The sequence below is a fragment of the Lynx canadensis genome, chromosome A2 (genome assembly GCF_007474595.2).
Source record: "Lynx canadensis isolate LIC74 chromosome A2, mLynCan4.pri.v2, whole genome shotgun sequence".
NCBI lineage: Eukaryota > Metazoa > Chordata > Mammalia > Carnivora > Felidae > Lynx > Lynx canadensis.
Window position 1 is genome coordinate 54,508,294 of NC_044304.2, and position 71,009 is coordinate 54,579,302.

Consider the following 71,009-nt stretch of genomic DNA (forward strand, 5'->3'; position numbering starts at 1 on the left):
TGAGTTGTCAAGTTCAATAATCCCAATGGCTGTCTCCTCATTTCCCACTTTCCTGAGTGGAAACAGAGGAAACAGCTTTCCTGGCAGGTCACTTATGTGGTATCACTCTGCAATCCTGCTCCTTAAGCCCTCGACAATTTCATAAACACCTAGTTCCAAAAGTGATTCTCAAAATATTCAACAACTGGTTTAAGACAGGCATCAGTGAATCAGAACACATGTCCAGTTACAATGGATGGATTCAGATACACTTGTGAGGCCACAGCAGTGCCAGGGGCTGAATGCCAACCCTGTGTTACCTCTTTTTGCTTAACATTTCCAAAAGGATTTCTGGTTGCTCTGCTGAATTGATGATTCACACTAGGTAACTCCTTACTCCTCCTTAACCGTCACTTCAGATGACACTTTGTCAGGATGTGGCACTGTATCTCTCCTGCCCCTTCCTTGAGGCTATCACAGTTTGTGATTATATCTGTCTTAGGCTGGGTGCCCCCAGCACCAGACCCCCGGACAAGGATTTGAGTCCAAGTAGTTTACCTGCAGGGTAGTCCCAGGGTGTAAAGAGTTTGCTTGGAGAGTGATCCCAGGAAGTGGTCTGAGAGTTGGGGAGTGACTGGGAAAAGGGAGGGAAGTGCATGTGGAATGCATCAGTGAGCAGGTTTTCCTTGGAAACTGTAGAACAGCCTTAGAATTGTCCTACTCGATGGGGTGAGGAAGGTGGAGATTTTCCACTGATTCCCTTTGATCAGGGGTTGGGGGCTGCTCCTGGGGATGTTAACTTCCTGATGCTTCCAGCTTGCCCTGTGTGCCTGCCACAAGAAGGAGGCCATTGCGTGAAGAATCTCAGGATGCCATTATGTGTACTGCAAAGGTGAGAGCTGAGGGATGGGGTGAGGTACCAGTAGGATCTGTCATAGTCCTCCTGGGTATTTTTTCATAAGAGACTCCTCCCTCACCAAACTCTGTGCCCGTAAAGCAGGAGCCACTCCTGCGCCCCCAGCACCCAGGACAGTGCCTGGTGCAGAGCAAATATTTGTTGAGTATGAATGAAGGCCACTCGCTAGGGTGGACCTGGGATTTGAGACCAGGTCTGCCTTATTCCCCAGTCGGAGAGCGAGGTGGTGAGGCAAACCCATATATCGTAGGGTGCTATGCAGTCACTACAGACCTGCGAACCCGGCCCCACGGACAGACGGCCACGGAGCTGAGAGCTTATGTTGCAACCCAGTGTAACATCTACCCAATTACTCTGCCTTTTGAAACACTTTGGAGGGCACAAAGGGGCCCTCTTCAGGGGCCAGTTTTCACCTCTGCACTGTGCCACCAAGAACCTAGTTTGTGCAGGGCACTGTGGAAGGCACTGTCCACCCACCTTTTCCACCCCTACTTTATGGGTGGAAATGCGTGGCTCAGAAGTGAAACGACTTGACTTGCCCAGGCCACACGTCTCATGTGGACGGCACCACAGGGCTCACCTGGGTTCTGTAAGACAGCAAGTCTGGCAGTCCCTCTTCTCCCCCTGCTGTTGCTTGCCCAGGCAGTTTTGGGAACCTGGGGAATGTTTCTTCAAGGAGCCACCTCTCATGAATTCAGTGAAGCTGCCTGCCCGGCTTTGCTGTGAAACATCTCAATATCGTGACTTCCTCTAATATGTTCTTTAATTAACTCTTTCTTCGAACCTTATTTTGATTAATTAAATCCAATCAGAGGACTAGTTTGCCAAGAGACTCAGTTCCTGCTTGGGCCTCTTGAGTGGCATGAGAACATGTGGGACTTCTTACCTGAAGGATGTTGGCAATTAGAGCCCATTTTGATTGCCCGAGTGCGAGCTGACTGCCTTGGAGAACATCAATTAGCTCAGTGGCTAAATTGTGCTGAGTTACAGGTTACCAAGGGGACCCATGGTCAGTGCCAGGATTTAAGTGGCTCTGGTCTTCAGGGATCATCTTTCCTGAATCACAACCACGTTCCGGGCCTGGTAATTATCAGCAGGCTGATTAGGTCTTGTCCATTATGGAGAGTGACTTCCTAATTGCCAGCTGCTGGGGAGGAGAGCTTGGTACGTTGTACCAACGTAGGTACAACTGGCCTGACGTGCCAGAGGCTGGCAGGCACACGTGGGGGAGGCTGCTTTGAACCCGTGGCCAGAGAGGTGGCACAGGCACATGCTGGGCTCAGCCCGGGTCTCCCCTGGGAGGGGCACAGGGTCTCAGGGGGATGTTCCCCTGGGGAACATTGAAGTCCAGGCCATCCTTGGAGATTGAACATTGTCTTGGAGGGGATGTCCAACCTGGGAAAATAAAAGAGCCCCTATTAGTACCAGGCTCTGGGCTAATAATAAGTCAGTGTTTATTAGCACTTTCCACTGCTTAAACCACTCTGTGAGGAGCAAGTTATTTAACCTCTCTAGGAGGAAACTGAGCCCCCCAAACTGAGAGATTGGGTGATTTGCCCATATATCTGAGATTTACATTCAGACAGTCTGTTTCCAAGTTGAGCAGCTCTAGCAATGCTGACTCTCATGTATCATGCATGCCGTCCCTCCTTGACATTGCTCTGAAGACCCCTAGGGTCCTAAGACCCTTTCAGGGGATCCATGAGGCTGTCACCTTCCTAACCACATATCTGTGTGAGGCCAGTTTATCTTCACAGACTTCAACCCAAATTTAATCTGTTGATTTTTTAAAAATATTTATTTTTGAGAGAGAGAGAGAGAGAGAGAGAGAGAGTGCGTGAGCAGGGAAAGGGAAGGGAGAGAGAGACACACAGAATCTGAAGCAAGCTCCAGGTTCCAAGCTTTCATCATAGATCCTGATGTGGAGCTTGAACCCACGAACTGTGAGACCATGACCCGAGCTGAAGTCGGATACTTAACCAACTGAGCCACGCAGGCACCCTAATCTGTTGATTAATACAGAAGCAAATAGAGAATGTAGTTGTCTTCAAATTCATAAAAATGTAAACCAAGCCACTCTTCTCAGTAAATTATTTTATTGGAAAACTCTGTTTTCCATAAAAATGTTTTATTTATGTTACATAATGGATTTATAAGGTATTTTTATTTTTTATTTATTTTTTAAACGTTTTATTGTTTTTGAGAGAGAGAAAGAGCAAGCAGGGGAGAGGCAGAGAGAGAGGGAGACAGAATTCAGAGAATCCCACGCAGGCTCCATGCTGTCAACACAGAACCTGATGCAGGGCTTGAACCCACGAACTGTGAGATCATGACCTGAGCTGAAATCAAGAGTCAGACGCTTTACCACTGAGGCCACCCAGGTGCCCCTATTTTTAATGAAAATTTTAATTTTAAAAAATTTTAATGAAAAAATAAACGTTAAAAAGTCTGAATTATTTTCTAATATAGAAACATCAGTGGATATAAGCCACACAATCAAATGTTCTTTGGGGATCCTCAGTAATTAAAAAAATTTTTTAAATGTTTATTTATTTTTGAAAGAGAGAGAGAGAGAGAGAGAGAGAGCAGGGAAGAGGCAGAGAGAGAGCGAGAACACAGAATCCGAAGCAGAGCAGTGAGATCATGACCTGAGCTGAAGTTGGATGCTCAACCAACTGAGCTACCCAGGCGGCCCCTACCTGTTCCAAGTGGGGAATACTCCTTCCTTTCTCCCACCCTACATCCTGCCAACTACTCCCCGGGGTCACTGCCCAGGTTAGAGAGGAATGTTGGGGACATCTCCTGTCCTCATCTGGTATAGTTTCCCTACCACTCCTTCCTCCAAATCATAACCACTCTTGTCAACATTCCAACCAACGTTTCTCCTACCCCTGGCTGTCGCTTGGTGAGCTCCAGGTAGTGACTTCCTGGGCCTTCGCCATTATCACCTGTCCTGCCCTCCCTACCCCTTCTCTGCCCCTTCTGTGTCTGCAGACTGCCCCACCTGGGTCCCCTCTCCCTCCAGATTCTGGTGTGGTTCAGGAGACCCAAGGCTGAGGGAAGGCTGGGGTACTTCTGCTCCCCCCCTTCCTGCTGTTTTGGCTTCATTCCTACTGCAGCCACGCCTCCTGCGGGGCAGCCCTCCCCGACTGCTCCAGCTCTCCGTGGATTCCGGGCGATACCGTCCTCTGCCTTACCCCTGCGGGCCGCACCTGGTGGGCGCTGTTTCCCACCTCGGGGTGCTGCACTATCTTCTGTGTTTCTCTTCACCCTGCCTTCCCCGTGATAAGAAATCCCTTCATTTCTCTCTCTCTTTTGCAGTGGGTGGCCATTTCCTGCCAGGGCCTTGATGGACACAGCCTTACTAGCAGTCACAGTAATAGTACCATAGTGGAGATAGAAGCCAGTTTGGTTTACAGAATCATGGGAGACTTTAATAACCCCCTTAGGCCCATTGATACCAAATGACAATTATTATTATCATCACTTTTTTTTTTTTTTATTGCAGCAGCTACATTTACTGAGCACTTACTAAGGGCTGCTCACTGAACTCAGAACTTCGTGTATGTTATCCCATGGAATCCCCACAATATTTTATCAGGTATAGGTTTGCTATTATTCCCCATTCTACACATGAGGATACCGAGGTTCGGAGAAGGGTCGACACTTATCTAGGATCACACAGCTAGTGAGTTGCTAAGCCAGGATTACAAATTCTGTATGGCCTCAAAACTCAGGCTTTTAACCACTACACTATAGATTGTGTTGACAGGGTCCCAGAATCAAATTTCTGTCTGAGATTAAATTCTGCCTTCATCTTGCTTCTCTAATCTCGCTTGGCATTGCTTCTCAGGACAGCCTTCCTCCCCTATAGCATCAGCTTCTGCTCCTATGGCGAGCCTCTCAAACCCAAGCCCAGAGCAACCTCTGGGAGGAGACGGGTCTCCTCATCTATGGCCCTTCCCCTTCTCTTGTGGCCATAGTTGGAAGAGCCAGATGGAGGGCCTGACTTGCCTTCTCAATGAGGGGTGCATTAATTAACCACAATAATAGTAATAGCTTACATTTATCAATCACTTGCAACACCTAGTGCTTAACACATTGCATCTATTACCTCATTTCATTCTCAGGAACAGCTTCACAATATAGATACTACAACCCTTGGATGACCTATGACTCATGTCTTCCTGATACCATGTGCTTAACTTCTATTCATTTTTTATTTTTCAGAGAGGGAGAAAGAGAGAGAGAGAGAGAGAGAAAGAGAGATAAGCATGTACACGAATGGGGAGGGGCAGAAGAGAGAGAGAGAGAGAGAGAAGAGAGAGAGAAACTTAAGCAGGGTGCTTAACTTCTAAAAGATTCTACCATTGTGGAGACACCGTTTCTTAACGAGTCACAACCGAGGGAGAAGTTCCTAGAGGTACAGTCAGTGAGAATGGGCTGTCTTTCTTTATGTGGGTCATGAGGTCTTGTGGTGTGTTTGAGGTCCTGTCTAAAGGGCTTTGTGGAGAGGGGTCACCAGGCTAATACCAGTATTAATAACTCTCAAGCTCATTGTGAACGATAGTCCGGATGCTTCTCTGTTCAGAGCTTAGGTATCTGCTTTCCCACGACACGGTAACTCCTGTGGATTCTATATTTTAAATATCTGAGGAGATTTCTGTTTGAAGATAGCTTATTGGTCACACATGGTTAGCTCTTCCATTATTGAATGATCAAGGATGATCTAAATATTTTAAGAAACTTGCAACCTGAACAAGAGTCTAAGACAACAAAACAAAACAGAAAAAAATGACCCCAGAGAAAACGGAGATAATTGCGAAAACAGAAAAGGATGGTGAAAAAAAAAAGAAGAAAAGAAAACACCCTCTAATTGGTATCCTCAGAGAGAGATAAGATAAAATACAGCATCTGTAAAACTGGTATAAGATGATATAGAATGGGGGCGCCTGGGTGTCTCAGTCGGTTAAGCGGCCGACTTTGGCTCAGGTCACAATCTTGCACTCTGTGAGTTCGAGCCCCGCGTTGGGCTCTGTGCTGACAGCTCAGAGCCTGGAGCCTGTTTCAGATTCTGTGTCTCCCTCTCTCTGACCCTCCCCGTTCATGCTCTGTCTCTCCCTGTCTCAAAAATAAATAAACGTTAAAAAAAAAATTAAAAAAAAAAAGATGATATAGAAATGGAATAGGTAGGGAACAAGAAAACACTTGGAAATTCTAAGATTGCCAAGCATCTTAGAATTGCATCTTTTCCTAAATCTAGGGCAGCCTTTCTCTTTTCCTTGGTCTATTGCTATTGCTATTTCTTCATTGCTTCTTCTGACTTCTGAATATCTGTCTTTTTGGCCACCAGGGTGAGCTTTTCAAATGTAAACTTCATTACATCTTCTTGCTTAAAAACCCTGATGACTCTTCATTTCCTTCACAATAAAAGCTTTTTGTGTTCAGAATCTGTCAGACATTGTTAGTTGCCTTTTCAACAGGCATTTCTCCTATTTCTTCCTGGTTTTGTTCTGGTATCATGCAGCCATGCATCTCCTAAGAGTTGAGTCTTGATGGATCTAAGCCAATCTTGGAAATTATGTTCTCTTGCCAGTGATCTGTTTAGGGGTGTCTGTGTCACCCAGTGAAATAAGGAATGCCAATGGAGGGAAGATGGGGGCCTTGAGGAAAGTTTCTTTGCTGATAAAACAGAGGCACCATATAATCCTCTTTTCTACTTTGTGTCATAATGTTCTCATGTGATATCTGGAACTCAGGCAGCCATTTTGTGACCATGAGGGCATGAGCTCCAGGGCATGAGCTGGAGATGGAAGTCAACCCACTGGAGATGGAAGAGCAGAAAGAGAGATCTGAGTCATTGACAATGTCATTGATCCATGCAGAATTAACCAACCCTGGAGCCACTCCAACTCTGGACATCTTGCTACACAGGATAATAAAACGAATCATTGTTTAAACCACTTCTGGTTGGGGTTTCTGTTACTGGTGGCCAAAGCATTCTAACTGCTATAGAACTTGATGTTACAGCCTCATCATCTGCCACCTCCCAGCTCTCATGCTCCCCTCCCTTTGCGGTCACCTCTCTTAGTTGTTCACAGTCCCCAAATATAACACATTACTTCCTGCCTCTACATCTTTGCATCTACCATTCTGTCTGCTAAGAATGTCCTTGCCCACTTATCTTTTAATATCCTGTGACTTAATGACATTACTCCCTTTAGGATGTCCTTCCTAATATCCCTTCATACCACTGATCACCAGGGAGCATGTCTGTCCCCTACTGAACTGTGAGATCACTGGGGTGAATAGAATTATGTCCCTACCACAAAGAGTGTATCTCAGGTCCTTTGTGGGCTTATCATTCCTGAAATTGCCTTCAAAGTTATGCTCACATATATATGTGGTAGAGTGAGATTGTTAAAAGCCAGGCTATGGAGTCAAACAGACCTGGGTTTGAGTCTGAGTTCAACCACTAACTTAGCTGTGCAGCCTGCAACAGCTAACAACCTCTCTGTATCTTAATTCCCCCACCTACTAAGTGGAGATGGTGAAACTTAGAGTATCACGAAGGTTAAATGAGATAAAGCATGTAAACCATTTAACTCAGTGCCTGGCACACAGTGAATTATTCATAAATGCCAGCTCTTGGGATTATTACTTCATTAGTTTGCATTTAAGTTTTGTTAGGGGAAGAGTTTCAAGCTTCCATCAAATTCTCAAAGGGGTCTGTGATCCAGAAGGGTCAAGAACCAGTGTTGGGAGTAAAAGGAGCTGGTGGGGGGAATCATAATAAACGCACACATCTTGCCTTCATCAAGTCTGCCGGCAGAGTACCTTGTAGTCACTTCTACAAGGTACCCCGTGTGGGGTCAGGGTGGCTGCTGCCTGATCTGGCCAGGTTGAGTTCCCCCTTTGTCATCGCTCCCCCCAAGGCCCTGGGTCCCTGTGACCTCTGGGTTCTCCAAATGCCTCATTAACACCTTCTGAGAGCAGAGCCAGCAAGTGGGGCTGGTGTTGCCAGGGCAGAGAATACTTTTCATTAAAGCAGAGGGTAGTGGCAGCTTGAGGGGGGTGAGGGAAGGAGGAGGCGTGGTGCAGGGGCTACTGCCCCTTTGTGTCTGAGACTGATGACTCAGGGAACAAGACACTTCTGAGGACATCATCGTCAGCACAAAGCAGTGGCTTTGGCCCTGTGGTCTGGCACCGTCCCTCCCACCCACCCTCATGACTCCCTAGCCCCAGACCTTCGCTCTTTTCCTTAGCTGCCATCATACCACCATTAAACCCATTTTTCACTCATTGTTCCTCCTAGTGGCCAAGAGAGGGTCGATCAGGACATGAGGGGTCAGTGAGCTGCGGGCAGAGCCAGGATTACTGTTCTGCTCTCCCTGCTCCAGACCCCTGCTGGGTGGTGGACAGAAGCACACATTTGGTGCCAGGCAAACCACGGTGGGTCCTGGCTCCACCCCCAGCTTTTGAGCCAGATGTCAGGCAAATCATTTCTACTCTCTGCACCCCCAGCTTCCTCCTCTGGAAGGAGGAGGTAAAGAATTATAGCTGAATCACCACTCCCCTAGTTTGCAGAGACATCAGCTCAAAACTCAGCTCTGGTCTTGTCATTATCTTGCTCACATCCCTTAGCAATGTTCCCTGGCCCTTTGTGATCTGGAAGTGGCCCATTGCTCCTGTCTTGGCTCCCTTCTCCTGCCCCCATCCAGTCACACTTGTACAGACTTTCTTTTCTGAGTCCACACAATACTACTTTGCCTGGAATTCTTCCTGCCTCTCCTTTTGACTTGGAAAATCCCAGTCTCCAACTCAACTCAAGTACTTGCTCCTCCAGGAAGCCTTCTGTGACTTCTTTCCACACTGCATCAGGCAACTCCTCTGGGCTCACACCTGCCAGAGCTGCATGGGCCTGGCCCTGGGACCTGGCCCCTGCTCATCTAGAGTGGTCCAGCATCACCTGGAAACTCGTGAGAAATGTAAATTGTCAGGCCCCCACCTCCAGAACTACAAAGTCAAAATCTCTGGGAGCGGGGCCCAGCAATTTCTGTGGTAGAAATCCCTCCGGGGAATGCTGGTGCTCAAGTCTGAAAAACACTCATCTAATCCAGTCTCCTGACACCATGCTAGATTTCTGCATTTTTAAATATATAATGTTTATTTAGTGTTGAGAGAGAGGGAGAGCGCAAGCAAGGGAAGGGCAGAGAGAGAGGGAGATGGAAGGATCTGAAGGGGGCTCCATACTGACAGCAGAAAGCCCGATGTGGGGCTTGATCCCACAAATCATGAGACCATGACCAGCCGAAGTCAGACACTTAACTGACTGAGCCACTCCAGGTGTCCCTAGATTTCTGCATTTGAAGCACCTTGCTGCATCAACCACCAGCCACATGGCCCCAGTTCCAGCCCCTGCTGCAGAAGGGAGAGAGGCCTGGGCTCAGTGGCCGGCTCCCCTGGGAGCTACCAGCTAATGGAGTTGTTACAGATGAGAATTTTCCCCATCACATCCCCTGCTCTCACTTCCTGGAGACACTTGCCCAATTTCAAATTGTAACTTTCTTTTATTGGCAAAGAAGAAATTTCAGCGCCTGTCTCATTTATTTCTCATCAGCCTCTCTTCCACCCCAATCCTGCCAGGCCGGGGGGGCCCGCTGAGCTTGAGGAACAAACTACCGGTCATCTGCCTCTTCACGAATATATTGTAAATTTCATGTGGCTCCTTGCAGATGCACCAAATGTTGCCTGGAAAAATACTTCTTTTTTCTCTTCTCTTGCCGGGCACCCCACTAGGATGTTCCGGAAAGCTTGTGAGGAGGATCTTAGGAGCCCAAATATTTTCTGGATTAGCGTTTCCTCCCATTAGAAAACTTGTTTCCTTCAATCCTCCTCCCTCTACTTCTAGAATCTGGTAATCTTTCACTCTAGGAAGTTCTTCTTGGTGTCTAACCCAACTCTTTCTTGCTGGCACTGGCCCCAAAGCAGCCTGTGACATAAAAAGAACAAGTATTTTTACCTCTATTTTACATCTCTGGAAACTAGTGCAGGGCCAGGCACACAGTAGGCACTCAATAAATGGTAGTTTAGAAAATGAGTGAATGGAGAGATTAGTAATGACAAAATTTGGTGACTTTGAGGATTATGTTAAGTGTTTCAAGTATATTCAAACACCTGACAACTTTATGAGCTAGGTAAAGTTTTATTTTATTTCTGTTTTAAACATGAGGAAACTGAGGCTGAAAGAGAGTAAGCAGTTTGCCTAAGATCACACAGCAATTATGTAGCAGAAACAGCGTGTGAACCCAGTGTCTGAACTAATTGTACGACTGGGGGCTCACTTCTTGGATAGTCCCTTGAGTGTTGCTTTTCTGAGCGGGCAGCCGTCATAGAAGCATCCAGCACCATGAGATTCAGACTGAGTGGGAGCAAGGCACAGGCAGAGACAAATGAGCCCCATAATTGTCCTTTGATGAAAGGCTCCTGAAGACCTCTGGGGAGGGGGAGGAGGAAGCCGGCAGGAGATGAGCATGGCAGGAGGCACCGGCATCAAAGATGAGTGCCAACACGTCTGTGAGGGAGGGGGCCCCTTCCCCACCACCAGCACCAGGCTGAGGCTTCTCTGCGAAGCTTCAAAACTAATGACAGGGCAGCAAAAGACAGCCTCCCCCAGCTGCCAGCACACACAGCTGCTGACTGAACGTACCTCCTTTTTCTCTCCTCAGCCTATCATCATTTTTAATATTGTGGATTTACTAAAGTAATAAATGAACACATCATTTAAAGAATCATGTAATATACAAAGATGTTGGCGAGGGTGCGGAGAAAGAGGATCTCTTTTGCACTGCTGGTGGGAATGCAAACTGGGGCCGCCACTCTGGAAGACAGTATGGAGGTTCCTCAAAAAATTAAAAATAGAACTACCCTAGGACCTAGGAATTGCACTACTAGGTATTTATCCAAGGGATATAGATGTGCTGTTTCGAAGGGGCACATGCACCCCCATGTTTATAGCAGCACTATCAACGATAGCCAAAGTATGGAAAGAGCCCAATGTCCATCGATGAAAGAAGGGATAAAGAAGATGTGGTATATATATACAATGCAGTATTACTCAGCAATCAAAAAGAATGAAATCTTGCCCTTTGCAACTACGTGGATGGAACTAGGGGTATTACGCTAAGTGAAATTAGTCAGAGAAAGACAAATATTATAACGCTTTACTCATATGACGACTTTAAGATACAAAGCAGATGACATAGGAAAGGGAAGCAAAAATAATACAAAAACAGGGATGGGGACAAAACATAAGAGACTCATAAATATGGAGAACAAACAGAGCATTACTGGAGGGGTTGTGGGAGGGGGGATGGGCTAAATGGGTAAGAGGCAGTAAGGAATCTACTCCTGAAATCATTGTTGCACTATATGCTAAGATGTAAATTAAAAAATAAATACATTAAAAAAATCATGTAATATACAGATCTGTAGAGAAAAAATCAGAGTCTCCTTTTATAACTCTGCACCTCTCAGCACCCCTCGGAGGGACCACAGCTCACAGTTTGGAGGTGGTTGGCCCAGGGCATTGCCAGTGAGGATGAGGAAGGCAGTACGGGAGGTAATGAGAAGGTGTGATAAGGGCTGCTCGTGGGGTGTGTCCGTTCCACACAGAACCTTCCAGGATGGACTGCACGCCCGGGAGGAGGAATCTGGACATCCAGTGTCCCCCATCCCAGACCTCAAGGGGTGGTGTTTCATGTCTGGAAGTGGGGGAGTGCTTTCAAATGTAGGTTGTGTTATGATTCAGGTATGGTGAGGCTAACAGGTGGAGGGGGGCCGCCCTTGAGAAGCTAGTTTGTCACTCACAGCTCCCAAGAGGAAGTGGGTCGCCAAGCCACATAGGACTGTGTGTAAGGCACCAGAGTCTGTCAGGAGGGAGAAGGAGCAGGAGGAAAATGTGGGCAGGAAACTTTCTGCAGGAAGGAGAGGGGAAGGCAGGGTGAGTGGGTTTGGGACTGGCTGGTTTGAATAATTCCAGCAAACTCTGGATGTAGGGGCTGTCTTGAGTTGTCTGGTACCCAGGCCTGGGTTGATTAGGGCAGAGGGCTAGTGGCCCAGGGTATAAGAGCCTACAGACAAAGGAGATGGTGGGAGCTGGGCTCTGGATTGGTTAGTCTGCATATGAAAGGTGCCCCCAAGCCAGTCTTTACTGCCTCTAGGAATTGGCCAATTTGCTGTCAACTAAGCCACAGAGTATGAGAATTACAGAAGAGAAAAGGCATGATTAGCACAGGGAGGAACCAGAAGCTCTGGGTATGATGCTGGTAGGCAGGCTCAGCCCCACTGATGTGACCACCACCAGGGCTTGTGACATCTGAACCTCTGCAGGGATGCCCACTGCCTGCTGGGAGCCCTCAGACTGAAGCCCCTCCTTTCTCCCTCCCTCACCTCACACGTGCCTCTTTGCTCTTTCTGGGATACACCAGGCATCAGGTACCAGGACTGTAACCTTCTAGATCTTTCTCTCTGCATTTGCACACATTCACATGAGCATACAACTCTCATACCTTGTTCCTTATTGTTTTACATAAACGTCTTGTTCCTCTACTCCTTGTCCCAAGACTCTTTTTATTTTAAACCTAAGGTTTTTGAAAATTGTTTATTTATTTTTGAGAGACAGGGAGAGAGAGAGAGAGTGTGAGCAGTGCAGTGGCAGACAGAGAGGGAGACAGAGAATCTCAAGCAGGCTTCGTGCTGTCAGCACAGAGCCTGACCCAGGGCTCGAACTCACAAATCTCGAGATCATGACCTCTGACCTGGGGCTTGAACACATGAACTGTGAGATCATGACCTGAGCTGAAATCTAGAATCAGATGCTTAACCGACTGAGCCACCCAGGCAACCCCCAAGACACTTTTAATATTGCAACATGACAGGATACTCTCCTGGTGGTCATTAGATATTTCCTATTCTTGGGGCAGCTAGGTGGCTCAGTTAAGCATCCGACTTCGGTTCAGGTCATAGGGCTCTGGGCTGACTCTCTCTGCTGCTCACCCGTCCTCCCCCCCCCCCGCCCCCCCCCCCCCGCACACGTGCTCTCTCAAAAATAAATAAATATCTTAAAGAGAGCTTGCTCTTTTTCACTCACTGCAATGGTTGATGTTTATTTTTTTTTTAATTTTTTAACGTTTTTTTAATTTATTTTTGAGACAGGGAGAGACAGAGCATGAACAGGGGAGGGTCAGAGAGAGGGAGACACAGAATCTGAAACAGGCTCCAGGCTCTGAGCTGTCAACACAGAGCCCGACGCGGGGCTCGAACTCACGGACCGTGAGATCATGACCTGAGCAGAAGTCAGCCGCTTAACTGACTGAGCCACTCAGGTGCCCCTGCAATGGTTGATGTTTAGATGCACCATGATTTATTTTCACATTCCTCTACCAATGGGCATTTAGGTTATTTTCAGTGCTTCCCAACTGTAATCAATGTCATCATGAAGGGTCTTATTCCTGTCTTTGTACAGACATGAGAGTGCCTGTGGGATAGAAGACTGGAGAAATGAATAAAGTTTTACACCGTAAGATGGCCAAGGGGACTAAAACAAGCTCTGGTCTCTAGCTTGGGGACCCCTCTTCGGGTTCTTCTTTCCCCGTTTGCCGCATGCGTGACAATCCGCCATATGGAAGCTGACAACTATAAATTACCCTTTCCCCCTTCATTTGGGCTCAGATCTTTGGAGAAATGGTCTCCTCTGAGCCCACTGGTGTTAAATAAATCTCTGATCCACCAAGATCTCCCAGTGCCTCTTGGTTTTTCCGCCAGTGTTCCAGCCTGGTTCTGTAACAGACTAAAGTCAAGTTGCTAGGACAGAGGGTGTGGCAGTGAAAACCTTTGTAAATACTGCCCATCACTCCACAAAAAGCTGTGCTCAATTTATACTTCTCTCTTACTGCATGAACATTGAGAGTACTCATTTCCTTATGCCATTTCCACCACTAGATACTATTGATGATGTTTTGGGGAGAAGGTGCGGTGGTCCGCACCAAGAAAGAATTCTTGAAGATGTCTTTGGTGCAAAAAGGTGATTTTATTAAAGCATGGGGACAGGACCCGTGGGCAGGAAGAGCTGCACTGGGGTCCTGATGGCTAACTCATTATATACCCTCAGGTTGGGAGGTCAGGGATAGAGTAAGTGTCTAAGGAATTAAAAAAAATTTTTTTACATTTATTTTTGAGAGAGAGAGAGAGAGAGAGAGAGAGACAGAGCACAAGTGGGGGAGGGGCAGAGAGAGAAGAAGACACAGAATCCGAAGCAGGCTCCAGGCTCTGAGCTGACAGCACAGAGCCCCACAGGAGGCTCAAACTCACTCACAGACCGTGAGATCATGACCTGAGCCGAAGTCAGACGCTCAACCGACTGAGCCACCCAGTCGCCCCTCTGAGGAATTTTAGAAGCAAGGTTTCCAGGACCTTGAGGGGCTAGCTGTTTCTAGGGAAACACCATTTATTACCGTTTAATAAAACCTCAGTCATGAGACCCTTCAGATACACATCAGGGACCATAAGCTTGGAGTGTGATTGCCAGCATATATGTTGGGGCAGTTGAGATACAAGAAGTAGACTTACGGGGTCCTCGAGGTTGGGATCATGTTAAGCTAAGTTTCTCTTTTGCCTCAACAACGTGTCATCCTTGAGGCAACTGAGCTCCTAGAGGGAGGACATCCTGCTGGTCTCAAGGACTTGTCAATGGACTATAGGCAGTAAGGGAATTTAATTTCTCATTTGACTTAATTTCCCACATCACCACGGCAAGCACTTACACCCCTTTCCTTTGTTCTTGGGTAGCTGGGAGTTTCCAGGGAATATCACACAGATCCCACCTGGGGTGGGGGGGGGGCGGTGGTGCTAGCTCATGCTCAGCCTGCCTCATGCTCCCTCATCATTATCAGCCTGTAATATTTTTGAAATTGACCTATTTTCAAGATACCTTCTACTTGCATCCAAAGGCAGTTTTTACTCAGAGACATGTGAAGGAAGCATTCTAGAATCATGGTTCAGTTGTGTGTACTCCCGAGTTAGACTACTTAGGTTCAAACCACACCAACAACACTGAAAAGCTTTGAGAACTTGGCAAGTTTCTTAAAATTTTTTTTTTTCAACGTTTATTTATTTTTGGGACAGAGAGAGACAGAGCATGAACGGGGGAGGGGCAGAGAGAGAGGGAGACACAGAATCGGAAACAGGCTCCAGGCTCTGAGCCATCAGCCCAGAGCCCGACGCGGGGCTCGAACTCGCGGACCGCGAGATCGTGACCTGGCTGAAGTCGGACGCTTAACCGACTGCGCCACCCAGGCGCCCCATCTTAACCTCTCTGTACACTGTTTTCTTTGTAGTAGAATGAGAACAATAAAGTTATGGCATATGGCAGCCATAAAAATGTGCCTCTGAGGTTTCCAAGGATGGAGAGTGTCACTGACCGGCTCAGTGCTATGCTCTAAAGGAAACAGAACCTGGGCACAGAGACCAGATCCCATGGGCAGGCCCTTTCCTATATGACAGGCCTCCTTGTGAGCCTTGTCACGTGTTTCACTTCCTCCTTTGACTTTCTTGCCTCCCTTTCATTGAGGGCCCTTTGATTACACTTACGGTCCACCCAGCTATCCAGGGTAATCTCCCCATCTCAAGATCCTTAACAGAATCACATCCGCAAAGTTCCCTTTGCCATGTAAGGTAACATTCACAGGTCCTGGGGATTACGATGTGGGCATTTTGGGGGCCATGATCAGCCTACCACACTATAGACCTGCATCATGGTCTGGTGACTCGATTGCCTCCAGAGGAAATACTGGCTGCCCCGTTACATTTACACCTTCTGGCAAACAGTGAATAGTCTTTTATTATTTATTTTTATTTTTATTTTTATTTTTTTTTTTTAATTTTTTTCATTGATTTATTTTTGAGAAACAGAGTGAGACAAAGCGTGAGCGGGGGAGGGGCAGAGAGAGAAGAAGACACAGAATCTGAAGCAGGCTCCAGGCTCTGAGCAAGCGGTCAGCACAGAGCCTGATGCGGGGCTCGAACTCACAAACTGTGAGATCATGACCTGAGCCGAAGTCGGACGCTCAACCAACTGAGCCACCTAAGCGCCCCCAGTGAATACTCTTTTAGGTATGCATCAGAAAAATTGCATACGAAATACTTATACTAAAAAAGTATTCATTGTTTATCTGACATTCACATTTAACTAGATGTTCTATATTTTTGTCTACTAAATCTCGTGACCTTATTCTAGCTCCTCCCCCATTTTCCTTCACAGGTATTTCCCCCCCAGAATCTCTTTCATGCCTAATGTCATATGGGTACCTGTTTCTCAAAGAACCCCAACTAATACATGGTGGGAATTACATGAGAGAAAAAACCAGAAAGATCACAGGAAGTAAACATTTGCTCTTATTACCAGCTGACTCGTGGTCCCAGGCCTAACTCTCTGGTCTGTGCTCCCTCACCCCGCAGCCCCCCTCCCTACACTTAGTAGGTGCTCAAAACACATTTCATGAGAGATGTATGCATTTGTCTGCGTGTTTATAGACTAGTTCTGGAGGACACCGAGGATTGGTGGTTGTTCCAGATAGAAGTATGAAAGGGAGATTCACTTTTCACTACATGACCTTGCTGATTATTTTAATTTATACTGATCAAAAAACTAGAACATTTTAAAATTATTTTGACTTGAACTAAATTCGTCGCAGTTTTTATATCTTGGAGGCCCAAACTGGGCAGGAGGCCTGAGTCGCAGGCCACTGTACTGCCTGAGGTCCCACATTGCTCTGAGAGGCACTTGCCAGGGATCCCATCACCTCCTATGTTCCTGAAGGTACTTTTCCAAGGCCGAAGTTTGTATCTCAAGGCCAAATGATGACCTTTGATACTGGAAGTCCATGAGTATCTCCCCAGTCATCCTATCACAGTCCTCCTGACCCACCTAGATTCTTCTCTGGGAGGCAAGAAGATTGTCATGGAGGCAGGAGAGTACCTCCTCCCTTCTCTCACATTTTGCCTGCCAACAAAAGAGGAGGCAGGCCTCATGTCAGGGAGTTGGAATCCCAGAAGTTCAACATTCAAAGAGATTTAAAAGTCAGGGAATATAGGAAAATACTCCCCAGCCTCCCTGACACATGTTTCTTTAGTCCATGCTTGCATACCTCTAGTGATGGGAACCTCACTTCCTCAAGAACAACTATCCTAACCAGCACAACTTTGCTGGGAAGAAAGAGTTTGCTCTCTTAACAGACCTGGTAATATGTGACTGCCCCATAATGCACTTGTGGCTCCTTGCCCTGTCCTCTGGGCCCCCAGGCCCTGTGAGCTTGCTGCAGGAGACCCCTCAGGATGCTTCCTCCAGCTCACTGAAACTGGTGCCTTCTTGGCCTCCTACTTGCCCTGGGTACACTCAGCCTAGCTCTCGGTAGGGCCCAGCACCTAAGAATAGGATGGAGAGCCTACGTGTCTTCAGAGAGCACCTGCTGAGCCAGAACTCAGAGAAAAGGTTGTTTTTTGGGCCTGCCCTGGATGAAGCCTGAGGAAACCTGAGTGTCCTACACAAGGGTAGTGGGTCTCCGGTGACTGGAACGCCAGGTGCCCCCAACCCAACTCTATGCTGCTCCTGCCTGGACAGCACTGGACATTCTCAGCTGAAGTTGGAGTCTGGCACTGGCATCTCTATCTGAGACACTTCCTTCTGTTAACCCTTTCTTTCTCTTAAAAAAAAAAAAAAAGATTTAGAGGTGCCTGGGTGGCTCAGTCGGTTGAGTGTCTGACTTCAGGTCATGATCTCGTGGTCTGTGAGTTTCAGCCCTGTGTCAGGCTCTGTGCTGATGGCTCGGAGCCTGGAGCCTGTTTCGGATTCTGTGTGTGTGTCTCTCTCTCTGCCCCTCCCCTGTGCTCTCTCTCTCTCTAAATAAATAAATAAATAAACAAACAAGCAAAAAAAAGGATTTATTTTTAAAAGTAAAAAAAAAAAAAAAAGAGGTCTAGAAGATACAGAGATAGCTACTTTTACTAGTTTCTTATAGATTCCCCTAGAGATATTCTAAGCATTCTCCGCATACTTGTGCTGTCCTTGACTTGGGAGTTATCCCCTGGCCTTCCTTGATGTGCAACCCTGGAAGGCAGCCTCTGTTCCCTGATCCCACATATCCTTGGGTGGCCCCTCTCTGCTCCCTCTAAGGTGTGGTGAGTGTATCCCTCCCTCTGCACAAAATGATTTTGTGTGGCATATGGGTTTAAGTATTAATAGTTTAGCTCTTATTTAAATGTATATTAAAGAAAACAGACTAGTACATCCAACCCATTATGTCACATCTTCTTGGAATGGGGTTGAAATTAAATTTTTTTAAATGTTCGTTTATATTTGAGAGAGGGAGACACAGCATGAGCAGGGGAGAGACAGAGAGAGAGGGAGACACAGAGTCTGAAGCCATCAGCACAGAGCCGAAGGTGGGCCTTGAACTAATGAACGGTGAAATCACGACCTGAGCTGAAGCTGGAAGCTTAACTGACTGAGCCACTCAGGTGCCCCAGAATTTATTAAAATTAAAAAATTTATTAAAAAAATTTTTTTATGTTTTATTTTTTGAGAGAGAGAGAGAGAGAGAGAGAGAGAGAGAGAGAGAGTACAAGTGGGGGAGGAGCAGAGAACAAGGGAGACACCTAAACTGAAGCAGGCTCCAGGCTCTGAGCTGTCAGCACAGAGCCCGGAGCAGGGTTCGAACGTGTGATCATGACAGGAGCTGAAGTCAGATGCTTAACCGACTGAGCCGCCCAGACAGCCCAAGAATGGCGTTAAAATTTAAAAGTGAGTAGAATTCAAAGTAAATAATAGGCATTTTGTAGATAGTGCGCCAGAGGCACATGGACTACTCAGAAGCCTGGAAATGCAGCTGTCATTTATAAAAGGGGAGGGGGTGGGGGGTGGGGAGCCAGGAAAGTGAGACCCCTGCCTAATGCCTGGAAAGAGCGCACCCAGAGGTTGGTAGAGGAAGGAAGAGGCTCTCGCACTATGGTTCTCAATCTTGCTGAACATCAGAATCACGTGGAGAGTGTTAAAAATCCCGGTGCTCAGGCTGCGTTCCAGAACAACAGGAGGATGCTAGACAAGCGTCAGAATTCTTTTTTTTTTTTTTTTATTTTTTTTTCAACGTTTTTATTTATTTTTGGGACAGAGAGAGACAGAGCATGAACGGGGGAGGGGCAGAGACAGAGGGAGACACAGAATCGGAAACAGGCTCCAGGCTCCGAGCCATCAGCCCAGAGCCTGACGCGGGGCTCGAACTCACGGACCGCGAGATCGTGACCTGGCTGAAGTCGGACGCTTAACCGACTGCGCCACCCAGGCGCCCCAAGCGTCAGAATTCTTTAAGCACCACCAGGGACAGGTGAGTGATTCCCAAAGCTCCCCAGAGTCTCTCCAGGGAAAAGCAATATTGCAGGGCCCCTGCCGGCGGGAGGAGCCAAATGCTCCCATTCTGGTGGGATTTATGGGCCTCAGGGTCTCAGCCAAACTGGGGGGAGAGGCTGGTCAGCTTACATAAACTCCGCTCCAGGCTTTAGATTAACAGTTAGCAAGAGGAGACTATTTAAAGCAGGAGGCTGGGAGCACGTGGGAGGCCACGCGTTCTGGCACATGGGCTCAGGACGCAGGCAGAAGGCGATGCCCCAAATTCTGATCCTCAAAGTGCCACCCAGGCTAAACAAAAATAGGAGCGGAAGGCAGCGGCCAGACAGCATGGGGGCGTGGAGGAGGCTCTAATTAAAATGCTTAAGGCGCTTGGTGATATTCTTATTTCTCTCCCATCCCTCTGCACTGGTCTTCTGCTCACGAAATTGAAGGTCATTCATAATTTATTAATTCAGCAAATAATTCCTGGGCTGGGTCCTATTCAGGGTGCTGGGGGACAATAACACAAATAATAGCTCACAGTTATTGAACACTGACTTTGTGCCGGATACTGTTCTATCTATGCACTTTGCATCTAGTAACTCACTGGGTCTCACACAATTACTGTGAAGGAACTGAGGCACAGAGAGGTTAAATAACTTGGTCACGTTCTCACAAGTATGGTGTGGCTGCTGTGTGATTAAGACAGCTCTCCTTCCTTTGAGAAGCTCACAGTCTAGTGGAGTGACAGACCTGAGAGACATACGTAACTGGGGACTCACAAGAGATGAAGCGCACCTCTGTCTGGGAGGGGTAGGGGAGGACAGCCCCTTGAAATGGGTTCTAAAGGCCGACTAAGAGTTAGCCAGGCTTAGGGGCACCTGGGTGGCTCAGTTGGCTGAGCTTCTGTCTTCGGCTCAGGTCATGATCTTGCGGTTCATGAGTTCGAGTCCCGCATCAGGCTCGCTGATGTCAGCCTGTCAGTGCAGAGTCCGCTTCGGATCCTCTGTCCCCCTCTCTCTGTGCCTCCCCCACTTGCACTCTCCCCCAAATAAATATTAAAAAAAAAAAAAAAAAGGAGCTAGCCAGGATTAGAAGGGGTAGGAGAAGAGGGAAGGGTACTTCAGGCAGAGGGAATGGTATGTGCAAAGATGAGGAGGCAAGAAAACAGCACAATTTACGCCATAAGTAAAAAGCAGTCTGATACGAGTGTGGGATAGATACTACTCACCGCTTTAAGACTGTGCCTGGAACAGGCCAGGAATGGCACCCTGCAGGAGGCTGGGAAGTGTGCCTGAGGTCCTGAATTCAAGGTTCTCAGCTTCATGAAATAGCCAGTGTGCTGTCAGGGCGAGGGAAGGGAGACCTGGGTGTTCTCTGTGTTAGCTCTGTCGGGAGACATAGCCCAGGGAGGAGGGGGCCCCTGGAGGCACCAGACGGTTGGTCTGCCTTGTTTCTCATGTCAGCTTATTCAAGAGGAACTGCTGGTTTTCCAGATGACCTGTGCCCAGCTTGGGCCCTGCCCAGGTACATACTCGGAGTGGGGAAAAGACAATGTGAGTGAGCTTTTTAGCTGGGAGGACCCAGCCTTCTGTGCTGGCTCTATTAGCCACTTACCATCTGGGACCCTCTGCTTCCTGGGGAGCAAAATGGTGACTAACATCCACCTCGCAGGGTCATCATCATACTCAGGATAAAGCTAGGGGTCTGTGCTAGACTGAGTACAAAGATATCCATAATGCACTGCGTTATGGAGCCTCAAAATTCCTATGCTGTAGTTCTAAGTCCCAGGACCTCAGAATGTGACTGTATTTGGAGATAGGGTCTTTAAAGAGGTGATTAAGTTAAAATGAGGTCATCAGAGTGAATCTAATCCAATATAGTGTCTTTATGAGAAAAGGAAATTAGGACACAAATATGCACAGAGGGAAGACCATGTGAAGACACAGAGAAAAGGCGGCCACCTACAAGCCGAGGAGAGGGGTCTCAGAAGAAACCAATCCTGCCAGCACCTGGATCTTGAATCCCAGCCTCCAGAACTGTGAGGAAACAAATTTCTGTTGTTTCAGTCATCCAGTCTGCGGTACATTGTTATGGCGGCCTACAAACTGACACCTACCTCTTGGTGCTTCCTCCCAGAAAGAGATGGGTCCATTTCTTCATCCTTGGATCTAGGCTGCTCTTGTGACCTGCTTTGGCCAATAGAAGGCTTAAAAGGCAGCGGAAGTGACCGTGTTATGGTTCTGAACTTAGGCCTCAAGAGACCTTGCATGCTTCTAATGGCTGTCTTTTTGTGAACAAGCCTAGACTGGTCTGCTAGAAGCTGGTAGACCACGTGGAGCAGAATTCATCGATCCCAGTCAAAGTTGTGCTAAACCATTCAATCCCCAAACATGTGAGAGAGCCCTGCTAAGATCAGCAGGGCTGCCCACCTGGTCCCTGGCTGATTTTGAATGTAGGAGAGGGCCCAACCAAGACCAGAAGAATTGCCCAGCTGGCATGTGGACTGCGGAGCAAAAATAAATGCTCATGTCACTGAGTTTAGTGGTTTGTTTGAAGCCACTGAGTTTAGGAGTGTTTGTTACACAGCAATAGCTAACTGGCAGAGCTTCTGTAATGAGGGGAGCTCCTTCCCCAAACCAGCCTCTCAGCACTCAGTCCGTGTGGCCCAGTGCCTGGCCAGAGATGCTTTGCACCACTGATTTTGAGGGGCTTTCCAGGACTGGACACAGCACCTTTAGAGAAGGAAGACTCTAAGGAGGTGAGAGGCCAGTGGGAGTGTGATGGGTTGCTCGGGGGTGGGGCCCAGCTGGCTTTTAACTCTCGCATGAAAATCCTGGACTCAGCACCAAATTCTGTAGCGTGAGATCAAGGAAATTACCTGAACCAGAGACTGAGGCAGGGGAGGGCGATTCTGCCAAGGAATGGAGATGTTACTAGTAGGAAGAGGGTGTATGCCAGCCAAGGAAAGAGCCAGAGATGTCTGCTCAACAGTGATAATGATGATGATGTAGAGAGGGGACAAAGGTGAGGAGCGGGGGAGATTTGGCTATGCAGAGTCAGGTGGAAAGGAGCCTTAAACACGTAGGGGAAGCCCTGGCCTCTCCTAGATTCTTCTCTCTCTCTTTTTTTTCCAACACTTTTGGGGTCTTCTGCTCCTCACAAGTTCACTGTGATTAACCATGCAATTAACCATTAACAACCAGGGTTTGTCTGATCTGCGGGGCAGATCAGAGAACTGGCGAGAAGCTCAGACTTAAAGACTGTTGGGACAAGTTGTGTCCTCCTGATTCAGAGAGAGAGAGAGATGCTGAGGCTGAGAGATTTCCACCGCTATCTTTTCCAATCCCCTGGGCTGAGGTACACACGGTTGATACCTGGGGTGGTGTCTCACCAGCCTGGCAAAGTTGGTGACTTGACAGGCTGGCAGAGGTTCAGCCTAAGACTTTCAGGGAATAGAGACTTTGGGAAACTCTCTGAGGCAGAAACAGCCAGCTGTCCACTAGAGACGTGCACTTCTCTACTGTGGCGTGTAGCTGCTGGGAAGTAGCCGCCCAGCTGGGCCGACAGTCTCCAGCCCTCCTTGCAGCTGGGAGAGACCATGTGACTGGTTCTTGCCAGTGAAGGTATGAGAGAGTCATGTGAGCTGCTTCTGGCTCAGGTGGTTTAGAAGTGGGTGTACTTTCTCCATTCTCTGTTCTGTCATCTCCTGGCTGGACATGAACTCCAAGGTGACCTTGGAAGCCAGACACTGAAGCCAGCATGGCTTTATTGTTTACAGTCTCCAAGGGAATGGATGACTGCCTGGAGAGAGTTCTCCTCTACGTCCTTCTCCCCCCACTGGCCCTACTGACCAGGAAAACCCGCCTTGGCCATTATGTGTTATTATGGCACCAAATTCTGGGGGTGGTTTGTTCCAGCAACTAGTATTACCTTCCCTAGGAGAGGGTCCATGGCTTCATGAGAATAACGACAACAGCTGGCCTTTATTGACTGCCTGTTGTACATCAGAAACCACAGGACTTGTGTCAGATGCACAGTCTCTGTCCTCACCACAGCTTGGAGAAGTGTGGGCTCCTGTCATCTCCACTTTACAGACATGGAAATGGTGGCTGAGAGAGATTCACCAACCTGCCCAAGATACAAATTGGTTCACTGAGTCCTTCAACACACATTTACCGTGGGCCTGTTATGGGCCAGCACAGTTTGAGGCTGGGGATACCAGTAGTAAATGAGACAAAATTCCTACCCTCCTCCCAGCTGGCATCCCAGGAGCAGGAAGGCGGTCAGTCAACTCCGGCACACGTTCCTAAGAGAGAGAGAAAACAAACACAGGGTAGGGGCACAGAGAGTAAAGGGGCAATGATGCCGGTGAACAGCCAGGAACAGGGGGAGGCGAGTGAGGCTCCCAGAGTACAAAAAAGGTGGCCAGTGCTTGCACGGGCCTGGGAGTGAGTGCCCCTTAAATCCTGCAACCTGGATACCTCACTTGCCTCTCCTGGTCCCAGCTTTGGCCCAGGGTGTGCTATTTTGATAGCGCAGTCAGGGAAGAGGTGACATGTGCACAGATGTGAAGGAGAAAGGCAGTTAGGAACCTGGGAGAAGAGTGTTCTGGGCACAGGACCAGCAAGTGCAGATGCCCGGAGGTGGAACATCCTCTGCCTGGGAACAGCAGCCAAGGAGGCCACCTTGCCTGCATACCCGGGGTGGCAACAGATGAGTCTGAGGGGCACTGGGGTCAGGTCATGCAGGGCCCTGTGGACCATTGTGAGGACTTCGGCGGGAGCCATCGGAGGGTGCTAAGCAGAGGAAGGACATAATCTGACTTTGGTTCAGTAGGGGCCCCCTGTCTGCCTAGGGAGCAGAGGCTGCAGGGATGGATGGGGTAAGAGCAGAGGCAGGGGCTTCAGGGAGGAGGCGAGTCACCCAGGTGAGAGATGCCTGGGTAGTGGCAAGACGGCTGAAAATGGGCCTATTGTAGATCCATTTCAAAGTAAAAGCCAAAAGGATTTGCTGATGAATTAGAACCGAAGTGTGAGAGAGAGGGGTCAAAGATGACCTCAATCAAGGTCTTTGTGGGGAGCACGTGGCTGAACAGAGGCGCTGCTTACTGTAATTAAAGGGCTGTGGAAGGAGCTGGTTTGGGCTGGGGTCCCGGAGAGAAAAGAACCCACGAGCTCTATTGAAGGCCGAAGGCCAGTCCAGAATATGGCTGTGTGTGGTGCCATCTGAGTTCCACACTATCATCAGCTGCTCTGTCGAGCCCCTGCAAGAGGAAGGGGCCTCAAATTCAGCAGTGCAGGAGCTTGGTGGGGGAACTGACACTCCCACCCCACAGGGTTGAGGTCCTCACCCTCCTGTGCGGGACAGCAGGAGGGAGACTCAGAAAACATCCAGCAGGAACTAGCAGAACTAAGTTGACTTTGAAAACCTGGGAAGTCTGCAGTGCTCTCACATGCTCCTGTGGTGCCCCCTGGTGGCTGGCTCGGCTCCTCACAACCCTCGGCTCACCCTACTGCAGAGCCCTCCACTTCCAGCTCCTCATCCCAGGGGCGACAGCTGTTAGAATTTGTGCTTCCTTTCAGAGACACAGCAGGAATCCTTCCAGCCCATACTTGTCGACTCATTGAAGGTTCAGTATGTGCCAAGCACACTAGACATTTTTACCGTCTGAATCTCTTCTCAGTACAGAAGCCAGAGGTCAGATCCTGTCCCTCTCCTACTCCAAACCTTTCCCTGGCACCCACCTCACTCAGAGTAAAGGCCTAAGGTCCCTATGATAGCCATGACCTGCCCTCTCCCCTTGAGTTCTCAGACCAATTCCTCTCTCTCCCTCACCCCCTCTGTTCCAGCCACATTGGCCTCATTACTTTTTTTTTTTATTATTGTGGTAAAATATACATATTTATCATTTTAACCATTCATAAACGTACAATGCAGTGGCATTAAATACATTCACGGTGCAGTGTAGCTAGCACCATTCTCTCTACCCAAAGCCTTTCATCATCCCAAGTAAAAACTCTGTACCAGAGAAACAGCAACTCCCCTTCTTCCCCTCCCCCCAGCCCCTGGTAACCTCTGTTCAACTTTTTGTCTCTATGAATTTGCTTATTCTAGGGATCTCGTGTAAATGGAACAATGCATTTGTCCTTCTGCATCTGCCTTATTTCACTAAGCATAAAGGAAAAGGTCCATCCATGTTGTAGCATATACCAAAATTTCATTCCTTTTTATGGCTACATAATATTCCACTGTATGGGCAGAACATACATTTTGTCTATCCATTCATCTGTTGATGGACACGGGTTGTTCCTACCTTTGGGCTCTTGTGAATAGTGCTGCTATGACATGGGTGTTGGCCTCATTACTTTTTCCTCAATCTGCCAGGCATACCCCTGCCTTGAGGACTTTGCACTGGCTGTTCCCTCTGCATGGAATGTTCTTCCCCAAGAGATCCACATGGCTCATTCCTCACAGCCCTCAGGTCTTTGTTCAAATGATGCCTTCTTCGTGAGACCTGCTCTGTTCACCCTACTAAATACTACAAGCCAGCACTCCCCCTCCTATGCTTTCTTTTCTCTGTAGCACTCACTTTCTAACATACTATATAATGTAATTTTTTAGTATATCCATCACGTAGTGTCTAAGTCTCTCCACTAGAATGTCAACTCCCTAATGGCAAGAATTGTTGCCTGTTTGGTTTTTCTTATGCTCCCATGTAGGTAGGTGCTTAACACAGAGTTGGTTGAGCAAACTTAAAATCGCAAGTGTAAGTCAACTGCTAGTTACACATTTTAAACTGGAGTCACGAGCCTAATGTGTTAGACGCTTCACATGCCAGATTCTCTTAAATGCCCTAAATACTTAACATACCACATATACATGGATTCTTTCAAATCTGGGTTGGAATTGGGATAACCTCTCAACTAGCCAAGCACACATATATCTGGAGATTTAGGTCAGAAGAATGAGATTTGAAGCTGCAGATAAGCAGCCTGATTTTTCTCTTGAAAAATCTGAGACTTCACTCTTGTCCCTGGCCCCGGGACTCCTGTACAGGCTGTGGATAGCACAGTTGAGGGGGGTTGAGAGGGAGCAGAAATCCAGTCCCTGCCCCACTCACCAAGTGCAGGGCTTGAGTCCTGGCACAGGACTCATCTGTTGGGGGGGGGGCTCTTTCCCATCCACCAAAGGCCCCTATGGCTGGTGGTGGCTCTGCTTTATCAAAGGAGATGCCAGCCTACAACCTGTAGATGGGTGGCTGTGCAGCTCACGAGCCCCCCAGCCAAGACGTCCATGTGCGTCCCACTTTTCAGGTCTGTGAGGCTGCCACTGCCCACCTCCAGCCTCCCTGGATCAGTGAATGTAGCTACTTGATTCTCTTCTGAGTTCCCACCTGGCAGGGCCGTGACTCTCACGGATGTTTCCATGACACCAGATTGGATCAGCACACTTCCTATGGCACTGACCCAGCTTGACATAATTGCCAAGGCATTGGAACCACACCTCTCCTCCTTTATCTTTAACATTGACAGAGTCCTTCCTATGTGCCCAGCACTTACCGAGCACTTTCCAAATAGTATCTTATTTAATCCTCTGGCCTGGGAGGGAGGTATTATTATCCTAGTTTACTGATGAAGAAACTAAAGCTCAGAGAATTTAAGTCACCTGCCTGGGATCACACCACTATGGGGCTGGGATTCAAGCCCAGAGTCTGTGCTTATAACCACAATGCTTTGCCATCTCTTAATTTTTTGCTTGTCCTTCTTGTCTCTCATTCCCTACTGGTTTCCATCTCTTTCTTCCCCTTCCTTCCCTCTTCCCCTCTCTTCTTTCCTCCATTCTCTGCTTCCTCCCTTACCAAGCCTGAACGGGTGCCACCTGCCCAGCTTGGCTCACCCTCTGCCAATTCTGCAGACCAGGCTCTGTCTCCCACGGCCTAGCCAGTCCTATCCTCATTACTCTCGTCTCCCTATGCCAGCAGATGGGGTGTGCCAACCTGTACCTGCCTGCTCATCACCACAGCAGCAGCTGGCAGAGGGCGGTGGAGCTGGGGTCTGGGCCAGCCTGAAGGGAAGCCAGATCTTTGGGGAGTTACATGACATGCTGCACACTTTCTTCTGACATATGCTTACCACATCATGATTTCCCTTTCATGCTCAGGTTTTTTTTTTAAAGTTTATTTTTATTTATTTTGAGAGCAAGAGAGCAACCAGGGGAGGGGCAGAGAGAGAGGGAGACAGAACCCCACGAACTGTGAGATCATGACCTGAGCTGAAGTCGAGTCGGATGCTTAACCGACTGAGCCACCCAGGTGCCCTCTGCTCTGGGGTTTTTAATATGATGCCAAGACACCTTGTGCTGCTTGGGATAGACTTAGACAATAAGGGGCCGGAAAGAGAGAGACAGAGCTAGAGAGCGGGAGAACCATAAGGTGGCGAAGAGATCCAGCTTCCACCCTTAGAAGCAGCTCCCTACAGTGTTGGGAACAATGTTCAAAGCATGAATGAACTTTTTTAAGTTTCTCAAAGGACACATGTTCTTACCCATGATTATGTCTTTGCATCTGCTGTTCCCTGGCCTGGAAGGCCTTTCATGATCATTTTTACCAGAGGGCTCTGCTTATGTGTTGCTGCCTTTGGGAAACTTCCCTGAACTCCCATGGGGCATTTCAGCAGCCCCCACTTTGATGCCACAGCATCTGCATACGTGTGCACACTTCCCTCTCTCCCTCTCTCTCTATTTTTAACTAACTGGCTGGTGTATGTATCCTCGGCCAGCTATGGCCTCCTCCAAGACTGAGAGACCATCCTGCCTTATTCTCCTCACATCTTCCATCTCCGTGCCTGGTACATGGTTGGTGCCTGGAAAATGCTGAGAGATGCAGTATAGCTCAGAAACCAGGACTTCACAGAGGAAGAAAAAGTGGGGGTTGTGAAAGGCAATAGGACTCTGGGTTTAGTTAGCACTTACCGACTGTGTGACCTTGGGCAAATCGCTGAATCTTTCTGGGCCTCAGATTCCTGACTTGTAAAATGGGGACAGTATTAGTTGGTAGCACATAGTGTTGTATGACAATTAAACAAGTCACAATGTGTAAAGCATATAGAACAGTGACTGGCACGTGTGAATCACTCAGTAAATATTAGTCATTATTATTACTGATGTGGAAATAGTAATAGAGTTACCCAAGGGATTTGAATAATGAAAATTTTTTTTAAATGTTTATTTATTTTTGAGAGAGAGAGAGAGAGAGAGAGAAAGAGAGAGAGAGAGAGTGAGTGGGGGAGGAGCAGAGAGAGAGAGAGGGAGACACAGAATCCGAAGCAGGCTCCAGGCTTTGAGCTGTCAGCACAGGGTCCGATGCGGGGCTCAAATTTATGGACCATGAGATCATGACCTGAGCTGAATTCGGACGCTTAACCAACTGAGACACCCAGGCACCCCTGAAAATGTTCTTGATAAACTGTAAAGTATACAATAAGTTATTTGCCATCATCACTCTTAAAAACACCAATAGAACAGCAGTGGCCCATCCATCATGATTTCCAGAATTAATTCACAACCTGAAGGCCACATTGCCACTGTGTTTTTTTAGCAAATAAAATGGTGAATGTGACACCTGGCTTTTGTAAATGGTAGAATGACAGGCAAAATCATAATGGTTTAACAGAAGATCCATCGCCTGACTCCAAATATAGTCTTGCCCACAAGAGTGTCCTGTTCTGGGATTTATATGGTCCCAGACACTTAATATGGTGTTTTCATTTCCCAAGTCCTGGCTACCAGGATCCAAGGCAGAGGCCAGCAACAGAGAGGCAAAGCTTGGTCTCTTGTTTTACTTCTGAGAGGTTAGCAAGGTCTCTTTCTCGTCTGTGTCAATGTGCAAAGGGAAGTCACTGTCCATTCTTGCTAACCCTGTAAAGTTAAAAAAAAAAATTGGTCATCAGGTTGAAAGAAGTAGAAGAGCTTGCAAGTCTTTGGAACTCATTTTATCTGTACAGATGAGAAACCTGAGGCCAAGAGAGGGAAGGGAACTATTCAAAATCACAAAGTAAAGTGTGGCCAGGATTAGAACCTAGGCCTCTGCATGGCTAGCTCACTGCCCTTTCACTGGCCATTGCCTTTCACTCAGTGATCTCTGTGCTGGGAGCCCTGTGTCCTTAAATGGAAGGTGCTGGAGGCCCAGTGCTAATCACAGAAGCAGTGCTCCTGTCCAAAGCCAGGTGTTAAAGACTTCCACACACACACATGTACACACACACACACACTCACTCCCACATATACATCATCTCACTCAATATTCATAACTCTATAAAGTGGAAATTATTATTTTCATTCCATTTTATAGATGGTGATACCAGGAGGCAAAGGAGTCAAGTACCACTCCTGGAACATGAACTGAAGCCGCCTTCTGACCCCAAAGCCCAGGATCTTCCCATAATGCTCTGCAGCTCTTCTTCTGGAGCCCAGGACATTGCTGAAGGCCAGCCCTTGTGCAGGACACAAAGCAAACAGCTTCCCAGGACTGGGATGAAGTTCTGTCTCTATATACCCTGTATTACCTAGTACAATGCAGGGCACAGAGTAGGTGCTGAGTGATCATCCTTTTTTTTTTTTTTTTAAATTCAGGTATAATTGACATATAGATGTCACTATATATATATATTTTTTTCAACGTTTATTTATTTTTTTTGGGACAGAGAGAGACAGAGCATGAACGGGGGAGGGGCAGAGAGAGAGGGAAACACAGAATCGGAAACAGGCTCCAGCCATCAGCCCAGAGCCTGACGCGGGGCTCGAACTCACGGACCGCGAGATCGTGACCTGGCTGAAGTCGGACGCTTAACCGACTGCGCCACCCAGGCGCCCCAGATGTCACTATATATATATATTATATACTATTATGTACATTTCACATACAACAAAATGATTTGACTTTGTATATTATGTAAAATGATCATCACAATAAGTGGCACAAACGTTACCATATATAGTTACAAAATAATTTTCTTGTGATGAGAACTTTTTTTTTAAATTTTTTTTTTTAAATTTTTTTTTTTTTCCAACGTTTATTTATTTTTGGGACAGAGAGCCAGAGCATGAACGGGGGAGGGGCAGAGAGAGAGGGAGACACAGAATCGGAAACAGGCTCCAGGCTCCAGGCTCCGAGCATCAGCCCAGAGCCTGACGCGGGGCTCGAACTCACGGACCGCGAGATCGTGACCTGGCTGAAGTCGGACGCTTAACCGACTGCGCCACCCAGGCGCCCCGTGATGAGAACTTTTAAGATCTACCTGTTTTAGCGACTTTCAAGTACACAATACAAAATTATTAGCTATAGTCACCATGCTGTACATCACATCCCCATCATTTATTTTATAACTGGTGGTCTGTACCTTTTGACTTTCTTCACCTATTTCACCACCATCCACCCACCCAAACCTCTGGCAACCACCAATCTGTTCTCTGTATCTATCAGCTTGATTTTTTTTTTTTTTTTTAGATTCCATCTATAAGTAAGATCATATGGTATTTGTCTTTTTCTGACTTATTTCACTTAGCATAATGCCTTCAAGGTCTAGCCGTGTTGTTGCAAATGGCAAGCTTTTCTTCTTTTTTTTTTTTCATGGCTGAATGATATTCTATATATCCTTTATGTATCCATCAGTGGACACTTAAATTGTTTCCGTATCTTGGCTATTGGAAATAATGCTGCAAAGAACGTAGTGGGAATGGTGATGGTGGTGCATGTATCTTTTCAAGTTGGTGTTTTCACTTTCTTTGGCTAAATACCCAGAAATGGAATTGCTGGATGGCAGGGTAGTTGCGTTTTTAATTTGTCAAGGACCCTCCATACTGTTTTCCATTGTGGCTGCATCAATTTCCTACCCACAGTGCACAAGTGTTCACTTCTCTCCATAACCTCATCAACATTTGTTATTATCTTTAGGATAATAGCTATTCTAACAGGTGTCAGGTGATATTCATCAAGGTTTTCATTTGCATTTGAAAACACCACAGGTTTCCCACAGATTTGACTATGCTGTATGCCCTCCAGATAGATACTCCACCTCATTCCAAATCCCCACTCTCACGTGGTTCTATTCTGGCTCTTTCCGCATTCTCCAGGTCTCCTGAACATTCCTTCTCTCTCTAGCTCTCAGGAACTTTAATTGACTCAGATTAATTCAGAGCCACAGGTGGGAGTGGGGTAGAAAGTGTTAAGCACCCCACCGCCCACCGCCACTTCTTCACTCATCTCACACGTTGGCTAAGAGCTAAAGAATCACGGGCTTTGTTTTTCCACCTCTACAACTGGTGGAGAACCACCGGCTGGCTTTAACGCTTCGCACGTTAAGTGCCTGGGACAGCAAAACCTTGCAAGATCACCAGTCCTCCCCTGTTGGTTCTTACAGCGCCTGCGCAGAAGCCAGTGCACAAGCTTGGCGCTGTTGAAGCCCACCTCCGCCCTTCTCGCCCTCAGAGATTCGGCGCTCGACAGGCGTCTGTCAGGCTGCCTTCCGGTTTCGGTGCCGCGCAGGCGCGCCTGCCGAGCGTCGAGCAACCGATGGAGATGGCGGCCGCGGCTGGGTGAGGGACCGCAGAGGCCCAGAACCCCGGCGGGAGGACCCGACGGGCCTGCGTGCCAGGGGGAGCGCGGCCGGGTACAGAGGGCCGGGAAGGGTCTGAGTGGCGGAAGCTCGGCTCACCTCAGGAACAGAGACGGGCGGGCCGTGCGGGTGTGGGAGGTATGCGGTTGTGGTGGGTGTGACGTGCTTGGTGGGAGATGTGGCTTTCGGGCCGTGAGTTTCGCCTGCATTGTGCTTGCGACGATTGGGCTCTGTGTGATTGTGTGGTTACGTGGGGGCGTGCACAGTTGTGTTTGGTTATACGGCTGAGGGTGCGTGAGCGGTGGTCTCCCGATTGCTTGCGTTTGGTTCCCTGGTTGTGTGAGGTTGAGGCTTTTGGGTTCTGAGTTTGTGTAGAGTCGTTTGTAGCGTTTGGTGTGGCGTCTGTGCGCCGTGTCAAGTTGTCATGTCCGCTCTGTGGGGCCGAGTCTTTCACGTCGTGTGTGGTTATGCGACCTGTGCATAATCGTGTTGAATTGTGTGGAGGGTGTTGTGCGCGGTCGAGGCCGTGATGAGTGCGACTGTGGGATGTGTAGTCTCTGCGGCATGTAGCCGTGTAGCATTCATGCTGGGCGTATAATTTCAGGATATGTAGGTATAATTTTTATTTTTTACGTGGTGTGGGTTGAGAGGGGCTTGCATATGTTATGGTTGTGGGGTCTGGCTTCGTGGTTTGTAGATTTATTTGGTTGTGGTGTGTGTTTGGTTATGCGATTTTAGAGTTCGGTGAGGCATTCATTCATTCACAAATGAAGCTTTCGTGCGTTTCTTCGTGGTAGGTGCCAGGGAATGTGCTAGACCCTGGGGTAAGGTGGTGGGAAAAGCGCATAGTCTCTGCCCTTACAGAGCTTAGAGCCTTCTGTACTTAATTATTTTCTGTACTCGTGATTATAAGTTGATACGAGTGCTGTCCCACGGGAGAATGCCTCAAGTGAGAGGCATTTCTTTGAGGAAGCAAGGTTGGGTTGAGATGTGAAGGGTGTGTGTGTTTGATTTGTGGTTGTTAGGGTGAGTGCCTGGGAAGGAAAGGAGCTTTTAGAGTCCCCGCATCCGATGAACCACTTGCTGGGGAGGAAACTGGAACTGCTATTTCAGTGACCGTCTGGAAAAGGGGCTGAGATCTGGGTGTATATAGTCATGGGGTTTCTTAGAGGGAAAAAACCAGGGGCCCGGTGTTTCATTTGCTTATTTTCTGGGTCATGGCTACCCTTCGGCTTTGAGGACCAGGCATTCCGTCCTCACAGGCCCTCTGAGCAGGCCTATCCGAAGCTGAGAGTCATACATTTCCTCTTACTCTCTACTGCGGTTTGTGACCACAGGTTCTTGGGGAGAAATTTCTCTGCTTTTGTGGAATGGTTTTATCTGGATTCTCCCAAGGCTGGGTGTTTTTCTGAGGTGACATTGGAAGTGACTTTGGCATGGCCCAGTAAAAGTGAAAATGTAACCTATTAAACCCTGGATGTCTTAAGCACTAAATCCTTTTATTTTTGAAGCAGTGAGAACATTAGGCTGGCTTTTCAGCTGTCATTTATTGGCTTATAAAACCCACTATGTTCACTGTCGAAAAAGTACAAATATAAAACACAAAATAGATTTTTCTTTTTACCACTGGATTAAAAAAAATTTTTTTTTAACATTTATTTATTTTTGAGAGACAGAGAGAGAGAGAGAGAGAGCACAAACAGGGGAGGAGCAGAGAGAGGAGACAGAATCCGAAGCAGGCTCCAGGCCCTGGGTTGTCAGCACAGAGCCCGACATGGGGCTTGAACTCATAGATCGCGAGATCATGACCCGAGCTGAAGTCAGCTGCCTAACCAACTGAGCCACCCAGGCACCCCTTACCACTGGATTTTTAATGCTCCTCCTTAGACTAAGGTTGGGATTTTTGTTTGGTGTGGTTTTAGCTTTGCTTTTGTTTTTTAGGGCAAACACTATCTCTTTTTCTCCTTGCATTTTGAAACATTTTTATTTATTAAAAAAATTTTTTTAAATGTTTATTTTTGAGAGAGAGACAGAGTGTGAGTGGGGGAGGGGCAGAGAGAGAGAAGGACAAAGAATCCAAAGCAGGCTCCAGGCTCTGAGCTGTCAGCACAGAGCCCTGTTCGGGGCTCAAACCCACAAACCGTGAGATCATGACCTGAGCCGAAGTCAGATGCTTAAATGACTGAACCACCCAGGCGCCCCACTCTTTGCATTTGTGATGTAAGTGTAAGAGCTTAGTATATGTGGTTGAGTAAATGACCAAGGTAAAGAGTCAAAAATTTCTGTGTGTGGGGGCGCCTGGGTGGGGTAGTCAGTAAAGCGACCGACTCTTGATCTCGGCACAGATCATGATCTCACTGTTGGTGAGTTTCAGCCGTGTCGGGCTCTGTGCTGATGGCACAGAGCCTGCTTGGGATCCTGTCTCTCCTCTGCCCTTCCCCCAGTTGTGCTCTCTCTTTCTCAAAATAAATAGACTTAAAAACAAATTTCTGTGTGTTGGTAAGTACTTCAGACATTTCCTCAGTGGCTGAAGTGGCATACAAATTATGGAGTTGGACCAATTGAAGTGCATGTTAGAGAACTGCCTGGGTTTTGTGTTTGCTTTTGAAGTTGAATTTTCTTATCTTCAGGAATCTGTGCTTCCTACTTCAGTGAGTTGCCATTGTCCAGTGATGTTCTCAAATCTTGGAAGGTTTTGTATTTCAGTGTAAGGGTTTGAGAAGGCAGTTTGTGTTCTGAAACTTGCAGTGAGCAAACATTAAATAATCTTGTTGAGCGTTGAAAAGAACAAAGAAAATTCTCAATTGCTGCTAATTTGCCTGAATTGCCTCTTTTCTGTCCCTTCTTTCCTGTTTCAGAGCTTCTCCTACTCCAGAGAGGAAACCTCATCCAGAGCCATGATACCACTTTCCCGTCACCTGTGTGCCGCTTGGTTAAGCTAATGCTGTGAGAGCACTGGTCCCTTGTGGAGGAATCAAGCTGACTCTTGGCATGAGGGGTTGAGAGGGACACTGCTATGGCTTCTCTGGATGACCCTGGGGAAGTCAGGGAGGGCTTCCTTTGCCCTTTGTGCCTGAAGGACCTGCAGTCTTTCTGTCAGCTTCAGTCACATTATGAGGAAGAGCACTCTGGGGAAGACCGTGATGTCAAAGGGCAAATTAAAAGTAAGAGGCGTGAGTTTTTGGCCTATCCTGTTCTGTCCTTGGGAGCTTTAACTCATGGGATGGTTTTCATTAGCTTCCATGATCCCACCAGAAGGTGATAAACAATAGTAAATTAATAATAAGAGTAGTGAACATATATCTACTGCTTACCATGTACCAGGCATTGTTCAGAGTCTTCCCCATGAATTCACCTCATTTAATCCTCATGATACCTATCGGACTGTGAGACCCCATTTTACTGTTGAGGGTACTAGTCACAGAGAAATTAGGTAACTTGCCTGAAGTCACACTGTGAGGCAGGGCGTGGCTTCGAACCTAATCAATGTAATCACTGTGCTCTCTGCTGTCTCGCTAGACTGTTTGAATTATCTAATTGCCAGCCTGTGAGGAATATGGAGTGGAATTTCTTTCCTTAGCTCTGAAAGTGGAGGCCCATTGTATATCCATTACCCTGTTACAAATTCAAGCCTTCCTGCCATCCTTCCTTCTTCAACTATACCTTGTCCTCTGCAGCCCAGGAAAAGGAAGGTCAGAGTTGAAAAGCAAGGAGAAACAACCTAAAAAGTAAAACTTGGTTTTTGAGCTTCTCAGGCCTCAGGTTGTAGAGAGTCACAGAAAGGATTTTCAAAGCAATTTTAACCATACATAGTGTTCATTTCTGGAATTCAGATTCTAACTTCTAAATATGATGCCAGTATTCTGGAACTCACTTTCCTAGTGATTCAGCTAATCTGCTTCTCCTAGCTGGCAGCATTTCTGAAGTCAGTGAGATTACAAAGGCCTGGATGCGTATTCACAATTCTGTGTTGGGTGGGAGAGAAGGGGATGATCATATATTTCTAAATGGACTTTGGCCTCCACATATGCGAGTCACATGCACCCTGTAATGAAATAGTCCCTCTCCATGTCTCACTTTTCAGTTCAGAAAAAATTGTTGAAAGCATTATCATTTATTACCTCTTTCTAACCACATGACAAAGTCAAACATTTTCATAATCCTGAGGGCTGTGATAAATGAGGTGTCTGTAGAGGCTGGAGCGGAGCCATAACTGTTAGCAAAAAAAAAAAAAAAAAAAAAAAAAGTTTTGTATTTTGTCGTTTTCAGAGTTCCTTTATAAACATCGTTATTTCATTTGGTTCTTCCAACAACTCTGCAAGATGGTGGTTGGTTTCATTTTACAAAGAAGAAGTGAGGCTCAGAGATGTTGAGCAACTTATCCAAGGTCACATAGGAATTTGTAGAGGTAGACTTTGACCCCAGGTCTTCTGTGTCCTCTGGGTCTAGTGCTGCTCTTTCCACTTGGCATCACTGATGATACCAGACCCTGTGTTCCAATCACAGCTTGCCCTGTAGCTAGAATGCAAACAAAAACTGCTCATCTAAGTTTCCTTGGACAGCTGGAGCACCTCTGTGACCTTTAATGAGCATCCAGTCTGAGTGTCAGCTGTCATATACCGTGATGTCACTAAGACTTTGATGCTAGTGCGTTCAGAAGTTAGACAATGTCTTCATTTTCCTGTGGTAACCCATTTATTAGAGGAAAAAACATTTAAGGTTACGTAGGGAATAATAGGTGTGAGAATCCACTTAAAGAGTAATAGAGATTTTATGAGTTGTGAAAGAAACTTGAAAGAATTCTCTTGTGTTTTTCTTTGTTTTCCCCCATCTCTACCTCAGAACAGCTAAGAAATTGAGTTAAGCATTTCTTTAGTACTAATGAGCATTTCTTCAGTAAGGAAAGATATCTTGCTTCTGTGGGAGTTTTCTGTGTTTTGGAATCAGGAAAGTAAAGTTTTAAAGATTGACATCAAAGATTTTTTGGGGCGCCTGGGTGGCGCAGTCGGTTAAGCGTCCGACTTCAGCCAGGTCACGATCTCGCGGTCCGTGAGTTCGAGCCCCGCGTCAGGCTCTGGGCTGATGGCTCAGAGCCTGGAGCCTGTTTCCGATTCTGTGTCTCCCTCTCTCTCTGCCCCTCCCCCGTTCATGCTCTGTCTCTCTCTGTCCCAAAAATAAATAAACGTTGAAAAAAAAAAAATTTAAAAAAAAAAAAAAGATTTTTGAGAAGTCCTTTGAAAAGCATTTGGTCTTTTGGTTCTTAGACATTTTATGACATTGCTGGTTTTGTCAAGTGAAATATTAAAGCCAAAAGAGCAAACTTTGATACCAGGTTTTGGAAGTAGTTTAAGAAAGAAAATATAAACTTGTCATTAAGGGGTCAGTGAGTTTGGGCCCCAGCCCTGCTTCAGCTTCAGTTTAGCACATGTACAGTAAGTATAAGAAAAGGTAATTGAAAATTAACTGTGGCTTTTGCTTTGTGTTTTTTTTTTTTTTAGTAGTTTTTTTTCCCCCTGCTTTGTGTTTTTAAAGATATATGGGATTGTTCTTAATTGGCCCCCTCTTGAAGGGCTATACCTGGGAAGGTGGCCAGTGGGTTCTTCTATCCTCCTAAAGTGGTTAAATTACATGGACTTGCCTGTTTAACTGGACACAGCTTAGTTTTGTTTGCAGAAGTGAATTTGTGTCTGCTAACTCCAATTTCCTGTCTGCTAACCCTTTGTTTACCGTTTTCTGTTTTCTCTCCCCTATTGTTAAGAATATCATCTGGTGGACCTTATTTTTCCAGGTGGAGAAAGCCATCTCAGAGTGACCGATAATCAGGGAATTTGCTTATTAGCTTGACCGCCTAACAAAGACATATATATATAAGCTTAACATTTTCTCCCTCTGCCTGCCAGCCCCTCCATATCTGCATTTCCCTAGAGTTTTGAAAAGCTTTGGTAGTTTTTTTTTTTTTTTTTTAACGTTTATTTATTTTTGAGACAGGGAGAGACAGAGCATGAACGGGGGAGGGTCAGAGAGAGGGAGACACAGAATCTGAAACAGGCTCCGGGCTCTGAGCTGTCAGCACAGAGCCCGACGCGGGGCTTGAACTCACGGACCGCGAGATCATGACCTGAGCCGAAGTTGGCCGCCTAACCGACTGAGCCACCCAGGCGCCCCAAGCTTTGGTAGTTTTTAATGTTGTTCAGGTAACAGCAGTTCAGAAGTCAGGGAATTCCATGAAGTAGTGATCTATTAAATGTAAAAGAAATTACATTTTGTGTTAAACCTGGTATTTTCTACTAGGTTCTAGTGGCAGTAAGGGATAGTCATCCAAGACTTAAGAACATTAATGAGAGCAACTTAGGATCAAGAATTCTTTTTTCCCACCAGTTGACTGTTCTCCTTCAACAGCAGGTCCTCTTAGCACAGGGGGCAGAACCCCTGTTCTGTGGAGGCATAGTTTTTGAGTTGTGCTGACTGGGGAGAGCCGGGGTTCTCATTTCAAACAGATGGGGTTTCCACTTCCAGCACTGCTGCCTTATAAGCTCTGTGATCTTGGGTGCAGCAAGTTTCCCCCCTCTTTGATGTCACGTCCTCATTTATAAGTAGGGATACCACCTGCCTCATAATGTTGTGAGCATGAATTGGCCTAATGTATTTGAAAGCACTTTGTGCCTGGTACATGCAAGGAATCAATCCAGGAAACATTCATTTTCTCTTGTTACCAAGTCTGGTTCCCTTTGCTTATGTTGTAGGTGTTATATCTGTTTCTTGAAGCTTTTTGTCAGTGTCAGCACACATGCATTCATTAAGTGAGTGGGGGAAGAAGAACTCTATGTACAGATAAGCATTATGGGGAGCACCAGCCCAGGTGTTGGTTTACTTCCATCCTGGAAGTAAATAAGAAGTGTTTCCTCATGAGTCCATAGAGTAAATAAATTAATACTGTAGAATTTAACTTTAAAAACTTTGTTTTAATTGAAATATACTTTACAAACAAGTTTTTAAGTGTGCAACGCAGTAAGATTTGAAAAATGTATATACCCATGTAACCACCTCCCCAATTAAGATCTAGAAAAAAAAATTTCCATTGCCTTGGTCCCCTCATCGAATTTGACTTTAATACTTTTATTTAATTGGGCTCTTAAATTTGGCAACAACTAGTAATGTAGCTACATACTGGCTACATAAACCAACTTACTGCTAATACTGACTAGTGAATGGATGCCTCTGGGGGTTTATCATTGCAGTTTATTTGGGATCCAAAAATTTTCAAATGAAGTATAGTCATTTCATCACTTTTTGTGTTTGAGATTTCCCTTGACTTTGTGCTAGATGTTCTTTGTGGACTCATTTATGGTGTTTGTTTGATTTTTCCAGGTCTTGTCCAGAAGGCTAAGAAAGCCAAGAACAGGCTGTTGAAACGAGAAGGAGATGACCGAGCAGAATCGGGGACACAGGGCTATGAGTCTTTCAGCTATGGAGGGGTTGACCCTTACATGTGGGAACCGCAGGAACTTGGTAAGAAATTCTGTTCCTTCATTCAGCAAATGTTTGAGCATCTTTATGTCCTAGGTGATGTTTTAAGAGTTGAGGAGGCATCAGTAAACGAGAGGCATCAGTAAACCAGAATAGTCTAAACTTCTCACGGTCCTTATGTCCCAGTGGGGGCGAAATGGACCAGAATGAGCCCAGCACCTGCTTTGTGTTAGGCACTGCATTAAATGCTTTACACGTGGACTCATTTAATCCTCACTGCACTTGATGGGGACCTTCCCAGAGTCAAACAGCTAAGCAACTACAGAAATGAGATAGGAATCCAGGTGTTTGACATCAGCTCCGGCATTGACTTGGCTGTCTCCTCTCACGTAGTAGATTACCTGTCTAGCAAGAGGCACTCACTGATTTGTGCAACTTAATTTTTGAAACACATAATTATCATACCATCTACTGACTTTTAAAATAATCATCTTTTGAGGTGATGAAAATGTTCTACACTTTATTTCGGTGATGGTTGGTTGTACAACTCTGAATATACTAAAAACCATGGAATTTGTGTGCTTTAAATGGTGAATTGTATGTCCATGAATAATAACAGAGCTGTTACCAAAACTGCCACGTGATGTTGAACTAGCTAATCTTACATGTCCTTTAACTGTTGAATGATAACAAATTTAATATAACATTTTATGTCCATGCAATAAATAATGATTTACTCATGAGGCTCTATTAACTTTCTTATTTATTATCTTCAGCACCTTTCACAAAAGCTTTGTGAGCTGTAAAGGGTAGTGATGCTCATTCCCATTTACAGATGAGGAAATAGGCTGTATGAAGGGAACTGATATTTATCCAGGGTCATCTACTGTTTTCTTCTTATAGGGCCACTATGGAATGCTTCTTTTTGGATGAGAAAAATCTTAGAACTGCACTGTCCAATAGGATAGCTACTAACTACATGTGGCTATTTAGATTTAAATAAATTAAAATCAAGTAAAATTTAAAATCACTTCCTTAGGGACGGCTGGGTGGCTCAGTTGGTTAAGTGTCCAACTCTTGATTTCAGTTCAAGTCATGATCTCACGGTTATAGAACTGAGCTCTGAGTTGGGCTCTGTGACAGTGCGGAACCTGCTTGGGATTCTCTCTTCCCTCTCTCTGCCTTTCCCTCAATCGTTGCCTCTCTTTCTTTCTCGCTCTCAAAATAAATAAACTTAAAAAAAAAGTCATTTCCTCAATCATACATTAGCCACTTTTCAAGTGTTCAATCTGCACCTGTGGCTAGTGGCTGCCAAAGTGGAGAATGGAAACATTTTCATCATGGCAGGAGAAAATGGCTTTAAAAATAATAGTATACAATGTAACACTGTCTGTTAATTATACTTACATAAAAAAATAAAATTAAAAATTTCAAATCAACGTGTTGTACACCTGAAACTAATATAGCATATGTTAATTATACTTCATTTTTAAAAAATAGTAGTTATACATATAATTATGAGTTAATATGAAAGTATGTAGGAGAATTTGTGGATTCTTATTAGCTTTTCAATAGCCTGTTTTATGATTACCAGTGTTAAATTATCAGAGCAATTTTCTGATTAATTTGCCTGTTTTCAACAACCGACGAAGTCAAAATTGTGGAAGGTCAAGAGAATGGCAGATTTTAGAAGTTCATATTTAGGTCATCCCTAGGAATTTGAAATTAAATTTAACTAGATGTTAGAGAGTATGGTAGGGGAGAAAAGAACGAAGATGATGCAGAGGGTAGCATGTGAGAAGCTCCAGGTAGGGTCCAAGGTATAAATGAACTGGCCATGGTTGAGAAGAGGAGGGGGACTGCATGCTGGGGGGGTGGGGCCAGGTGCAAGGGGAAGGGTTGGTGTTTTGGAAGAGGGAATATTTCAGATCTGCTGAGACAACAAGCTACTTGATTCCATTTGTGTGAGAATGTTCATCCTGGGTCTTTGCTGCTGGACTGAGCAAGGTATCAGTTTAACTGGCTCCTCCTGTGGCATCTGTTAGCATTTACATTTTGGGGACTATTTTGAGAAGGACTGTTTTGATTCTGATGAAAAACCATAGTGTACCAACTTTGGAAAGTACAGAAAAGTATGAGAGATTTTTAAAAATTGCCCATAATGTTAGTGTCCTTTTTACTGAACAAAAATTCATGTGCCAGACAGCGCTCTAAGGGCTTTATAAATTTTAACTTTTTAATCCTCCTAATAACTCTGTGGAGCGAGTACTATTCTTATCCCCATTTTATAGATGAATGCTCCCAAGTTACAGAGATGTTAAGGAACTTGTCTAAGGTCGCACAATGTGTGGCAGAATTGAAACTTGGGCACAGGCTGGCTCCGGTTCAGGCTCTTATCCACTGTACTCCGAGGTCTCTGGTATTGTACTCTGTGGCCTCCAAGGTAACCATGGTTAATTAACATTTTAGCAAATTTGTTTCCATTTGTTTGTCTTTGAATTTTTAGTAAGACTCTAAACCAGAATTTCTACTTGCGTGTAAAAGTCATTGAGGATAAGCAGCAAGGGAGAGGGGCTCTTTCATAGGAATGACAGGTCATTTGTCTCCCCATCTCCTCTCCTTCTAGGTGCTGTGAGAAGCCATCTTTCCGACTTCAAAAAACACCGAGCTGCCAGAATTGACCACTATGTTGTTGAAGTCAATAAATTAATAATCAGGTTAGAGAAGGTAAATTTTGTTGTTTTCAAACCTTTTTTTTCTGCAAGTGTAACTTTTCTGGGAGAAAAGAATTCTATTTCTACAGTGTGTACCATGTATGTTGTATGTATCTGATGCTGGCAGAGAAACGCCCCATCCAGAGCTCACCTAGAGAGGTGCAGAGGACCTGCTTGGGCAGGTCTAGCTTGGGCTGGTTTTATTGAAGGAGACGGCCCTGGTTGACAGACTTGCCACATAGCCAGGCTTTCCTTTTCCTTTCTCTGAAGCCTACTTGGCTGCTGAAAAACCTTTCTGCCTTCAAATTATTTCCTCTTTTGGGTGTCCCAAGTACAAACACGCAATGGGGCATGGTGTGTGATACTTGATAGCAAACTGAGAAACTGGTGACAACGTTTGTGAGGACTACTCAGCCAGGGCCAGTGTTACTGTGGGAACTTCTTAACTGAGCCTTCTTGTCCTGTAGTACCAGAGTGCATCTTCAATACCGCAGTCATTTTTTTTTTTTTTTTAATGTTTATCTATTTATTTTGAGAGAGAAAGAGAGTGCGTGATCAGGGAGGAGCAGAGAGATTGGGAGAGAGAGAGAATCCCAAGCAGGCTCAACACTTTCAGCATGGAGTCCCGATGTGGGGCTAGAACTTAGGAACTGTGAGATCATGTCCTGAGCCAAGATCAAGAGTCAGACACTTAACCAACTGAGCCATCGAGACACCCTAATACCACAGTCATTCTGTTCTACTCTGACCCTAGAAATGCTTGCTGTGTATGACCGTATGACCTGGATTGTGTCGTGGGCATGGTAGCACCTGCAGGTATAGTTCTTGATGTGTACTCTGTAGGACAGAAATATGTGGCCAGTTTCATTGTCCAGGAGGACTGTGGAGAATCAGGAATTCTCCATTGCTTTCAATAGCCACACCCACCACATCTTGGCTTACCCCTGCTTATTGCTTAAATGGGGAGCTGACAATAAAGAGATTGGAATCAGGTCACGGAAAGGGAGCTGCCTTCCAGATGCAAAGCTAATACTCTGTCTCATGCAAAATTGCTTTTGTGGCTTTGTGGGGTTGGTGATGACAAATGAGACTTGAGAAATGAAGATGTGCAAATTCCTGCTTGATGCCTTTTGCCTGTGGAAAGTGTGTACATCACCTGTTTAACTCTATTTGCACTGTTTTCTCTTTGTCAGCTCACTGCATTCGACAGAACGAATACCGAGTCTGCTAAGATACGAGGTAACTCCAGAATTTTGCTCACATTCATTCTGTTTATCTTTCTTCCTGATCACACCTCTTTTTTAAAAATGGCTTGTTTTTCTGTTTGATTTTTGTTTTGTTCTTCCCAAAGCAATAGAAAAGTCAGTAGTGCCTTGGGTCAACGACCAGGATGTTCCTTTTTGTCCAGACTGTGGGAATAAGTTCAGCATCCGTAACCGCCGCCACCACTGCCGGCTCTGCGGGTCTATTATGTGCAAGAAGTGTATGGAACTCATCAGTCTCCCTTTTGCAAGTAGGTAACGTGGAGGCAGTGCCCTGGACCCTGATCTCCTCTTGTGACTACCTTGTTTGCTGATCACCACTTAGTGATTTTTTGAACATTTTTGTCTGAGTTAATGTTCTATGGGATCTTCATCCATTCACTTACTGATTCCATGAAGCCTGCTATAGGCTAGGCACTGCCAGGGCCCAGGGATACAATGGTGGATAACAAGGGCTGGCAGACTTTTTCTGTAAAAAATCAGATGGTAAATGTTTTAAGCTTTGTGTGCTACAGGCGGTCTCTGTGACATTTCTTTTTCTTTTTTAAAAAATTTTTAATGTTTTTATTTATTTTTGAAGGAGAGAGAGAGAGAGCATGAGTGGGGGAGGAGCAGAGAGAGAGGGAGACACAGAATCTGAAGCAGGCTCCAGGCTCTGAGCTGCCAGCGCAGAGCCCGATGTGGGGTTGGAACTCACAAACTGTGAGATCATGACCTGAGCCGAAGTTGGAGGCTTAACCTACTGAGCCACCCAGGTGCCCCTGTTTGTCTTTTTTTAAACAACCTTTTAAAAACCATACTTCGCTCAAGGGCCATACAAAAGCAGGCTGGTCTTGGTTTGCAGGTCATGTTTGCCTACCTCTGGTCTTTAAGACATCATCCATTCTCCCAAAGGGTCTAGCATCTAGCAGAGGATACAGACTTACAAACAAATAATTGCTTTATAAAGAGATAAGTACTATGAGAGACATTGTGTCAGACACTCAAGAGAGCTGACCCAATTGTGGTCAGCCCTGCTTGGAAGTGGAGCTTGTAAGAGAAGGTCTTAAAATATGAGTACCAGGCTGTCCTTCCCTTTGAGGTTAAAGTCACAAACCGTTCACTGTCATATAGAACAGACTGTAACGTCATAATATGAGAGACACTGAGTGCTGGGGAGATCAAGAGCATGGATGTTCAGGTTTGGGAGGTGATGTTCGAGAAGAGCCTTTAAGATAATCAGGATTGCAAAGAGAGCAGGAGGGAACCTGGGTAGAGTGAAGAGCAGGAGCAAAGCTGTGGAAAGGCCCAGGGGAAGGTTAGTAGATGAGCAAGTAGAATAGTTGGGGGAGTGTAGAAGACACATTTGAGAATTATGGGGACGGTGGCTACAAGGTTTGCTTGAACCAGAGGATCAGAACTCTGAGTCTCAGCTAGTTAAAAGTTGTTAAAGATGATCTCCTGGGCTTTGGGCCAGTTCTGGGACATTTAGTGTGGTTTTGCAACCCTGGAGAGTTCTGCTAACTCTGCATGTGCTGTTGGCTACAAGAGCATCTGGGCAACATGGGGCAGAAGCAGATGTTTCCTCTGTCCAGTTCTCACAGTCAGCAGGCACCCATTACCTTGATACCTTCCCTTTCTCCCTGAGACTGACTTTGTGTCTCACCTGAGACTTCATAAGCTATGTTTTTGGGACACTATTCACCTTTCTTGTCTTGAGCTAATTAATCAATATTTACTGGGCAGCTGCTATGGGGTAGCTCTGTTGTATATATCGGGTTACAAGTATGAAAGGGCAATTCCTACCATCGTAGAGTCACAGATTCATAGAACAGCCCTGGGTATACATAGCACTGTCATACTGGGACAAAAGTGGAGAGTGCTCTAAGAGGGATGATATGGTAGGAACTGATAGGAAGGGCAGATTTTTTTTTTTTTTTTTTTTTTTTGTCTCAAGGAATATAGGGCTTCCTTTGTCTCAAGGAATATAGGGCTTCCTGAAGGATGTGCCATTCGAGCTGAGCTTTGGAAAGGGTAGGAGTCACATGTTTGGAGGCAGGGAAGTCTGTCAGGACAGTCTAGGGATTGGATTGGTTGGAGGCAGAGCAAATGGAGGAGGGCAGTTAGGGTCAGGTTAGGAATGGGCCTCAGAGCCTCAAAGAGACCTTTCTAGACTGTGTGGCTCTTTCCTGGCTGGCAGTGAGAGTCTCTGCCACCGCAGAGCCTGACCCCAGGACGGCAGAGGTCTGGTGCTTCTTGCCAATAGACACAGCCTGTGTCAGCACCTGTGGCACTCCCCTCTGTTGTGAGCACTAGGGTGATTGGAGTCTGCGGGCTCACTGCTGCCTGTCCTGTGTTGTGCTTTACAGATAAGCTTACCAGTGCCAGCAAGGATTCCCTGAGCACCCACACCAGCCCCAGCCAGTCACCCAACAGTGTCCATGGCTCCCGCCGGGGCAGTATCAGCAGCGTGAGCAGTGTAAGCTCTGTCCTGGATGAAAAGGATGACGACCGGATCCGCTGCTGTACACACTGCAAGGACACGCTACTGAAGAGAGAGCAGCAGATTGATGAGAAGGAGCACACCCCCGACATTGTAAAGCTGTATGAGGTGACTCACTGTGTGCGGTCCTGGTCTGATGCAAGATGCAGATTTGGCTGTTAATTATGTACACGCCTGCACATTTTGGAGATGCTTTGGGAAGTTGTTCCTCTGAATCACTTTTAGTCTCTGCCAAAGGGCTATAGTGTGATTTCCTAGCTAGGGCCCTGGGTAATTCACAGAGTCATTGGGGGTGTGTTGCAACAACCTCGTTCCCTCTCCCTTCCTTGCCTACTTGAAAGCAGGAAGTTGGAGACTTTGGTGGCCCAGGGGCAAAAGGAAGAAGGATGGTTGCTGTGGGGTGTGGGCAGGATTTGGGGGTGAGGGCAGAAGCTGGAGCAGGTGGTAAACAGTGGGCCAGAGGAGTCCTGGGAAACTCACTTGGAACCTTCAGGCTTTATGAGTTTGAGTGACTGCCCATGAGCATAGAGCTTCCCCTTTAAAAAAAATTTTTTTACGTTTATTTTTGAGAGAGAGACAGAGTGTGAGTGGGAGAGGGACAAAGAGAGGGAGAGACACAGAATCCGAAGCAGGCTTCAGGCTCTGAGCTGTCAGCACAGAGCCCAATGTGGGGCTCAAACCCATGAACTGCGAGATAGAGCTTCCCCTATTAAGTCCATTCAGTTGCCTCAGCTGTCGTTACCACCAGCAGTCCCAAAACACCATTGGTAGATGCTCACTTTGAGAAGAACGTAGTGTAATGAAAAATGGGATTTAGTGTCAGCCTGGGGGTGAGACTGCCTCAGCCTCCCAGTGGCCAGGGGGACCTGCAGGCCAAGGAGAAATTGCCAAGTGAAGGTTTCGCAGGGAGGTGATAGGAGATGGGGAGGAGATCAGCCTGGGCAGCAGAAGCAGCTCATGCACAACCCTGAGCAGAGGAAGAGTGTATAGGTCTTCTCGACTTACAATGGGGTTACATCCTGATAAACCCAACCAAAGTTGAAAATATCCTAAGTCAAAAATGCATTTAATACATCTCACCTACTGAACATCATAGTTTGGCCTGGCCTTAACCATGCTGGGAACACTTATATTAGCCTCCGGTTGGGCAGAATCCTCTAACAGAGACCTATCTGATAATGAAATGTTGAGTGTGTCCTATAACTGTTGAATACTGTACCTGGAAGTGAATAACAATGCTTGTAAGGGTATTGGGTGTTGACCCGCGTGATCGCCTGGCTGACCTGTAGCTGCTGCCTGCTGCCCAGCTTCGCGGAGGGAGCGTCAGACTGCATGCCGCTAGCCCGGGAAGTGATCTAAATTCAAAGTCCCAAGTACAGTTTCTGCTGAATGCCTATCAGTGCCTCACACCATTGTAGAGTTGAGAAATCATAAAATCCAATAACCGTTGTAAGTCGGGGACTGTCTATATATTGTCTGATGATCACTGAATGGTCACTGTTAGCAGTTCTGCAGGTCATAATGGCTGTGTTTCTGGAGTCACCATGAAAATACTTAGACTTCTACTAGAAATGGTGTTAATGAAACCCTGTGCTGAGCTGCAGATGTAGCCATTATCCATCCTGTGTATGGAGTTCGTGACCTGATAACTCATTTTTGTAAATAGCCACTGTGCTTTTCCTTCCTTCATCTTTGAAGTGAGCCCTGGCAATGCCTTTTGCTGGTATCTTTCATCACCTGGCAGAGGAAGAATGTAGCAACCAGTTCCTTTCGTCTGCCTTGGTAAACTCATTGGCTTGTGTCCTGGAAGGCCTTGCTCCCTGCAAAAACGTCCGGTAAAAAGTTTTGTTGTCACTTTCCTTCCTGCAAGATTTACTGCTTCTAAAGGAGGTCTGTAAATCAGGAAATTGATAACAGTAAAAACAAACAAAAAGCACTCTTTGCATATTTCTATATTAGAAAACTGTACGTATTTTTTTTTTTAATTAAAAAAAAATTTTTTAAGTAGGCGCCATAGCCAGTATGGGGCTTGAACTCACAACCCTGAGAATAGGAGTTGCATGCTCTTACTCTTACTGACTGAGCCAGCCAGGTGCCCTGAAAACTATAGATTTTAAATGGCTGTCTATTGATAGCAGTGTAACTTTTCTGTACCTTGAAAGCACCACTCACTTCTTTTTTGTTCTTAGAAATTACGACTTTGCATGGAGAAAGTTGACCAAAAAGCTCCTGAATACATCAGGATGGCAGCATCATTAAAGTAAGCTATTCCTCTGTTTTTCTAATTTAGTGATGACTGTTTTCTTGCCTTTAGGGCAGCCCCTCGGTAGCTGAAAATGAAAATCTTAACTCTGGCTGTGCTTTTCTTCTGTGAGCAACTGTGGAGAATCTTTGTCATATCTGTATAGTCCCATGTAGCCATGTTCAAGTGACTCCAGTCATTTTTCTTTTTAATTTTTTTTTTAATGTTTATTTATTTTTGACAGAGACAGAGACAGAATGCGAGTGGGTTGGGGGCAGAGAGAGAGGGAGACACAGAATCCAAAGCAGGCTCCAGGCTCTGAGCTGTCAGCACAGAGCCTGACGCGGGGCTCGAACTCACAAGCTGTGAGATCATGACCTGAGCTGAAGTTGGACACTCAACCGACTGAGCCACCCAGGCGCCCCGTGACCCCAGTCATTCTGATTGAGCAGGTTCATAGTCCCCACTGCCAAGTATGGCATCTGGAGGTGAGCAAGGACAGTATTCCTCATGCACCTGCCTAGCTAGTTGCTACTTCAGGGTGGCATTGAGGTGTCAGGACTTAGAGCAAGCATTTCCTTTAGAGCAGGGATTGGCACATTTTAGCTAATGGGCCAAATCCAACCTGTCATCTCTTTCTTTTTTTTTAAATTAAGATATAATTCAGACACCAAAAAATTCACCCTTTTAATGTGTACAATTCAGTGGTCTTTAATATATTTACCAAGTTGTACAACCATCATCACTGTCTTAATTCTAAATCATTTTCATCAGTCCAAGAAACCCCATACCCATTAGTAGTCACTGCTCATTTCTCCTCTACCTGGCAGGCACTAGTCTGCTTTCTGTCTATGGATTTGCCTATTTTGGACATTTCATATAAACGGAATCATAAATATATATGATCTTTCATGTCTGGCTTCTTTCACATAGTGTAATGTTTGCAAGGTTCACTCCTGTGGTAGCACATGTTAGTGTTCCATCCCTTTTGTGTGAATGTATTTGTATGGATAGACCGCATTTTGTTTATCCATTAGTCCGTTGATGAGCATTTGGGTTTTTCCACTTCTGGCTGTGATGAGTAATGCTTCAGTGAATATTCATGTATAAGTATAAGTCTTTTTGTGGACATACAATTTTATTTCTTTTGGGTATATACGTAGGTGTGGGGTTGCTGGGTCATATGGTAACTCTAGGTTTTAAACTTTTTGAGGAACTGCCAGACTGTTTTCTTAAAATGATTGCACCACTTTATATTTCTACCAGCAGTGTATGAGGTTTCAGTTTCTCCATATTCTTGCCAACACTTGTTATTGCCACTTGTTTTTATAAGTAAAATTTTATTGCCACGTAGCTATGCCCATTTGTTTGATTATAACTACAAACTACAGCAGCAGAGTTGAACAGTTGTGACAGAGACTATCTGGCAAAGCTAAAAATGTTTATTATCTGGCCCTTTACAGAAGAAATATGCTGACATTTTCTTAGGAGCATTGCCTCTTCTGTAGGTTAGTGATATGTGAGCTGGAGTTTGAAGTGCTACCATTAGAATCGGATCCCCACAGTCTTTCCCCAATCTGCAGGGAAGAAAATTATGGCATCCAGTGCTTTCGATTTGAGAATTATCTGCCTTTGTTTTTATTTACCCACTTACTGTGGCAATATGTTATAGTGTCCCCACAAGCAAAGCTTGGCTTTTCCTTCATGACGTCAGTGACTACGTTCTAAGTCTATCGTGTGGGTCTCACATGAAAAGAAAATTAACCTTTTCATTTACAAGGTCCTTAAGGAATTTCTTGACTTATGAGTCTGTAAATGTCTGACTTAGAAAATACGAATGGCTAAACCCAGTTGGTTTGTGGCAAAAAATATCCTTTCCCTTGCATGTCTCCCTGCCTCTGCTGTTGCTTCAGGGCTCTTCTTCCAGTCCCTGTTCCCTCCCCCAGTGTTTGCCAGCCCACAGGGAAGGAAAAGAGAGGTGGGAGGGAAACACAAAAGAAAGAAACCATTGCAGACCACCTCCATTTCCCCCAGTCCTAGCACCTGGATGTCTGTAGCCTCTGGCAGAAGACAGTGTCAGGGGAGGAAACCCTTGTTTCTCCAGCCCTCTCAGCCTCCACTGCGCCTTCTCTTCTATTTGCACCTTCTGTACCCCATTCTTCCTCTTTTCATTCCAAGAATGAAGAACGGCAGGAAAGGACACATTTTCGTTTCTACCTGCAGTTCACTGAGCAATTTCGATCAGTGGAGCATATATCCTTCCTGTGAGTAGGTTGGGAGAAGCAGCTCAAGTCATTCTGGTATATAGCTCCCCTAAATGGAGACTCGTTGGCTTGGAGCACCTGTCTCATGCTCTCTTCCTCCCTGGAACTTACTGGAATGAACACCTTCCTCCCACCTGTACCCATTGGTTTGAAATCATGACAGGATTATCTTCTTCCTGGATCCCAGCAGGGAGAGCTGTGTTCCTGGCGGTCTGAGCTGGCACTAAACTTTGTCTCATGATGTTGTTACCCATGGGGCTCCTGTCCCTGAGTCTGTTGTTTTTCTTGCTTTGTGCCTCAGACACGCTTGTGGGTTAATGGGCCTCCCCATCCAGCTGGGGAACTGCCATTGCTCAACATGTTTCCAGATGTCTAACTCTTACTCCTTCTCCACAGATTGTTTCTAAAGGGCTTTAGGTGAATTTTACTCCCTCATTCATTCGATGGATATTTATTGAACACTACCTACGTGCCAAGTGCTATTTTAGGTGTTGGGACTGTAGCAATGAACAGTGAAGACCGTGTCCACTGTTATAGAGCTTCATTATCATGGGAGCACAGGCCATAACCAAGTGAAAAAGTCATGAACAAGATAACTCCAGACGTGATAGGTGCTCTGTGGGAAACATGTTGGTTGATGTGACTGAAACCTTGGGAGTGCTTTCAGATTTGGGCCAACCTTGTTATTTTCCACATGACTTGGAGATACCAAGACGAAGTGGATGCATCCTCAATTCTGGTCTGATGTTCTTTTTGCAAACTATGCAGTTTGAGATGATGAAACCACCTTATTGGATCCTCTAGTTACAGCGCACACCAAGATTTTTCCAGCTCACACTTTCTCGTAGATGATAAACTAGGTCAGCGCCTCAGTCCTTTCTGTTTATTTCACTTAAATTGCTGCTGCCTCAGAAAGGGGGTTGAATGGCCATTGCTGAGGCTGCATTAATAGCTGCTAGGTCTTCTGAAGTGTTTCTGTTTTCAGTGGACATGGGTGAAGCTTGGCCATGTCCTAGTTCCTGAGGATATAAAAACGAAAAGCCATCATTATTGCACTTGGATTTTGGGCCTGATGGGGGTGACAGACTTGTAAATGAACAGTTCTAAGATCACATGATGACTGCTATTGTTCCTTGGAGTTAAGTGGAATTAAGCCACCTCTGGCCTTCTCTGAAGTCGCCTGCTCCACCCTGGGTACTCCTCCCTTCTTAATTTGGAGTCAAAGTGCTTTTCTCATGTAGGGAACAATTGTTCATGAGACCCAGGGGCATGGGGCAATTGATCTAATGCTGTGCTGGGTATCACTAGGTGTTGAACGGTCTCCCTGCGTAGTCTGAGTGAGAAAAGCCAGGTGCTTTTTCCTCTGATGTGGTGTAGCCAACTTATTTAGTAAACCACTTCATATATCTTACTAGGTATAATGAAATTGTTTAGGGAAAGTAGGCTGAAGTAGATTCATTTGCATTTATTTTGGTGACGAGTGTAAGAGCTAGTTCTTAGAGGCCTAGGCACAAATCTGTTCCTGTGGTATCTGCAGACTAAAAGAACAGAAAGCAGCTTCCACGTGATTAGCACTTATATTTAGAAGAGGAATGAGCCCTGCATTATATACAGAAGTCTGAGATAATACCGCTTGGAGAGAATTAGCTGTGTCTACCTTTGTAAGGCCTTAAACCTTTAGAGCCCTTTTACACAATGCTCTCCAGTAAGCGTGATGAAACTTGGATTAAACATTTCTGTGATTTCTTCTTAGTGCTGGGGAGACCACCTACAGTCTGGAACATGCTGGTGACCTTCGAATAGAAGTGCAGAAAGTGTATGAGCTCATAGATGCTTTAAGGTAAGGTGATGTTTGACTCGCTGCCTTGAGTGGAGGAGATACGGTTTCAGTGAGGGGGGTGGGTGGCTGGCAGGCCTGAGCTCACCCGGAGTCCTGGGGAGTATGTGTGAGGAGCCAGCTGAGGGTAGGCGCCAGCTGTGGCTCTCAACACGTCTCAGTAACTTGGTTAAGGCTTCTAATGTTCCTTATTATTAAAGAAATAGGAACTGATTATTGACACCATCTTTGTGCCAACCATTGGTTGTATCCACATCTCATTTATTGGACCAAAGTTACCCGGTGTGGTAAGGATTAATACGCTCATTTTGTAGGTGAGAAAATGCACCACAGCTGGCAAAGTGAGGGAGCCAGGATAGGAAGCCAGATTCTTTCTGCTGGTCAACAGCTGCTTTTTAACCATGGACTTGCTGTTGGGGTTAAATCAGCCCTTTGAAGTGTAGAAAGTATAATGATTTAGAGGGAGAACTGAGATGGGGCAGCCTTGTCCATCTGTCTGTGCAGGACTGGCTATGTAATTTGCGGACCTAGTGCAAAATGACAATGCAAGTCCACAGTAGGGATTATTAGGAAGTTTAAGACTGTGACAGCAGAATATTAAACCAGGCCCTGGCTACTCCCTCATGAAGTTGGCCCTACATGTGTGGCCAGTCCCTTAATGGGTGAGTGTTGGTTGTTTACCCTGTGCTGTGTTGGGGGCCTTGGGTACAACCACAGGGTAAGAAACGGGCTTTGCCTTAAAGGACACTTCGTGAAGTCTTTAACCTGTTTCCTCCACGGATGGTTCTGGCATGAAAGCCTGGCAACTCAGAGATTGCTCCCTTGTTTCTGGGGCTAGCAATGCTTGTTACATTGATATGTTTGTTCCATTTCAGTAAGAAGATCTTAACCTTGGGCTTGAACCAGGACCCTCCACCACATCCAAACACTTTGCGGCTGCAGAGGATGATCAGATACTCAGCTACGCTTTTTGTGCAGGTAAAGCCATCTTGGGGTGATAGGAACGTCTCACTTGCCTTCCCTGCTTTTCTGCCTCTCAGAAGGCAGACCGTGCCAAAGGCTTATTTCCTATTTGTACACTTATTTTTTAAAATTATAAATACAGTCATGTCACACTTAGAGAAAAATCTGGACTACAAAGAAGGGTAGAAACTTCTTAATTCTATGTCCCCAGGACCATGACACATCATTCTGGCATATTTTCCTTTTTTTTCATTTGTATTTGTTATATAAACACGATTAGTACATATTTGCAAATTTATGTTTTCTCTTTTTAACACTGAATTTTGTATCATAAACACTTTTTACATAGTCTTTGTTTAAACAGCTGTCACTTGAATGGCTACAGAATATGACTTTGCATGCACCATCCTTTACTCACTCTCCTTTCACCGGGTATCTGATAGATTCCCGTGTTTTGCTTGTATGAATACTGCCTGACAGACATACTTATACATGCCATTTCTTCCTCAGGATGAGCTCCTAAGGGACTCTTCCTGGGCCATTGCTTGGGAGGAGACAGCTGATTGTTCACAGACTGACTCACCCTGGGAGGTTAGAGCAGAGTTGTTTCTGCCTCAGCACACCTCTTGGGAGAGCCACAGTGAACCACCTCTGGGGCTGCATGACAGGGTGATCTACTAGAGCCCTGTTGGCTTAGTTTTCCAACACCGTATTGCAGGGAAGTGGGCCCTTTGTCCTTTTTTTTTTTTTTTTTTTTTAACGTTTATTTATTTTTGAAAGACAGAGACAGAGCGTGAGGAGGGGAGGGGCAGAGAGAGAGAGAGGGAGACACAGAATCCAAACCAGGCTCCAGGTTCGGAGCTGTCAGCGCAGAGCCCGACACAGGGCTGAAACTCACAAACCACAAGATCCTGACCTGAGCCGAAGTTGGACATCTAACTGACTGAGCCACCCAGGCGCCCAGGCCCCTTGTCCTTTTGATTAGTGGTGTATTCAGCAGTCATGCGGTGAGTGCCTACTGTGTACCAGGCAGTGTTCTAGGTGCTGGGTGTCCTGCCATGAAAAAAGACACTCCTGTTCTTTTAAAATTTACTTTCTAGATGGGGATAGACCAGAAGTAACTAAAATATATAGCTTAGAAGATAGTGAAAAGTGCTGTGGAGAAACATAGAGCAGGGAAGGGGTAGCGGGCGTGCATGGGGCTCAGATGGAGGCTTACAAACAGACTTCATTAGGCTGATGTTCTTCCTAAAAGGATTAAAACATAAAATTGTCTGTGGCTTCCTACAGGAAAAGTTGCTTGGTTTGATGTCACTGCCAACCAGAGAACAGTTTGAGGAACTGAAAAAGAAAAGGAAGCAGGAAATGGAGAGGAAGAGGATCCTGGAGAGACAGGCAAGTGAAATGCTGCTGGCAGCCTCTTGGGCACAGAGGCTGCCCCAGGCTCCCAAGGGGTCCTCTGTGAGGTCGTGGTAAACCGCAACTTCTCGTGCTCTCCCGTTTGCATCTCTCTTCTGTTCTTTTCCGGCCTCTCCTCTGTAGATACCAGAATAGTTGTTTTTCTCCCTAGGTCAGTCCTATATTTCTTCAGAGATTCTGCTGATTTTCTCCCGTCCAGAATACCATGGAGGCTGCCAGTTCTCCCTGTAGCACAGATTTCAGGGGACCCAGACCTCAGGGAGCTCCTTGTAGAACGCTTTGGAAGATGCAACATTAAACAGAATAATGTGTGCATTTAATATTGGGTGAGATTCTAGTGTAGACGAGTGATACTAGACCTCACAGGTTTAAGACCAGCATGTGGCCAGTGAATAATCTAAGATAGAGAAAATCTTATCCCTTAACTTACTATTATTTATGAATTTATTTTTGAAAGCCAGGCCATGTGCCTCCTCTCCCCTAAAGCACACAAAGCATGATCTGACTTAGCAGTTGTATCCCTGAGTCCTGAGGTGGGCAGTTGGAGTCTCATCAGCACAGGGGCGGTGGGACCGTAGGGGCAGCTGATGGTATGGCTGCTGTCAGCCTGGTGATTGTGTTTCTTCCCTTCGGCTTTGGTGTCTCCCCAGGCTGCCCTGGAATCCCAGCGAAGGCTTAAGGAACGGCGGAGTGACCTGGCGCCTCGTACGGCTAATGGGGAGGTGGCGTCCCTTCGAGGGGGGCCTGCCCCCCTGAGAAAGGCTGAGGGCTGGCTCCCGCTGTCTGGAGGTCAGGGGCAGAGCGAAGACTCAGACCCCCTCCTCCAGCAGATCCACAACATCACATCATTCATCAGGCAGGCCAGGGCCGCTGGGCGGGCGGACGAGGTGCGCACACTGCAGGAGAATCTGCGGCAGCTGCAGGACGAGTACGACCAGCAGCAGACAGAGAAGGCCATCGAGCTGTCCCGGAGGCAGGCCGAGGAGGAGGACCTGCAGCGCGAACAGCTGCAGATGCTGCGTGAGCGGGAGTGGGAACGAGAGCGGGAGCAGTTCCAGGCCACATCCCTACACACACGGACTCGGTCCCTGGACTTCCGAGAAATCCGGCCTTTCCAGCTGGAGCCTGGCAGGGAGCCTCGCACCCACCTTGCTTATGCTTTGGATCTAGGCTCTTCCCCAGTTCAGAGCAGTGCAGCTCAGAAGACTCCTTCGCCCGTCTCAGCTCTCGAGCCGGTCAGAGTGTGGTCTGGGCCCCCAGCCCTTGGCCAGGAACCCCTCCCCCAGAGCACCGTGTCACAGCAGAGTGAGCTGGCCTCTCTAAACCCCTTCGAGGAGGAAGACCCCTCCAGCCCCACAGCAGACGGCACTACCAGCCCTCCGGCTGCAGAGCCTGCCTCTGGCCCTTCAGCCTGTGTCCTCAAAGAATACAATCCTTTTGAGGAAGAAGAGGAGGAGGCCGTAGCAGGGAATCCCTTCACTAACCCAGACAGTCCAGCGCCCAACCCCTTCGATGAGGAAGATGAGTATCCCTGCCCGAGGCCCTCAAGCCCTCCTGTTCCTGGCAACCCGTTTGAGGAAGCCACCTGTACCAACCCCTTTGAGATGGACAGTGACAGTGGGCCAGAGGGCGAGGAGCCCATAGAGGAGGAGCTCCTTCTCCAGCAGATTGATAACATCAAGGCGTACATTTTTGATGCCAAGCAGTGTGGCCGCCTGGATGAGGTGGAGTTGCTGACAGAGAACCTGAGGGAGCTGAAGCGCACCCTGGCTAAACAGAAGGGGGGCACTGACTGACCCCACTGACCGTGGGCAGGGCATCTTTGGGCCCAGGGCCTGGCAGGAGCCTGTGGAGCAGGGCAGGGCTGGTGGGCTCGGCGGGCGAGAGGGAAGAGGGAAGGGTAACATCTAAGGTGTGCACACAGGTTAGGGCAGGGAATCTGCTGTTTCGTGCTGTGCACTTGGAGGTTTTTCCACTACAGTTGAATATTAGTAAAGTGGGAACCAGAACAGGAAGAATAAGCATTCATTTGCTGTATTTCCTGGGTTGGTTTTTTGTTACTTGTTTTTTGAATTGGGTTTTCCCTTTAGAAGGGATTTTAAATTTTCATTACCGACTATAACTAAATGCAGTTCTGCTGGGCAGTCTTCGTGAGTCCATGTGCTCCTGCCTAGTCTTTGGTCCTTATGCAGTATTATAGGGAAGCCTTAAATAGGGCACTTTGCTCAGCCAAGACAGACAAGGTGGATTCATTTAAACCTTTCTTTGGTCAGACAGAAGTCTGTCCCTATTAGGCTTCTTTCACCTGGGGCTTCCTCTGCCCTGCTGGGCACATCCCAACCCATGCAGTAGAAGGGGAGAGGTGCTGCATGAAGGCAATAGTTTAGACCCAGGAGAGCCCAGCACCTCTTTTTAAGAGGCGGTGGCAGGGGGTGATGTTTCACCAGGGTGTTTCCATTCAATTTAAGTCCTTGGTTGTCTGTTTCAGGAAGTTAAACTTCCAGTCCCGGCTATCACTGGGTCTGACCGTGGGCTGTTCAGAAGATGGGAGTGGTTAACTTTTTGGTTGATGGAGGCAGTAGTCTTTGGGAGAAGAGTGTCTACCCAAATGTTACTCTGTTGGAACTGAATAACTGATGGTATAATTGTCCCAGAGAAACCTCCCTCCAGAGCTTTGGTGAAATTGTTCTGGCCTGGGCTTTTTCAGAGGGCCCAGTCTGTAATTTAGGATTGTAATCAGGAAGCTTTTGTGGGACATTGCCAGGACAGTGGAAACTTCCTTGAGTCAGAAGATAAAATAATTTTCAGGGCAAGTTGATCAGCCTTCTTCCTTTTTGGGTCATCCTGTCCTGATCTGGGCACCAGGGAGGTATTTTCCTACCAATGTTTAGTATTAAGAAGTGGAAATGTTTGAAGAGGCACAAGCCAGGATCATTCTGGTAGCACCACACTACTTGAATTCTTCATCAAGTAAGGGCAAAAAGGGAAATTGTTACTTTAGCTCTGGTGCTTTGGTTTACAGGAATGTAATCCTTACCTGACGTCTGACATCATGATACCCAAGTGTGCTCAGCTCTAGGTAGAGTTCCTGCAATTAGGCTTGTTGATTAATGAACAATAACTGACCACTAGTCACTTTATATCCCTTAACTAACTCTGGGTCATACTCTCACTGGTTACAGGTGTGAGAGCTGAGATTCCTTTTGTTACCTTCTGGGAAGACCCCTGCTGGTCTTGAGAATGTTTGAAAAACATTGTGGTTTAAGGGTGATCTGTATTTGTGTTGACACTAGTCGCATTTCTTTAGCATCTGTTGGATTTTGGGGCTGAGTGAAAAGATCCTGTATAGGGGTGTGGGAATGGGAAGTGGGTGGAGGGTGTGTGGAGGACACTGTTCTGTTTGCAAACAAAGGAATATGAGTGGATTGCTAATATCAACCAGTAACCAGCCTTGCTGATTGTGGTGGGGGTTGGGAAGTTGGCAACCAGGTCTGTAAGATGTTGCCTGGTACAGGCACCTTTCTTCCTTCTCATGCCCTTCCCGCTGTTATTATGGAGGGTTTCACAGATGGTTGGCATGCTCCCTGCTGCTCAGTCTGTCATTGCTCTCTGATTGAAGAGGATACTCTCTGCACCAAAAAGCAGGTAGTTCCAGAAGCTAAATGCTGCTTTCCGTCATAATTACTTTTCTTATGAAAATATATCTCATAATTAGCTGGTGATTTCAATTCAGACTAGTTTACTGAACATACCCTTTTCCTGAAGTCAACCCAGGTAGCAATCTGTAAGTAACTAAGAGCATTAAGAACCACACACTTAAAAAGTTAAACTTAAAAACAAAACAAAACACTGAATATACTAAACCAAACTAAAACCTTCTGATGTGATTGAATTCTTCCATGGGTATATTCTTCCATTTAATTCTTCTATGGCTATATTCTATATAATCATAGACCTGACAGGAATTAGAATTCTCTATCCCTAACGTTTCCCAGAATTCACACAGGCACAAAGTTGGCTTTATAGAGATGAGTTATCATCAGGGTAAAGATGGCCTATGGATTGCAACCACAGCTTCAAGTTCTTACCTCATGTGAATATTTTACTCTTCCCGCAGTCTTTCAAGGCAAACCACTCCATCTCGTGAGAAGATGAGCAAGTTCTTTTTTTTTTTTTTCTTAATTATTCTTTTTAGTAATCTCTACATCCAACATGGGGCTTGAACTCATGACCCCGAGATCAAGAGTCTCAAGCTCCTCCGACTAAGCCAGCCAGGCACCCCAAAAGTGAGCAAGTTCTTGATGCGGTGTTGGCAGATCTCCTTAGACAAAGATCATGTATGGAAGAGACTGTGGGGATTCAGATATCACATGAAGTTGGCCTTTGTTTTTACACCTTGTTTGTATTTTTCCATGTCTAATACACTAAGGACATTTACTAATAGTACTTGCAGCTCAATGTGTCTTTGCTGTTCAGATACTAAAGTGTACTTCTGAGTCATCATGAGCCAGGTGGTAGGTTGGACATTGGCATAATTAGATGATGGTACTCAAAGGGAGAAGCTGGTCTCTTTACCAGGTCACAGAATGTGGTAGCAGATTGTACGGGTCATTTGATGGTGACAGCTTGAGGGTCATTGGTTTGCATGCACTACTCTGGGGCCTTGTATTGGAATCTTTTTTTAAAAAATAAAATAACAGATGTTAGTGGTTGGGTGTATGTGTGTGTATGTCCACATGTGTTGCAAGTAAGAATTACCAGATCTCTGCCCTCACCCCTTTCTAGATGACCATCTGAGTATCAAAAGATACTGGACAGAAGGTCACTGGGCTCTTAACGGGATAAATGTGGGTTCCACTTCTGTCCTTAATCCTGGTTATTCCTGCAGCGTTGATTAAATGAGCTGTTTCATGCAAGAATAGTGCCAGACCCTTTACAATCCATCAACCTCATTTCATGCTAGAAGAAACTGAGGCTCAGAGAGGTTGAGGAGCTTAATGGCTGCCATTCATGCCATGCAGTTTGCTACCTTTTCACATACCCCTTATTTAGCTCTACCAGCAGCAGGCCTGTGAGGTAGTTCCTCAGATATTCATCTGGTAGAGGAACAGATGAATTAAGAGAGGTTAGCCTGGCAGGGGACCACACAGCCAGTCAGTGGTAGAATGAGGATTTAAAGCTTGGGCTGCCTGACTCACTTTGCCCTAAGTAGCAAGAACAGTTCCATCTGGGTCAGGCACAGTGGGAGTGCCCAAGCACTGTGGCCTATGTATATGGACACTCCCGTTTCTAATGTGGGATGGGATACTGCATCCTTGGGGAGTGCCTTCTGTGGACTTTAAGGTCAAGAGCTCTTCTGCCTAAAACTCTTCAGTTTAGCACGGTTTTTAAAATACTTCAGGAAGGGGAAAAAAATACCTTCAGAAAGACTTCTGGTTTCAGCTCAGGCATGCAAGGATTTTGAAAGTTGTCACTCCTGTCCTTACCACAAGAGAAAGCTGGACAAACTGAAAATCAGCGACTCTTTGGACCCACCAGAGAACCGAGTGTGGGGTAAACTGCTGCTTCAAAACCTGGAGAGTCGTAGCAGACACCTGCTCACCTGGAGCAGAAGCCACTGGAACCTGGTAGGAACACTGGTGGAATGTGGGAGGCTGAGCACAGACTAGCATGGGAGTGAGGAACTCCTAGGGGCCACAGCTGAAGGGACACCACACACCTTTATGGTTTTATCTCCGGGAATGCCACCTGTGGCCTTAATTGCTGAGAGAGATCCCCTGGTGGCTCTGACGGGAAGGGGATGAGTAATCTTTGTAAAATAAACTCTGAGCATTCCCCAGGGGAAAATACTGTACCAGAGTCTGATCCTACTCTGGGAAGGGCAGGTTTCTCCCACTCCCACACCCTCTGGCCTTTCCATCTCATCTAAGTGGGGGGAGGGTAAAAGAAAACTTGTTTATACATTCTGCTACTCACACATGCTAAATGTGTGTTTTTCCCCACACTAACCAGTTCTTGATACCGGCTAGATGTCCTCCAAATTCAATTTTGTTCTGACATAATTCATCTAGAGTTAGCTAAGGGCTTAGCTCCACAAGACTGCCCCCCCCCCCCACTTTAGATGCCAATCACAAGTGTAAGCATCTGGTGCTTCTGACAGATGGCCTATAAGTTAGGGTTCCCACAAGCCTCTCGTTGAGTCTGATAATTTGCTATAACGGCTCACTGGATTATTGGCTAATTATAAGAGAATACAATTTAGGAACAACCAGAGAGAAGAGATGCATAGGGCAAGATATGGAATAAGGGGCAGAGAGCTTCCATGACCTCTGTAGGCACACCACTCTCCCTGCACCATCACTGATGCGTTCACCCTCCCAGAAGCTCTCCCAACTCCTTTGGTTAGGGTATGTTTTAATGGAGGCTTCATTACATAGGCACGATTGATTAAAGTTATTGTCATTAGTGATTAACTCAACCTCCAGCCCCTCTCCCAGAGGTTAGAGGTTAGGGGTCTGGGGCTGAAAGTTCCAACTAATTATCTGTGGCAACCAGCCCTCTATCCTTAGGGGCTTTCCAAAAGCTCATGTCATCTGCATAAACCGGTGCAGTTAAAAGGAGCTTGTTACTATAACAAAAGATGCTCCTTTCACCTTTATCTCTCCAGAGCTATTTCAGGAACAGGGACAAAACCCAGATATGACAGAAGATGCACCTATATTATCATTAAGGAAATTACAAGAGTTTCAGGAACTCTGGCCAGGAGTCAGGAACAAAGACCAAATTTATGTATTTCTTATTGTATTATAACATCACAGAGTGGGATTAAGAAACACTTACGAAGGTCACAGCCCGAGGACACAGGCCCTCTAAAATACTGAGATTTCATCAAATGACTAATAGAATGCTTCCCTTCTCTCACACCTTACCAACAGGGCTCCAGTGTAACTGTGGACTACAGCTGGAAGAGCTTCAAGACACACACTCTGAGGAGTAACACCTAGGGAATAGCTAAGTCAAGAGGTGGGACAAAAAGACACTAAAGGGTTTTCAAGCCTCTGGACCTACAGGAAACATTAAACACAACTAGCTAGATTAACATAAACCCTCATTCCAGAGGCTCATTTACCTCAGTTCCTACTAGCCAATACAGCCAATGTCATCTGGCCTTCAACAAAAAATTAGAAGCATGCTAAAGGGTAAGGAAAAAAACACGGTTTGATGAGACACAGCAGGCACCAGAACAAGACAGACTTCTGTGACACAGATGTTGGAGTTATCAGACAGGAAATTTAAAATAACTTATTAATATGTTAAGTCTAATGGTAAAAATACATAGTATGCAAGACTATATGGGTAATGTAAGCAGAGATAAAACTCTAAGAAATAGTCAATAGCAAATGTTAGAAATCAAAAATGCTAACAAATGAAGAATGCCTTTAATGGGCTCATCAGTGGACTGGACACAATTGTGCAAAGAATCAATGATCTTGAAGATATGTCAGTAGAAACCACACTAACTGCAATGACAAGAGAAAAAGAAAGAATGAAAAACAAACCCAGAAAAAAATATCCAAAAACAATGTGTCAATTTCAAAAGATATATGTAATTGGAACAGCAGAAGAAAAAAAAGAGTGAAGAAGACATATTTGAGGTAATGGCTGAGAACTTCACAAAATTCATGGCAGATCCAAGAAGTTCAGAGTAGGATAAATATCAAGTAGGGTAAATATAAAATATCTATATCTAGGTATATTTTATTCGACTGCATAAACCAAAGAGAAAATCTTGAAAGAAGAAGAAAAAATTATTTTAAAGAGAAAACAAAGAATTATAGCTGATTACTCCTCAGAAACATGCAAGAAGAGAGTGGAGTGAAATATTTAAAGTCTTGAAAGAAAACCCCACAAACCTAGAAATCTATATCTGGCAAAATTATCCTTCTAATGTGAAGGAGAAGTAAAAACTTTATAAGATCAGGAAGTGTACTTGAGAGATGCATCTCGGGGCACCAGGGTGGCTCATTCTGTTAGCATCAGACTCTTGATTTCAGCTGAGGTGGTGATTTCACGGTTGTGAGATTGAGCCTGGAGCTGGGCTCTGTGCTGACAGCATAGAGCCTGCTTGAGATTCTCTCCCTCCCTCCCTCTCTGCCCCTCCCCCACTCGCTGTCTGAAAATAAATAATCTTAAAAAAAAAAGAGAGAAAGAAAATCTGCACTTGGAACACTTCACTTTGAATCCAGAGAAGTTGAGAGAGAAAAACTGACTTCTTTGCGGTTGAAGATCAAGGTAGCCCACTGGGCCTCTGAACTCAGCTCTCCTGATATATCACTGTTGTAATTTTGTTGTCTTAAGTTTGAGCCTATTTATTATTATTATTATTATTTTTTAATGTTTATTTATTTTTGAGACAGAGAGAGACAGAGCATGAACGGGGGAGGGCCAGAGAGAGAGGGAGACACAGAATCTGAAGCAGGCTCCAGGCTCTGAGCGGCCAGCACAGAGCCCGACGCGGGGCTCGAACTCACGGACCATGAGATCATGACCTGAGCCGAAGTCGGACGCTTAACCGACTGAGCCACCCAGGTGCCCCGAGCCTATTTATTATTTATTTAAAAATATTTTTTAACTGAGTTTGAGCCTTCTTAAAAATATTTTTACTTGCGGGGTGGGGTGGGGAAAGGCTAACAACAAGGTGCTCAACAAACTTTGAGCGAGGGTGTTCTTACCGAAAAGGTGCCCCGCCTCTAAGCCTAATGCCACCAGAGGGAACTACAAGTTCCGAGCTGCTCTGCGGTGAGCGCGCAGCCTGCCGGGAGGCGTCTCCCGTGCGTCTGCGCGGGAAGTGGAAACCAGCGGTGAGGCGACGCGGTGTGAGGTCCGCCGGGCCGGCGGCGTCTGCAGCAGCGGGGCCCTTGCTGCTAGGCCAGCGGCCCGACCTCTCCGCCGCCATGCCCATGAAGGGCCGCTTCCCGATCCGCCGCACCCTGCAGTACCTGGGCCAGGGGGACGTGGTGTTCAAGGACTCAGTGAAGGTCATGACAGTGAACTACAACACGCACGGGGAGCTGGGCGAGGGCGCCAGGTCAGTTGGAACTCTTCGAGGCCGTCCTCAGGCCGCGCGGACCGTACCGTAATGACGGGCTAGTAACGCTGAGACCTGGAGCTGCTCTAAGTGCCACTTAATCCTGAGGCCGGCCTCCTGAGCTGGGTGCCATCGGCCCCATTTTACAGACGAGGAGACTGAGGAGCAGCTTGCTCCAGGTTCCACAGCGAGAAGAGGACAGCAGGGCCACGCTGTGCAGGCTGCGGTCATGACGGAGGTGGGGGAGCGGAGGACAAGGGCCCCCTCCTCCCTCCTGCCTCCCCGGTGGAGGACTAGGCTAACCGGGGAGGCCACAGCCTCCTTTAACTACCTGTGCCTAGCAGGCGAGCCGTGGGGAGCGGCGGCACACGTTCTGCTCTGGATGGAGCTTGGTCCGGCGGCGACAGACCCTGTTTAAGTCCCAGCTTTAACAACTGCTGGCTTGGGGCGAGTTGCTCCTTCTCACTGTCCCAAACCGGGCTGATACCTGTGCCCAGGGTCGCTGTGGGGATGCACTGAAAGAAGTAATAGCTGCTAGCACTTCCTGAGCCCTTCTTATGCATGCACATACAGCATATAAGAAGGATGTTTGTCATGCATTATTTGAATGTTTGTCATGCATTATCTTATTTGATGTTTACGGAAGCCCCATGGTTATCCCCATTTTAGGGATGAAGAAACGCCACAGAGATGTTAGTAAGTCGGTTGTTCAAGGTACCAGGCTGGCTGTGCACATGCTTCTCATATGCAGGACTCAACACCCTTGTAATTGATTATGTCAGCTGTGTAGCCTCAGGCTCCATACCTCGACCCCCACCATAGACTCCTTAAGGTGGTTTTTTAATCCTGGAGCAGAGTAGGAACTCCTTAAACGGAAGTTTACAAATGGAGGGTTTGAAGTGAACCTCGAGGCAGTATTGGTGCTTTGGGCTTTTCAGGTATTAAGTATAAATGTACTGATTGCTGAATGCTTGGCTCTGAGCTGGGAGTTCAACAGTGCCTAAGAAAAAAGTTCTGTCCTCCAGAAGCTTTGGGACTGGCTATATGGGGTGGATCAAAACGGGACAGGGGGAGTGCTCCCAGTGTGGAATGGTCTCCCATGGTGAGGTGCCTTTGCTGCACAGCTGTTTGGGACAGCCAGAGGCTACCTCCTAGCTGTTTGCTGTCCATAGGTGAAGCGAATAACTTGGACTTGCTTGCATGGGATCAGCTGTGCTGAGGGCTTCTGGAATGGGTATCCAGATACTTCTTTATAACCCACTGTGCATCCCATCCAATGTGTCCATGCTGGCAGTCAGGGCAGAGGCCAGGCAGTACCAGTAAGGAGGGAGGCAGTCTGGATGGGCCCACTAGAACTGGGAACTATGCCCCGTCACAAGAGACCATTTACTACTTGGCTACAGCTTAACTTTGTGGGCCCCGTGGAGAATTTCTGACTTGTCAAGAAGCCAGAAATTCAGATTTGTATATGAATCTGGTTTTTAAATCATCAGCCAATAAAAAATAGGCCTGTAGGCCTTATACTTGCATGTTCAAGTAGTTTAATACCCTCTAGGTCAACAGAAACCAAACAGCCATTCTGTGCCTCATTATTCCTCATGGCAAAGGCTTGCCTGTCTCACCTGTGTGTGCCCTTGGGGATTTTGTGCCCTTGGGTTTGAGTCTACTTGACTTGGCTCTTTCTCGCACCGCAGGCCTTTGAGTGTTCATGTACCCGTAGCATTTCACTGCTCCTCCCTGGATCGCCTCCATTCCAAGTGCCACAGTGTACACACAGCCCTGGGAGAGCCATAGTCTTGGGTGTCTGCTGGGTGTGTGGGGAGTTGCCTTAGTGTCTGAGGGCTAAATCCCTGCTCACCTCTGCCAGATGTTCTTGCCATTCAGATGCAGTAAGAAAAGTAACAGCTGCTAGCATTTATTGAGTTTTCTTTCCAGGCTGAACCTCAGGATCTAGGTGAATTTGGTAATTTGATAGTGACAGAAGAGTGTGGCTGAAGTCCAGCTGCTCGTAGTCCTAGTTCTTTGACCCCTGGCTGTGTGACCTAGGGCAGTTTACTTGACTTTCCTGACCTGATTTCCTTAGTTATAAAACCCTACGTTGTGGGGTCGTTGTGAGGATTCAAGTGTATTAAATTGCCTAACAGGTGAGTGCCTGGGTGGCTCAGTCTGTAGGACATCTGACTCTTGATCTTACAGTTGTGAGTTAGAGCCCCACATTTGGGTGTGGAGCCTACTTAAAAAAAAAAAAAAAAGTAAAATAAATAAAATACCCAACAAAGTGTCAGACATATACAGCAGGTGCTCAACTAAAGGTTTCCTACCATTGTCAACTTTCTTCCCAGGCTTCAAGAACCATTTAAACATTCCTGTCGAGATTTTGTCCCAGCAGTTCTAGGTGTCAGCAATTCCTGTATAAATATGCCCTGGTTTCTTGGTATGATGTTGGGATCCTCTGCTGTGGGGTGGGAATTGAGCAGAGGCATCATAAGCCTAGGAAGGTAAATTTAGCTTTGTCATGATCTGCAAGGCCTACAGTAGGACCTTATCTCTGTTGCCTCCCCTAGAGTCAGCAACTTTTTAGTTTTAACCATCTAATTAGTTTCCCCTTCATAGTTGAACACCGTACTTAGAAAGCTAGTTCTTACTTTTCTAGCTTTAGGCATTATCTACTGACTTGCCACTATGGAAGATGAGGATTTAGCTCTCTTTCCCCAACATTGCCATTCCCCAACCGAACCCAACACATTACTCAGCTCTTCATCCTCCCAGTGTAGTCATTTCAGAATTTTGGATAGAATAGTATTCATTGTTTAAATTAATGTGACTTTGTGAACACTCCACACAGTTGAACCAGAGTACTATGGTTATTTTTCCTTTTTGTTTTTGCAAAGCTTTTTGTTTTCCCTGGAGTTAATAATTGTCCTTGCTTTTGTTTTAATTGTAGACTGCTCTGGTTATGGAAGTCTCCCCAAGTAAATGGTCACATAGTCACCTTCTGTTGATTCTGTCAATTCCATCTTCTTAAAAATAAATTACAAGCTCTACTATGGACTGGTTGTCCTGCATTGTCATCGTCTTGTAAATATTGAGGCACACAGCCATACGTTGCCCTGGTTCAGACAGCTGAGAAGTGGTAAAGCTGGGAAACTGTTTCTTTCCCGTGTACTACTTGTACCTGTCTGTCATCTGATGTATGGGGCAGGGTGGCAGCAGGAAGCAGAGGGCACATTTATTTTATTATTTTTTTAATATATATATTAAGTTTATTTATTTTAAGAGAGAGAGAGAGAGACAGTGCAAATGGGGGAGGGGCAGAGAGAGAGGGAGAGAGAGAGAATCCCAGGCAGGCTCCACACTATCAGTGCACAGCCCAATATGGGACTCAAACCCACAACCGTGAAATCATGACCTGAGCCAAAATCAAGAGTCAAATGCTTAACGGACTGAGCCACCCAGGCGCCCCAGAGGGCACATTTAAATTAGGATCATTTGGGGAGCCTTTAATTAAGGAACTGTTTACAGAGGTATGGGCAAGGATGGGGAAAAGAAACCACAAGGAACAGTGCAGGACCCCGGGTCTAGGTTGGCAGAAGTGCGAGGGAGAGAACTGCCTAATGAGCCTGGGACTCAGCCAGGAGACAAGTCAGGGAAAGAATACTTTGACTCTGCCCCCTACTTCCAGTCTTGCCGAAGGTCACTGTTGGCCAAACCCAACATGAAGTCAGAGGTCAAGGAAGCTCACCTCCTAGTCCAAGTAGGTTAGCCGTCAAGGATGGAGAGTAGGAGGAGAGGGATTCAGACATGTAGCAGCGTCTTAATTAGTTCTCTCTCAAGGAACATTTGTTGTTTCTGTTCCTTTGCTGTAACAAATAATGTCTTTGCATTCAAGTGTGAACATAAAAAGCAGTGAAATCACTGAGTCAGGATCTAAGCTTTTAAAATTTTGCTAGTTCCAAGGTGACCTCCAAAGAGGTTAAACCAGTTCTTAAGGAGGTATTTGCTGATTTCTATAACTTCTTTTTTTAATCTGTAGCAATCTAACAGGTGTCAATCCTATTTTAATTTACAGGACTCTTGGGAAGGTATTGAGACTCTCAAGATGATAGGCTATTTGGGTTTCTGCCTATTTGTGGCCATTGTTGTTGAACTGTAAATCTTATGATGTGTAAAACTTTATCAAAGGAATTAGCTTTTTGTTTTATGTCTTACAAACATTTTTCTTTTGGCAAATGTTGATTATGTTTTTGATAAATTTTGCCAAAGTTTAAAGGTGGTCATATTTATCTGTGTTTTTTCTATTTTATTATTTTTTTAATGTTTATTTATTTTGAGAGAGAGCCTGTGAGTGGAGGGACAGAGAAAAACACACACACAGAATCCAAAGCAGGCTCCAGGCTCTGAGCTGTCAGTACAGAGCTCAGTGCAGGGCTTGAACCATTGAATAGCCACAGTCGGATGCTTAATCAACTGAGCCACCCAGGTGCCTCTATCTGTGTTTTAAACTTAAGTTTAAAGGTCTCTCCACTCTTAGGTTGTAAAACTATTTTCCATGTTTGCTTTTATTTATTTTTATTTTCTTTTTTTAAAGTTTATTTTAAGAGAGCGTGTGTATGTGTGTGCAAGTGGGAGAGGGGCAGAGAGAGAGGGAGAAAGAATCCCAAGCAGGCTCCACTCAGCGTGGAGCTTGACATGGGGGTTGATCCCACAACCACAAGATCACTACCTGAGTCGATACTAACAGTTGGATGCTCGGGGCACCTGAGTAGCTCAGTCGGTTAAGTGTCCGACTTTGGCTCAGGTCATAATCTCATGGTTCTTAAGTTCAAATCCCTGTGTTGGGCTCTGTGCTAACAGCTCAGAGCCTGGAGCCGGCTTCAGATTCTGTGTCTCCCTCTCTCTCTGCCCCTGCCCCACTCACACTCTGTCGCTCTCTCTTCCTTAAAAATAAATAAACATTAAAAAATTAAAAAAAAAAAAAAGACCTGGACGCACAACTGACTGAGCCACCGAGGCGACCCAATGCTTTTATTTATTTTTACATTATGGGTTAATTTACATGAAGTGCACACCTGTTAGTATACAGTTTGATGAACTTCTACCTATGAATGAGTACACCTGTCTAACCAGCACCCACTGTTGAGAGAATATACTAATAAATTCCCGACTGCTGCTTTTCTCAGCCTTTTTGTGGGGCAGGGTCCCCTGTGAATCAGATGAAAATTCTGGACTTTCCCTCAAAATATGGAAGTGTACAGCATTTCAAGTTGAAAACTCTGTTCACATGTTTAATTAATGTCTTTCCTTTTGCAGGAAATTTGTGTTTTTCAACATACCTCAGATCCAGTACAAAAACCCTTGGGTACAGATCATAATGTTTAAGAATATGACGCCGTCCCCCTTCCTGAGGTTTTATCTGGGTGAGTGTGGTCTCTGCTGAGGCCAGGACAGTCTTTCCTCCCGTCCTTTCCTCCTACCTTAGCACTCAGGGGAGATCTGAGGCAAGGGCTCTTGTAAACATCCCTTACTTTCTGTTACTGGCATTGGACTGTGGCACACAGTGGCCACTGAGGTTTGGATCTTCCCCCATCTCTCCAGCCTTGTCTCCTGTTGCCCCCGTGTCTCCTACCTGCCTCACACCATGCAGCAGATTCTTCCAAATTCCCTTGCCACACCCCACCTCGATGCTTTGCTCATGCTGGACCTTCTGCTGGAAATCCCCTTTCTACTTTGCTTATTGATTTATTTTTAAAATCCTTCAGAGACTCTACTTGGGCACCACTTCTTCCAGGAAGCTCTGCCTGCACCCTTACATTGGTCCTCCCCTGTCTCCTCGCTGCCCTCTCAGTGCTGGCCACGTCCTCTTGAGCAGTGTGTGTATCTGTGTGTGTCCTCTTCTGGAGCTCACACTTTCATGATGCTCTCCTATTCGCATGAGGCACCGAGTGAATATTTGTTTGGTTATATTGGGTTCAGTGCTTTGAAGTCAGACCTAGATGTTTTGATCCAGCTCTCTACTCAGTCATTCTGACCACGAGAGAGTAATATTCCCATTGATTAATTTCTCAGGTGAAGGTCCAACAACTGGCTTACATGGTTACAAGAACCAACTGAGGTGCAGTTTGGGAAATGCTTCAGGAAGCAATATGATCCTGTTCTTAAATTCATTCAGCAAATATGTATGGAGTGTCTGCTGGGCCCAGGCACACACAGTGCCTGAGGTATTAGGGAGCCATAGAGACAAAGGTCTCTGCCTTTGTAGGGATGGCATCCTAGCAGGAAGAGACAGAATGGACAAGAAACTTCAGATAGTATGTCAGAGGATAAGTGCTATGAAAGAAAAACTAGAGCAAGGTCAAGGGGGTGAAGAGAATGCTGGTGCTAGAGCAGTTTTGTGTATATATTTTGTGTTTGCATTTTAAAAAATAATTTCATTGAGTTATAATTTACCCAGACTAAAACACACAGATTTTCTGTGTATAAATATTCTTTTGTGTCTGGCTTTTACTTATGTGTTTGAGACTCCTCAGTTACGTGTATCAGTAGTTTATTCGTTTTTAGTGCTGAGTAGGGTTCCACTGAAGGAACATACCACAGTTTATTTATCCGTTCACCTGTTGATCATCATTTGGGTTTTTGTTAGATGCCGAGACAGAGTTAGAAGTAGGTTTATTGGAGATAAAGGGAGGGGGAAGGCAGGGAAAGTCTTCAGGTGGCAGAGCAGGTTGGACATCTCTGGAAGGAAAGGGAGAAGGAAGGAGTCTGGATGCGCCTCAGAAGGTGGCGCAGGCCTGAGCAAGTCTGGGCCAGCCCAGCAGGAAGTTCCAGCTCTGCGCTGGGCAGAACTGGCCAGGTCCTGGACACCTGCGCTGTCACAGGAGGGCCTCTGTGGCTGTTGAGGGCCGTGTCTAGTTTCTGGCTACTAAGAGAAGGTGCGCCTCAGCACCTTCCTGCACGAGTGGATTTTGTGGACACAGGCGCCCTGTTCTCCTGGGCATGTGCCTCAGGATGGGGTTGCTGGACGATGGGATAGGCCATGCCAGATACTGCTGTGAACTGCTTTCTCCAACTAGTGCATTTCACCCTTCAGTCAGCAGGGCGTGGCAGTCGTGGTGGCTCTCCATCCTTACTTGCTGTCATTTGCATTAGGTTTTTTTTTTCCCTGTTAATTACATTGGTTTCCTGTGGTTGCTGTAACAAGTGACTGCAGGCTGGGTGGCTTAACACAAATTTCTTCCATTTCTGTAGAAGTCCAACATGGACAAAAATCAAGGTGTCCGCAGAGCCTTCCTGTCTGGAGGTTTAAGGGCAAATTCATTTATGTGG

At 46.1% G+C, this 71,009-nt stretch overlaps 2 protein-coding genes across 8 annotated transcripts in view; both read left to right on the plus strand.

The window, feature by feature from the left end:
- Window positions 1-31,866: 31,866 nt before the first annotated feature.
- Window positions 31,867-59,304, plus strand: RBSN (rabenosyn, RAB effector). Of its 7 annotated transcripts, none has more exons than XM_030307471.2 (12): window positions 31,867-31,928; window positions 34,807-35,112; window positions 39,317-39,457; window positions 42,042-42,142; window positions 43,323-43,368; window positions 43,481-43,642; window positions 45,740-45,981; window positions 48,063-48,133; window positions 52,133-52,219; window positions 53,092-53,194; window positions 54,470-54,574; window positions 55,249-59,304. In XM_030307471.2, the coding sequence occupies exons 2-12, from the start codon at window positions 34,965-34,967 to the stop codon at window positions 56,392-56,394; spliced, it is 2,352 nt and encodes a 783-aa protein (XP_030163331.1). In that variant the 5' UTR covers window positions 31,867-31,928; window positions 34,807-34,964; the 3' UTR covers window positions 56,395-59,304. The 7 variants fall into 7 exon arrangements, with proteins under 7 accessions (XP_030163331.1, XP_030163335.1, XP_030163329.1 ...); XM_030307469.2 differs by having other exon boundaries at window positions 31,914-32,002; XM_030307470.2 differs by lacking the exon at window positions 31,867-31,928 and adding an exon at window positions 32,003-32,086.
- Window positions 59,305-63,453: 4,149 nt separating this feature from the next.
- Window positions 63,454-71,009, plus strand: part of MRPS25 (mitochondrial ribosomal protein S25) — a 12,557-nt gene continuing 5,001 nt past the window's right edge. Inside the window, exons 1-2 of the mRNA XM_030307479.1 lie at window positions 63,454-63,686; window positions 68,997-69,103. Of these exons, the coding sequence (XP_030163339.1) occupies window positions 63,553-63,686; window positions 68,997-69,103 (241 nt within the window). The 5' untranslated portion in view covers window positions 63,454-63,552. The remainder of the gene's footprint in view (window positions 63,687-68,996; window positions 69,104-71,009) is intronic.

What these genes read in the sequence shown, in the direction of transcription:
- RBSN (XM_030307471.2), top strand. Translation starts at nt 34,965, where the DNA reads ATGGCTTCTCTGGATGACCCTGGGGAAGTCAGGGAGGGCTTCCTTTGC. An exon ending in TGTCAAAGGGCAAATTAAAA is followed by an intron (nt 35,113 to 39,316) that starts GTAAGAGGCGTG and finishes TGATTTTTCCAG; the next exon opens with GTCTTGTCCAGAAGGCTAAG. An exon ending in CATCAGTCTCCCTTTTGCAA is followed by an intron (nt 43,643 to 45,739) that starts GTAGGTAACGTG and finishes TGTGCTTTACAG; the next exon opens with ATAAGCTTACCAGTGCCAGC.